Genomic DNA, 72,089 nt, shown 5'->3' on the forward strand with positions numbered 1-72,089 from the left:
TAGCAAATTGATGCTTGTTGATCAACCCGCATCAATTTGAGGGGGGCTATCAATGGACAGCTTTGCTGTCCATATTTGTTTCATACTTATTTCCGTGATTTACTCTTCCGTGTAATTAGCTTAATATTTGACAGATTGTATAGGAATAACAGTAGCATATACGTAGCTCTTTTCATGTATAGAATTCTTTGTACAGTATATATAATAGAGAGAAATCACAAGGCCAACCATTCGGCCATTCATTCATCCTTTTTTTACTTATCTTGACAGCTCTAACTATGAAAGCTTTGGAAAACTGAACTTTCACAGCATGTTAGCTCACTCTCACATAGTAATTATATTTTTTATGCATCCATTCAACAAAACCCTCAGTGTTTAATGCTCATTAGTCAAGTGATGATGAATTCATACCCGTCTTCCCGTAATAGCTCTTCAAATATTGTTCCAAGCCCTGGAAGAGGTTCAATATTACTGATATTGCTATTGCTCAACAAATCAGGAGCAGCAGAAGCATCCTGTGAAATGTACCATTCGTTAATAACGGAGCTGTGCTTTGTTCAGTGGATATGGTTCTAATAAAAAACATGATCAAAGGGCATAAACAAACCTGAGGTATAACCTTGTCCAAAGTTTCTAGAAGTGGATCCTCCTCCAACTGTTTGATTGACAGGGTAATCCTCGACTTTTCCCTGAATAGATTATTTGTGAAAATCCCACATAGTTGCTGCTAAAACTTATATTCACGCACATGATGGTACGGGAAAGAAGGTAAGCTTATGACAAATAAAAACTCATTTCCTTTTTGTTGTAAACACTGCCTTGCAATCTCAATATCAAATGAAAAGAGATTTAGTGGTTCTCAAAGTTCATTAATTTAGTTACTTAAAGAATCAGGGCACGAGAACCTCAATAGAGAATGCCCAACAATTTATCCTCCTAAACACGACTGCTCATCAGTCATGACACAAACCAGAAAATGCACGTCTTGTCTGCTAGGAAGGACCCTTGTACACAAGCCAATTTTGCAATGCATACAGAGGAAGTTCTTTCCGTAGAAAAAAAAAAAAACATGCATTAAATTTCCACTGTCCAGTCAAAATTTGATCAAATTGAGTATGATTTAGTTCTTATTCTAATATTTTCAAAAAAGTTACCAGAAACGGCCAGTATGCTCAATGATGGTATTAATTGTTGGCTCAGCATCTTGAAAATCTCCTCACTTCATGCTTAACAACTCTGCCTGGGGTAAAAGTTCTTTTTTATGTGTCTGGGGTATAATTGGATGCTACCGAATTTTGGGATCTAGATACAAATTGTGTATGACCAAGTGGGAATACATTTTTTCGAGACTATAATTGATTATCATACCCACCCAGAACAAATCATCACGGTAAATACTTTGAGTTAAACAAATACAGTGGGTCATGCCAGAACAAACTGATGAAGAGCTAGCAACTGCTCAACTGCAGGACGACTTACATTTTTGAGGCAAGAAAATGAGAAAGCCTAAGAAAATAATTGCTCCAACAAAATTATCAAATCTAGTTATCCAAAGAAAAAGGTTTCCCAGAGGAATGTCAAGGACATTCCTTCAAAAAGACAATAAAACACAACCAAACAGACCTAAAATTATTAGAAGCTTTAAAAAAAAAACAGCTATAACTTTCATCCATACTTCACCTTCAGGCAAATAACATTAAAAAAAAAAAAAAATGGAAATCAGCTAGTAAGTACTGTGAGCTAACCTATCAACACTTGTAACTTTTACCCTTACTTCATCGCCTTCGGTTAGGATGTCTCTTACATCCTGAACCAAATCCCATGAAACCTCCGAGACATGCACCAGTCCTGTGAGATGATAAAAACCTGCATCATAGTTTTAAGATTTCATTTAAAAGTTACTTATAAAAAATAATATTCCATTTAAAATTTCCATAAAAATATTAAAGAAAACTAAAAAACACATGAATCAAAATAGAACATACCATCAGGGAAGCGTAAATGGATAAAAGCACCATAGTGCTCAACAGAACCCACTCTTGCTTCAAAAATATCCCCTACTTCAACTTGTTCAGAATACTTTGACCAGGCAGCTTCCTTTTCAGAGACTATCAACTTCTTGTTCTCCTCATCTGCTTGGATTACCTAATACAACAAGAAACTAAGGTAGTATGCATATTAAGAACATCTCTTGAACCACCATAATGTAAGAAGGAAAAACAATTTTATTCTTCAATCATTATAAAATGATGGAAATGTAATGTCTTAAAGGACCTCACACTTTCAGATTATAAGTAGCCTAAGAAGATATATGACATGAGTAAAATCCCTATTTCTAGATTCTAATTTGGAAGAAAATATTTGAAGAGTATTCAACAGAATCAACTTTTGTACCAAGACTTGGCCAATATATATCTCAAAGAGAGGGCAGAAGATGACCATATCCGGTTCCTCCACTACAATTTATTGAAAGCAAATTTTGGAAGGTCCCGAAAGAATTCTGAAACTAAGAGGGCTGAGATTCAATCTGGGAAATTTTGTAAAGGAAAAAGTAGTACTTCAAAATGGAAAACAATCTGTGCTCTCATCTACTCCCTGAACACACCCTCAGAAATCCAGATATCAGCTGAACCTCAAAACTCAACCTGGTAGCAGAACATCTTATTAACAAAGAGGTGCCTAATATTTTTGTGACAGCCATTGTCATCTTCGGCATGCTTTGTGGCCTCAAACTTAATAGCACTCCTACTGTAGAGAGTAAAGTCTAGCTGTGGATTGATTGTGATCCTGGCCTAAGACACCGATCAATGAAACTGACCCAGCCTTTATGAGCCAGTCTATTCAGTTTCCAGCACATGCTAAATGTGAGGTTTAGCTGGATAGCTGGAGGGTGAATGTTACAGGTTGAGAGAGCTATTACTCGGCTCTAACATTCAAATCTTATAATGCACACTCATTGATACATCACCCCCCCCCCCCCCCCCCCCCAAAAAAAAAAAAAAAAAACCCCATGTTTGTGTACGCCCATGCTATTGTGTCACTCAGATTCCTGGGCTGTGGTGATTGTGTAAATTCTTGCTCTGTTAGAAATTATTGCTGGGTAATGAATTTCCAGCAGTGAGTAATGAGGTTCAACTGGGAAACTTGTACTACCAAATATTCATGGAGGCAGCACTGTTTACAGAGGCAATATTCTGGAGAGCTTAAGGTTCTGCTTGGTTATTAAGAATTCTCATATGAGAATTTTGAGTTTTAAGATTAAATATTAAAATATTATATTTTAATATTATTATTGTATTGGAATTTGAAAAAGTTAAGAAAAAGTTATATTGTTTATTATATTTTGTATGGGAATTTGAGAAAGTTGTAATGATGAGATGAGAATTTTATGTTTAAGATGAAAATTCCTTGTGGCCAAACACAACCTAAAACATCCCCTGATGTTCATATACTTGAATTTTCAGATGCAACAAAGGTCTACAGCAGAAATGTCAGTTTTGGGTTCTGTTAAATGATGTGCATCCTCAAAATCGATTTCTCAGTTCTCACAATAGGAACCTAAAGAAGCATAAGTATATGCTAGGACATCATATATTATTCAAGGAGTTGACACAAACTTAGAGATAAGATTTGACTGGTGTAAGAGGTAGAGTCTGAAGTGTAGCACAGTTCAAGTATCATAGGTAATTACCTTTGTGGAAATGACTGATCCATTTAAACCTTTGGCAATCTCATGGATACTTTTCTGTGGTTCTGCATAAAATGGCATCAATCCTTTTCAGTATATTAGCAACAATATGAAGTTCACTTTACATAAAAGTAAGTTGGCAACACAAAATTACTCTAATCAACAGTAATTGTATAGCTGCGCCCGGGGGGGGGGGGGGGGGGGGGGGGGGGAGGAGATAGGATTTTTTCTTTTTTCTTGAGTTTTGCTACGTACAAGTAAAGTCGTGTACTAATCTGCGTACCAATACTGATTCCTTCATATTCAAAATTTAAATTAACACTGTTTTTAATAAAATTTACTTTTTGACCAATCACATTAGATTGGTGCACATATTAGTGTGTAGTTGTGCAAATAGATTTTTCTTTTTTTTGGGGGATGGGACTCCTAACGTTAGGCGAAGTTGAATTTCCTTCTCTTATTTTTTGACTTGTAGAAGGTAGGTTTTGTTTTAAGGTATATTTGCAGCGGTTTGCAACGATTTCACTGCCTAAAGCTCTAAGCCTGAATCGTTTACTACTTACAATTTAGAAGTTCAGTGAACATCCTCTGAAGCGTCCAAGGAAGGGACCTTTTTCTATTGGCCTTCTGTTGTTATTATCTTTGTTGGCCTTCTCTTGTTATTATCATCTCTCCCATTAGTAGAAAGGTCTTCCTTTCAAAATCTCTTGAGCAGAAAAAACAATATAATCCAACCCAATAAATGCATAGTATGCACTTTACAGTTTCTACTTGGAGAAAACCACATGAGAATTACCAAGAAGTGGGCTGTGGTTCTAGGTAGTTTTTCAACCTCTAAAAAGTACATACCCCCATTCTTAAAAGAAGTGACCCTCTGTCTCTTGTCTCTCTCCTAAGCCTGGTTTTCGATAGAATTTAAGGATTTATAGTAAAGCAGCAGAATTTCTTTACTGGCACTAATTTTATTTTGTATTGAACTTCAAGAGTTGACCATTCTTTACCCTAGCATTGTGGGCTGTTGTGAAAATATAGCAGATTTGGTCTTGAAAACTAGGCTTAGGAGAGATTAATGCAGCGAGTTCATGAATATTCAATTCTATTTTCTGTAGAAGTGCTATGAGTATGCAAAATAGAGATCACTTGTATGCAAAATAGAAGTGCTATGTGTCATGAATTTGGTTTTCCGAAAACATGTGGGAGGAGGTTTGAATGAGACAAGTTGGTAACATGTACAGTGAACCTAATAGACTATTGCAATATCAAGGGCAAAGCTTTTATAAGAGAGGATGGTGCATGAGATCTCACATTAAGTGAAAGGAGAAACTATTGTGATTTATAATGATTCCAAGGGGCTCTAATTGTATTATTGAAGAATTCTTTTGCAATAAAAGCCTATATACGGCCGGCTTCCCTTGGGTTACTACAATAGACTTATCAAAAGGAAAAAAAAGTCTTTTATGACGACTACTTCAAGAGTACCATTAAAGGCATTGGCTTTGTGGTAAGAAGCTTACTCATGTGGTTCAGTAGATGGGAGTTCAAGAATTTTTTTTGATAATTAATAAGAATTTTATTACTAAGAATAGGCACAGCCCAAGTACACAGGAAATATACAAAGAAAATACCTACTACACATTATAAAGCAGGAAACTATGACAGAAACAGATTCAGTACATTATCATCATTCCTTACAAAGATCCTAGCCCACAAACTCAAAGTAGAAAAGACAAAATAATGAAGATCTTCAAAAGAATGCTCTGTCTTCAAAAAATCTCCCATTCCTTTCCAGCCATAAACACCACATTAAACACAAAGGAATCATTCTCCATCTGGCAGCAGCCCATTTCCTTGCCTCAAAACCACACTAACATGCAAGGAGATCCACGACTTCTTTAGGCCTCACCCAACATAAACCTGTCCAACCAATAACCTCATTCCACAAAGACTTTGCCACCTCACAATGTAAAAAAAGATGATTTACAGCCTCATCATCCTTCTTGCATGACACACCAATCAGCTTTATACAAATCACATTTTCTAAGGGTATCCGTGGCCAATACTTTCCCTAGAGCAACCACCCAACTGAAGAACGCCACCTTAGTAGGTACCTTCACCCTTCACGAATTTGAGTGGCCACAGTGTTAAAGAAATGAAACCCATGCCCATTATTCCAGCTGTCTGGCTTAGTACCACTTTTCCCTTGCGGGGTTGGGATTAAGCTATGGCTCAAGTTCATAGCGAGGGAGTGTTTGCAGCTCCTCGGCATCTAGACCCCTCTTGAGGGGCTCCCCAGTGATGTATAGGACATTAATATGGTTATGCCTAGGTAGAGGGTACCAACCTCTGGTCCCCCCATTAACTATCCTAATCATATGGAAAAAGGCTACTTTAGTAGTAGCCAGGGCTGCTCAATCTGGGCTGAAAGTGACAAGAGAATTCAATCTGGTGATAATGGAACAGGAGAGGCCTTCTCCACGACATACAGAGGCCGTACCAGTTGCAGGAAATCAAGAATTCCTGTTTGGGATAGAACATTGTCATTAGAGGGATTATTCTTCTGAATTTTTTAACTCAGCCCCTTGTTTCAGATGTATTAATTAACTTGTAGACTGGGTCTCCGCCTGAGTTAATAGTTATTGTTTGCAGATAATGCTGCCTGTTTTGCATCTGATTCATAATATGTAGCTTCTTGGTTAAAGTTTATTTCATTTACGATGAGGGTTGTTCTAACGCATGAACAAGGAAAAGTTAAATGCAAAAAACATATGGGTGTGTACTTCGCTTGTGCCCCTTTGCGCTTTGAATAAAATTTCCTTACTAATAAAAAAAGTGATGAAGCAAGTATATACGAGAAGATTAGAAACTATAATGCCTTTGTCATTCCCGAGTTCAAATTTCAAGCTTAATTTTCTCTTGTTAAGATTACTAATTATTTGCTAAATAGCTGAAAGAATGAAATTGATGACAGACGGTACATGCAAAGATGAGTGGATTACACAAAAAATAATTGGGAAAGAGAGAAAGGAAGCGAGATCACTGCATTTTCAAATTTCAACCATGAAAACTCGAGTCATCATCATTATTTAAAAAAAAATTTCATCTACTATCATAAAAATGATTTCTATCATGAAAAATCAAATACAAGAATGTCTCCCAACATAATTACGTCATATTTATACAGACAAGCCTTTTGGAGGTTTTACTTGAAATTAAATTGTCCTCCAAACTTTCTGTTAACCTTAAACATTTTAAGCAGAATGTTCTCAAAGGACAGCACACCAACGCCAAAGAAAAAGCCAATATTAAACATTTGAATTAATTGTCCAGATGTTAGCGAGCATGAAATCACATTCCTGTCTCTAAGTAGACTGATACAGCTAGACCAACATGTAACCCAGCTTACATAAAAGGGTGTTTGGATTTCTACAAATGCAAACAAAACACACAGTGCCTGTGCATTATTATTATGTGGAGGCAGACAACGTAGTTTTAGTGTTAATCCATGAAACCCAGCCCTTGTGCAACTGGCATCAGTTACGCTTCTGACGAGAGAGACTTGTGCAGACAAACTTTGGGTTAACACTTGTGTAAGAGGAGTTGATGCAAAGTCCTCCTTTGCTCAACTTTGGCATAAATAATTTGAAAATAAGAACTAATGCCAGAAGCCTTAAAAGCAAGTATTTCACCACTCTAAGACCATTAAAAATGATCGAGAAGATACAAAGTATGAATAACAAGACACCAAAGAAAATGGTGGAAGTGCAATGAACGATCATAGCTGTTTCATATGCCTTTATAAATTGTGTAAAGGACTGTATGAATAAGATTTTCACAGTTCCTCTCCATCTTCTCCGCAAGCACCACTCAATTTTTACTAAAACTTGTTGTTCCTGTGTTGGTCAAAGTTTATCAATGCGATAATTAACGTTGGTTCGTCGTTCCAGTCGGTCCAAGTAACTACTGACCATTAAACAGGCGAGAGTTCCAAAAAGATAGTATCGAGGAAGATTCAATCATACATGCATTCTGAAGTTTTCTTTGACCTTAAGATATTAACTATAAGGGAGATGGAAACACACTCAAATACATCCCCGATCAAACAAAAAGAGTATAAAGGGAAGAAACAAGAAAGGAAAACAAATAGAAGAGGGGGAAAAAAAAACCCAAAACAGAAGTATGACCAGAAACAATGAAAATTTGTACCTTTACAAGAGTGAGATGGACTCAATTGTGAGAATGGCAGAAACCCAACAAGAGAAAAAAAACGGACCAGCAAACCTCCGCCATTATGACCTTCAATCCGGCCCTCGTAGATGAACCCACTCTCATGGTAAGACCTTGCTGCTTTCCAATCAGCAGATACCTACATCTTCGCAGAAACTAAATATTAGATCGAATGAATAATATTAAGTGAATTCAACTGCAATGGAACATAAAACAATCAAACAAGACAAAGCTTAAAGCTCTTCCATTAATGCACTATAGGCGATTAGAGTCATAGACACACCCGAGCTTGTCGAACGGAATCGGGTGAGGCGGACTCGCCGTCGAGAACTTGGGTATTCGCATTGGCGGAGACGAAGATTTTGGCCGCGTGGAAGGAGCTTCTGCCGGAAGGAGACTTGTGGCAATGTTTATAGAATTTGGAATGGTTTACGAGAGAAGGAAAGGGAGGAGAAAGAGTACAAGAGGCGTCGCTGGTGAAGATGTTGGAGAGAAAGTAAAAGCCGGAGGGGACTGATCCTAGCGTTGCAGCGCTGAATATTGACATGCTTTTGGCAACGAGTCGCAGAAAGAGAATGGAAGAGAGGTGGGGTGGGGGGTTGAGTAGCTGCACGCTGCATCTGGATTGGATTGGGTTGGATAATGAATTTTCCAAGTGTCATGTCTTCGCCCACAAAATCTCCGTTATAAATCTTGTCGAAATTCATGGTATTATAAGTTGATTTACGAATCAGTTTTCTACTGCAGTATACATAAATGTAGTTGGCTACTCTTTGGAACGGTGGGGCTGATAGGGGCCATTTAACAGCCACAATCAAAACAAGTCGCATCGGAAGTTTTACATCAGGCACAGTAAATCTGATCTCATCTGATTAAATCAATGAAGTAAATTCTGAGAAGAGAACGCGGAAAAATCATTCGAACTTCATCCTGTGTGGGGTGTAAAAAAAAAACAGATAAATCGGTAAATCGGATCGGATCGGATCAAACCGGTAGCATCGGTCCGGTTCTGAAGTTGGTTCGATCTGGTATCGGTTTTAGTTTTCTTAAAACCGGTTAAAATCGGTCCGGTTCCAATTTTTCTTTTTCTAAAACTGGACCGGACTGGACTGGACCGATTTATATATAGATTTTAATTTTTTATATTATATATAATATTTATATATAATATATAACTATATATAAAATAGTTTTATACTATATGATAAATTACTAATTAATATAATATTAAATTTTAAAATCTTATATAATTTTGCTTATTGTATTAATAGTTATAGTAATATTATATAGTGCATATTAATAATTATACTTATACTATATCACTATATATTATAATATAATATAATATATCATTATATTATATATTATAATATATCATTATAGTCTATAATATAATTATAATATTATACAATATATTATCACTATAGATTTATATACTATATTATATATATTATATAATATATAATATAGTACATTAAAACCGGTAAAACCGGACCGCACCCGACAGGAAACTAATAAAATCGGAGTACCGGTTTAGGAGGGTAACCGGTGCGTAATCGGTTTTAAAAAGTATAAAACCGGTATATACCAGTTCGGTCCTAAATTTTGTTTAAAACCGGACCAAACCGAACCGGTTACACCCCTAATCCTGTGGAGAACCAACTACCCCTGCACGAACCCAGACCACTGTGGACCAAACTGGGTCTGGCGGTTCGCCATAGCCGGATAACGCCAGTGCACCCAGCAAATTCTGTCACCCCCAAGAAGCTCTCTCCTAAGCTTGTTCCATCGCCTGTCATAACCTTCGCCCAATATCATCGCTCTTCAACCATTAATCCTATAAAAATTGTCAATTCTGTGATATGGCATGTTTACAACAATAAATTATAAAATCTTACAAAATTACATATAACTCCACACGATTGAGGGTATACTCCAGCTGATAATTTATTTGAGGTATTTATTAGGGAGCAGCTACTATTCATGCTGCACACCACACACTTATAGGTTTTTATAGAGTGTAAGGATGCTTTTTATAGGATATATAGATGTTTTTTTATAATGTGTGTGGTGTACATTAATGAATAGTGGCTGATCCCAATATTTCCTCTTTATTTAATTCTTCCAACTAGTTTATAGATTGGCTCATGAATAAGAACGATAGCTAAAGACTACAGGAGAAGCTATTTTCCATTGATCTTACATAAATTGCTCCTTTTTATCAATGAATACTTGGGGATTCTGAATTTTGGGTATTTCAAGAATCGAGCTTTTCAACTGTCAGATGGATCCCTTTGGCAAAGAAGTGGTACTAATCACGGGATGGGAGCGCTACCTTCCAAAACTAACAGAGTGATAGTCCCAGCTGGCTGAAATATCTCCCCAGAAAAGCCTATGAGAGGCATCGGAGTCGGTTGGAGTCCGGTAACATCTATTCCCATACGGATGCTTTCCAAAATAGGATGTTTGCCCAGGCTACTATTATCGATGAGGATCTTCCTTATGGTGAAGTTGGTGATTAGCATGGTCACCACCAAGGAGTCTTCATGTAGGTAGAGGACTCATTCCTCATCGTCTTCTTCGTAGGAGATAATAGGGGCAGGCTCCCTCGTCCTATACTTGGTCGAGCAGTATGAGGTCGAGTACAACTCTTGGTATTGGGCCTTCCTCGCATGTGCCTTCCTCCTAGATAATGTTGCAATGACTTTAGTCATAATATTACACATTAGTGGGGTCTCAACATCTATTCCATTCCATTCCATTGATCCATTTCTTTATAAACCCTTAAACAAAATCAGAATGTTATATATTTGGTATGATCTGCTCACTAACACCATTGCACATGCCATATATAGCCTGAATTCTCAGATGTTGTTCTATACCATGAGGCACGAATGTGTACGTTGAGCACCCTTCTGAATGGTGCACGAGGTCTATGGCTGTCACAGCAAAGTAAGAGCATCACTCTTCATCCTATCTCGTTGAGATCTTTTGATCTTTAGCCCATTTTTGAGAATCAAATCTTCTCTTTTTATCGGAAGTTGAATGTTCCCTTGTTTGAGGATCAACATTAAGGATGTTGGATTGAAGCTCTTCAACGGCCACACCAAAGCATTAAACTTAATTTAGTGCACAATTTCCTATTATATATGTGTCCAAATTAAACAAAGTAGAAGATCAATTACAGCAATCCATATGTCACATGAACTGATTAAAAAACTATGCCTTTTTGGACAATTTTCTAGATTAACTGGAAAAGGATAGCATGAGTATCAAACCAACTTGTTGGCTCCATTTTTTGTTTTATTATTTCTACAATTCTTTTATGCACTGCGATTGTTATCACGTCATGTTTGTTGAGATTTTCATCCGTACATAGTAATGTATTCTTAGGAAAACTTTTGCTACAATATCTACATAATTTACTAATCATTAAGTGGTTAATGATCTTTTAGATACGGGGCGGTTGTTGGTAATTTTTCTCCATCGAGTGAGAGACAGCTTGCTGGTACCTTGCATGTGAAAATCATATTGAATGTGGTAGTTCTTTTGCTTGTAACCACAATTTTGGCAATTACACATTTTTAAATGATTATTGTCTAATAGCAACCCCAAATACCTCAGTCTTTGATTTTGGAATATTCTAAGGAGCACTTCAATCTGATATAGTGGCATCCATGGATTTTTCACGAAAGATCTTGTATTGCTTTGGGTGGGCCCTTCAAAATTTGAGGTTTGTGAATGTTACTGTTAAGACTCAAAGCTATTTCACACAAAAAGTCTATTTGCACTCAGGAGGGATAACCCCCATGTACATAGGCCGTCGACAAATGAAACGCTGCGTTTCATATACATGCCAATCAGCTGGTGCGTTTAGTCTCCAAACAGAAATTACCATGCTCTCGCTCCCATCCCTTCGTGTCTTGATCACAATCATCAACAAGCAGTATCGCAGATTTGAATCTGCTTCCTCACGAGCACTCCTCTTTGGACAACCCACAAGCAGCATCGCAATCATCAACAAGTAGGTTCTGCTTCTCGTCTTCTCATCTTCTTCTTCTCACCAACCCCACGAAGCCCAAAACCCTAACCCCAACCCCAACCCCTAAAGTCGTGCCTCTCCTTGCCTTCATCTTCCCCCTTCCCACGAAGCCCGAAACCCTAACACTAACCCCAACCTTAACCCACGGAGTCATGCCTCTCCTTGCCTTCATCTCCCCCCTTCCCATGAAACCTGAAACCCTAACCTCAACCCCAACTCCAACCCCAACACAATGTTTGACTAAATCTCTAGAGCAACTTCCTGAAATTATGATGTTATTTTGCCATATTTTTTCTATTACTGAGTTCATCCTATTTTTGTTGATTCTTGCTTGGGCTTATTGGATATGAATCACCATAATTAGCATTGATGATTTTTACCCATGGCATAAATTCCTCTCTTGAAATTATGATGCTATTTTGCTCTATTTTCTCAGTTATCGAGTTCATCTTATTTTTGTTGATTCTTACTTGGGCTTATTGGATAAATCACTATAATTAGTATTGATGATTTTTACCCACGGCATAAATTCCTCTCTTGAAATTATGATGTTATTTTGCCCTATTTTTTTAGTTGTCGAGTTCATCTTATTTTTGTTGATTCTTCCTTGGGCTTATTGGATATGAATCACTATAATTAGTATTGAAGATTTTTAGCCATGGCATAAATTCCTCTCCTGAAGTTATGATGTTATTTTGCCCTATTTTTTCAGTTACCGAGTTTATCCTGTTTTTATTGATTCTTGCTTGGGCTTATTGGATATGAATCACTATAATTAGTATTGACGATTTTTACCTATGGCATAAATTCCTCTTTTGGTGCATAGCAGGATTGCAAAATGACATTAGAATGCTTTTGTTTTTTTCAACATGCTAATTTAAAGGATTAAGTTGCATAACTATTTTCATTGTCTCCCTTAGGTCTTAAAATTATGGTAAAAAAAGATTAATTGTAAGATCTTATGATCTTGGTTTTAGCTGGAACGATATATCTGGGTTTGTTTTGTTACCATATATGGGCTTCTGTTATGAACAATGGATGAATTTTGGCTATATGAAGATATAAGAATATGGGTTCAAAGCTTTTCTAAGGCTAATGAGACTTGCATTACATGAGTTTTGTTTGCTTCCCAAGTGCAAAACAAGTGTACACCTACTACAGAGTTTCATAGAATCTTTGCACAGGTGCACTGCACATATATCATGTTTGCAAATGAGATAGTTTACAAAAAGCTAAGCTTTTTGTCATATGATCTATAAGTTGCCATGGGAAAAACATTGAGTAAACCTGTATATTGTTTGTACCATGTACGTTGAGTAAACCTAGTTGTAGCTTTGCTTTTGCTTGTTTTTAATGTATTTAACTTTAAATGTCGGCATTGTGTGCCACATAACAGAATATTCCAAGTGGTTTGTTATTTTTATGATTGTGATTTTGATTCATGCTAGAATGTCGTCATCATCATCATCATTTCATCTTCTGCTAAACATATTTTGAGTCAACCATTATGCTTCTATGAGGTTGAAGCCACACTGAAATACTCAAATACTAGAAGAAATCTTGGACGACCCTTCTTAGGATGTCCAAATAACACAGAGGTAATCCCATCATTTGTAAATCTAACATTTTTGGTGAAAAATATTAGATGTACTAATATATATGTATAAAATAATCAGGGATTACTATATTACAAGTTTTTCAAGTGGGTAGATAGTTTCTCAAGGGAATGAGCTCCAACTTCGAGAAAGAAACAATGAACTCTATCCTTGACTTTGGCTCCTCAATCATATCACCAACAACTTCATACTCTGGCTGATGTGTCCCGGCAATGCCATCCTTGGTTTCTCTTGAATCTAGTCTATATTCGTTGCTTTCTTCAATTCTAGAGGATGTACATGGAATATCAGTTTCCCTACATTCAGATGTTTCCTCTACACCAACTCTTCTGCTTGTAGCAGAGCTTATAGTCATGAGAGGAGTTAGGTAACTATCATTCTGCAAAAAGAACAAAAAATCTATGACATTAAACTTAAAAAAAAAAAGCCAACTTATAAAAAACAATACAAGAATACAGTTGCATCACCACTTGAATGTTGCTTAGATATTGGTAGCCATCTGGATATGGCAAAAAAGCCTGTGACCATGCAGGAATTGGTCCATAGTAACCATGCATTTAATTTGTGAAGTTTGGACTTGTTGATGGTATGTCCTAACATGTTATTTGACAAGTTATTCATGTGTTTTGGAAATAAATATAAACTCAACAGTCCTAAAAGTTTATACAAAATATAATATACTGCAGTTGGGGGATTTAAACTAGATGGTGTTAGAGGTATTCTCCCCCTTTTTCCATGTTGAGAGGAGATGAATTGCATGTGTAATGATGCCAGTCAAGAAAAAAAATGTAAAAGTACAACCAATAACTAGAAAATGACATTGTGAGATAAGAAAAGCAAAAATGCATTGACAATTACCATGGTAGAATATCTGATTCTTCTTCTCTCATCTTTTAAAGAAAAATTATATATAAATATCAAAACCAGTAAATAAGCATGAACAAAAGATTTTGTTGACAAACTGTGAATATATATCTTAAAGATCAACTCTTTAAAAGAAAAATTATTTTGTGTGCTCAATTGATCACTATCAAACAATTTATTCACTGTAGAATTAAAGAAATTAGAGATTACAATCAATTTAGACTACACTTGCAAACTATTTTTTAAATATAAATTTGACTTAGAATTATTTTGCCCAATAGTAGTATATTGCTTGATTTCTACTCCACATTAACTCCAAAACTTCACATTACCTCATGAACAAGCTTATCTAGATGAGTTTTGTTGCTTTGATATACTGTTTTGTTCTCACAATGGCATTTTATTACATTCATGTTTTGGACGAGTTTTGTTGCCACTACCCTATTCACTTTTAAGGAAGAAAAGGAAATAAATTCCTAGATTATTAATAACTTTCCAAAACCTCACAAAACTAAAGAATCTAAATGAAACCACTCAATAGAGCATCAAAATTTGCAAAAAAAAAAAAAACAACACATTGAAGCGACAAAACTCTTCCAAGAGCCGTCCAGAACTCCAAAAAGAGATCTAACTCCCTCAGGCCTGCACCAAGTAAGTAAAGATAAGTAAAATTTTTCCGACAATAAAGTAGCAAAGGGAAACATCTTATTGAGAAAAGTAGCAATGAGATAGTGCTGACCCAGATTCGGCTTACCCACAACGACGACCGCATAGCTTTGGCTACCTACAACGACAACCACCGGCCCGGATTCAATGGCTTTCTTTGGCTGGGTTTGGATCGTGTTTTGAGTGACATCACTCTCCTTAGCGAAGACTCAGATTTCGTTTGCTACTTTCTAGATTCCATTTTTGCGTTTCCCTCTCATTTTGTGTTTTTTATTTTGTTTTTTTTTAAAATATATCAGTTGACGTGTAATAAGTCAACTGATTCCCCCCCCCCCCCCCCATGTACATGTAGAAGAACTGATTTCACAATAGTTTTTTATAATTTCTTGTCATCAATAGTACCATGCCAGACAGCTTGTGCTTAATTGTCTATGCATTCATGTTCTATGTAGGGCCACCTCTCCTGTGGATCATTGATTTCATTATAAGTGGTTTTAAAATCAGAGAAACAAAGAAAAAATAAAGTAATTGATTGAGTTAAATTATTGTATATTTATATATTTAGAACTAATATATTTTAATTGTTGCATGACGTTATTATTGGTTTTAGATGGATAAAAGGTTAAGAGGCATAAATTTGAGTTGTGATTTAAATTGGTTTATAATATGGTTTATGCTTAATTTTATAACTTGTGATTTAATTGGGCAATATTCTTCACATGCACAATACATCTTTGATATTTTATTCTTCATTTTTATTTTATTTTGATTTCTGTTTTTTTTATATACAGGACAAGATGCACTGATGCTTAAAGAGAAAAAAAGAAAAAGTTAGAAGAAAAACGCACAAGAAGAAAGTGCATGCATGGAAGGGAGCAGCCAAACGTGAAGTTCTTTTGAGTTTTTTTTTTTTTTTGAAATGATAAGAATTCTTATTACTATAAACAAGTCCTTACAACATATCAGAACTTTCAACATGTTGAACACAAAAAGGTATTTCTTCAAAATCATACACATCCTCACGAAGAGATAAAGCATTCTGTGCTAACACATGGGCTGCTTTATTGCTTTCCCTTTTGGTGTGGACTGCATGCCACTTTGCAAAGTTGTTCAGCAGCACCTTGGCTTCCTCGACTATAAGTCCCTCCTGTGTTCCATTTAGTAACTTCACAACCCGTAAGGCATCACCCTCTAGGATAAACTGGTTCACCCCCACTTCTTTGCAGAAACTTATACACACCATCATAGCATAGGCTTCACCACTAAATGCCTCCAACTTCAATTGTCTTTTAGCTTGTATAGTACCCATCACCTGTCCATCACTGTTTCTGAGGATGCCCCCAATTCCAAGTTGGCCCCTAGTATCACTTATAGCTGCATCCTAATTCAGCTTGTACTAATCTTTTGGGGGGTCTAAGCCACTTAACAGTTACCTGGTCCTTGGTCCTTTGCAAAACTTCAAGTTGTCTCTGAATCTGGTTGAACAACTCAAGGTCCCTCTTGGCTTTGTTGATAAGTTGGTTTGGGTGCATGAAACCCTTGCCAAATACAAAATCATTCCTTCTACTCCAGATTAGCCTAGCAATCATAGCCACTTCCCCGAGGCTACTATCCTGCAGATACTTACACAGGTGTTCCCATACCTCTTTGAATGATGAACAAAAAGTGCTCATTTTCTAGACTCCGCCTACGGTGCACGTGTAGGGATGGTGGTGAGCTAGGCAGGTGGTAGAGTCTCGCCTACGATTCCCACCTACAGTGCTCTGAAGGTTTGGTTTTTGGGCCATTATCTAGGATAATAGCAAGGTTATGTTTAAAGGAAATATTTTGGGCCAAAATGGGATTTTTTTTTTACGTGTGCGGAAATGTAGACTTTTGGGATATATGCATATGCCATCATTTTCATGCATATTGTTGTGGCATAAATATATTTTCTATCTTGAGGTTTGCTTGGTTTATTACTTACCTACGGTACCATTTTGGAACCGTAAATTTTGATACAGAGTTTGAGGAGGAGGAGGCTGAGCCCAAAGAGGCGGTTTCGCCAAAGTATTGACTTGGAGTCTTTATGTCAAAAAATATCTCTACTAGTTTTATGCCTTGTATTTTGGTTTTGAAACAATATTTGAGACTTGTAATATTTTATTATGTGTGGTTTAAACGAGATTGCATTAAACAAAAATTCTGGTACTTAGTTATAAGACTTTTATTATCCGCTGCGTGATTTAATTGTACACTTGTTGCATGTACACACACTGGGCACTTGGCGATGGGATGTGTGACCCGTGTTGTCATCATCTCGACACTTCGATTTCCACGTGTCCATACATGGGAATTGGGAGCGTCACATCATCTTTCACATGTGCATTACAAGATTAAAGGTTTGAACTTTGAAAATATTAAAGATGATTGATTTTCATCTTTCACATGTGCATATTTTATTTGAATATTTTCAAAAGTGATTGATGCTTTTTTTTACTAATGCAAAAAGTAGATGATTTGTTTGAAAATTTTGAAAAGTAAAGTGTACTCCTTTTGTCATATGCAAAAGGTAAAAAGATTAGGTTTGAAATTTTTGAAAAGTAAATTGTGCTCCTTTTGTCATATGCCAAAAGTAAAAGATTAACCTTGAATTTTTTGAAAAATGAATGATGCTGTCTTTGACAATTGAAAAAGAAAAACCTTTTATTTGAATTTTTTTGAAAAAGTGAATGATGTTGTTTTTGACAAGTGAATCTTTTTAAATTTGAATATGAAGTCTCATATGCCTATAAATAGATCATTTGAGAGCTTCACTTTTACAACACGTAGAGCATACAACATTCATTCAAAGCTTTCATTCTCTCTTCTCTAAGCATTGAGCCTTAATTTTTTTTTTTTAGAGATATAGTTTGCACTGTATAGTTCTTATTTCACTCATTGAGGAGTACTTTCTAATAACCTACCCACTATCAACTCTTGTATCAGTAAAAGGGTGTGTATAACCCTTGTGCGTGTAGAAAGTGTTCTACACAGGGAATAGTATAGTTTGCGCTGTATTGTCGCAAGTGTAGAGGGTGTTCTACACGGATCATTTGTATAAGTGTTGTTCAAAGGTGTAATAGGTTTCTATCTCCACCTGAAGGAGGTTAAATAGTGAATTTCGGGATCCTAAAGGGGTAGTTTGAGGTGAGGACGTAGGCAGTGAGGCCGAACTTCATTAGCATACTGAGTTTGCTTCTCTCTTACCCTTACTCTTTATATTTATTATTGTTTCGTATTTTGTTTATATTTTATATTGTATATTTGATTTATAATTGTTATTTTTTAAAAATACAACTCAATTCACCCTCCCTCTTGTGTTAGTCATATGGGTAACAATTATAATTTCGAACAGATATGCCTGCCAAATGCAAAGCAATACGTCTGCCATCCCCATCCATTACCGATATATGTGGTTTACCTGTCATCAATAGTGGGCTAACATCACAAGACCTAGAACAAAGTTTTTTATCAAATCAAATGCCACATTTAATGTATCGATATAAGTAATTTATATTTTTAAAACAAAATAATTTAATTAAAATATGAATTTTAATTATTGTACATATAGATGTTGTAAGCCAGCATAGAAGTTGAGGTAATACAAGGGGTGTCTGCATAGAGAAAGTAAGGAAAGTAGGTAAAACTAAAGTTGATATTCCTATTTATCACACCGGTGGCTTCAAGGATTCGACAACTTGTCTTACTTCTTATGTTGGTATCCTTACTCGCACGTATGCACCGATGCCTACATCCACCTAGGCTAAAGTTTCCCAAGATGTGGAAGATCATATCAAAAATCGTTGCTTGGTAATGAGCTACATATATACATCCCAAAAAACTAAGTATAAAATATTAATTTAAAGTTAATTTATATTTATATTAACTGTTTATAATTTTTTAAAGAACAAGTTGGAACTTAATTTTGGCTGGCGAGAGGTTCGACTAACAGTTCAGGAACTGATGTCGAATGCATTCCGGAGGTACAAAGGTCGATACCATGCACACTATCAGAAATTTAGTACTACGACAGAGATACATCGAAGTCCATTCCAAGCAATATCACCAAATGAATGAGAAAATGTTTGTGACATGTTTGAAGATGCTGCTTATCAGGTAATTCATCACTTTATTTTTTAATAGTATATAATAGATGTATTAAACATATAGTTATAAGATTATTTTTTTAGCAGCGGAGTACTGTGAACAAAGAAAATAGATCAAATTTAATGATGGATTATCCTGCGGGTTCTCGATCTTTTCATCTTTTGTCTAAAAAAATGATCAATTATTCTAATCCCCATTAAATATTAACATATACACTTTTCTCATTTAAGTTCTAATATAGATTTTCCCTTTTGCAGTAAGAAAAAAGTCTTGGTAGCTATGATTTGACTCAATTGTATGGTAAAGCACATAAAAATCGTGATTGTACTTAGACCAGCCCCAAAGCAGAGGCAAATTATATAAGTTAAAGTTTATTTAATTCAAGTTTAATACAATATTTTTGTTACTTATACTAACTATACTATTTTTTTTTTAGGACAAAATGATATCTTTTAAGGAAACTGCTGCAGATCCATATGATGAATCATCTATTAACTATACTCAGATCCTTTCTCAAGTTCTTGGATCACGTTCTGGATATTTGAAGGTCCTAAGACATTGTGTGAAGTCATCCTTAACATCATCATCCTCTTCTAAAACTAGATCGAATGACAATAAGACTAAGGAATTAAAAAAAGCAACACTTAAGATAGAAATATTGATGTCCAAGAAAAAAGAGTTGCTGACCCGATTAGATCAAGCAGTGGATTTAGAGGCGAGATTAGAATAGAACATGTAGAAAAGGCCAGAGTTGAATAACCAAAAAATGTTTGAACAGTAGCAGTCAATGATATACCAAAACTCTATGCCACCACCACAATCTTAAAATTTATTTTTTCTTTAATTGTCTTTTTATTATGATGTTCCAAATCATTTGAACAATTCTAACGTTTGAATTACAATTTGTGTAATATTAGTATAATATTTTTAATTAATTTCTATTCTAAATGATTAATACCGTTCGAACGGTAAAAAACTAGTTTGTATGGTAAATTGCCATTTATAAACTCATTCAAACAAAAAAATACCATTTTGAATAAAAACTAACCCATTCGAACTACAACCGATAAATACAATCCATAACACCATTTGAACAATAAGATAATTGTTTGAACAATATTAATATGCAAACCCTCATTCGAACGGATAGAATTTTCATAAATAAAAAGTCTGTTTGAATAGACAGAATTTACGTTCAAACACAAGTCATTTGAAAATTTTATTCATTTGAGCACAAAATCTGTTCGAACACTCAATCCGTTTGAATAGGATCAAATATGGTCATTAGTTCAAATCAAAATTTCTTATAGTTCGAACAATGCGTGTCAGTTCGAACTGATATTGTTCCATTCAACCGAATTTTGGAGATGAAAATGAATCATCTAAAAAAGAAAATCTAGTTTGAACGGTTTCAACTGGTTACTCCCAACTTCATCCCTAAAAATTATAATTTTCATCTCCAAAAGCCTTTCGAGACAGGCTTTTTGATACAAAATAGAGATGAAGTTTTTTTTACCTCTAAAAACATTTTAGGACTAAAATTGGGTTTTTTGAGACAAAATGATTTGTCTAAAAAAACTCCATCTCTTGCAGTACCACTGTTCATTACAATCCATGCATGATTATGAGCACCACTTTTACTTGATTCGTCATTAGCACTAATGTTCATTACAATATGTTGGAGACTATGGAAATATAGAAATCTATGTTTGTTAGAAAATACTACAAGTTCAATGTTGGAAATTGTTAACCATTGCTACGAGTACGTAACAAGTTTTAATGTTATTCAAGTATCTACATAGATTGTGAAAAAGAAAAAAGTAATAAAGTGGCTACCTCCTTCTCATGAGAAGGTTAAGATGAATTTTGATGGGGCTTTGTTTACTGATGAAGTTGTGGCTGGAGTGGGTATTACACTTAGAGATGATGCGGGAAGGGTGCTTTTTGCTTTAAGCCGAAAGGAAGAGGGTGTGATGCCCCCAACTCCCATGTATGGACACGTGGAAATTGAAGCGTTGGGATTATGACAACACAGGTCACAGATCCCACCGCCAAGTGCCAAGTGTGTGTACATGCAACAAGTGTACAATAAAACCACACAACGGATAATAAAAGTCTTACAACTAAGTACCAGAATTTTGTTTAAATACAAACTCGCTTAAAACATGCATAATAAAATATTACATGTTTCAATATTGTTTCAAATCCAAATTACATAACATAAAAACCAGTAGAGATAATTTTCAACCTAAAACAACTCCAAGTCAATACTCTGGCAGAGCTGCCTCCTCAGGCTCAACTTCCTCCTCCTCAACCTCTGCATCAAAATCTACAGTACCAAAATGGTGTCTCAGGTAAGTAATAATCCAATTATCACAAGATAAAAATATATTACACTCAACAATATGCATGAAAAGATGCCAAATGCACATGTCCCAAAATCCACATTTTTGCACGGATGCCAAAAGTCTCATTTGGCCCAAAATATTTCCTTTAACTAATCCTCACCATTTTCTCAGAAAATGACCCAAAATCTAAATCTCAAAATAATTTCCATTTTCATTAACCGAATGCACCATGACCTCCCCTATGGGTCATCCGCACACTCTAGCTCCCTTTCACACCACGGGTAACAACCATGCGTGTGACTTTGTAACAAGCGATGTCCAGTTCCGCACCTCACGCGTATGTAGCCAAGCATCCTCTAGCCCCAGCAAGCAGAGGGGTCATGGAGTCGGTACGAGAGCGTTACCATCCCCCCGCTCCCGTTGTCGCCCAGTAACAACTCAAGGGAAGTCACTCAGTATATTCCGCTCCCGAGTGACCAGAGGAGCTCCACCAAGATAATACCCCATCTCGGCTTGGAGTCGTGATACACACGTACCCAAAAGTCCATTTACGTATGGAAATCCAGTTTTCATAATTCAACACATGTACATGTATGCCATTATGCTAAAAAAATCCAATTTTTTCTTTTTTAAACATGAACATCATGCTCCATGCAACTCATACATCAAGACCCATATTATCCAACAAATCTCAACATCAACAACAAACAAATAACTCCGTCCTCAAATCCATCTGACTCCCGACTCAATCCGGAATAACCAACCAGTCACAGTTTATTGTAAAAGCAATAATATATTTAAATCTAAAATGAAGTTTGGAAAATACTTATAGCACTATATAATAATTTTCAAAGGATCAACGGGCTAAAAAGGGTGAAGAAAAAGTAACATAACAGTGTAAAACACTGTGGCCGTGGGTTGTAAAATACCCACTTTTGAATAGGGATGAATCATGGCTTGAGATTGATAGGGAATGGCTTAGAGGTGTTTATAAAACTAGTAGAAGTGAGGGTTGACCGTGGGCGGTGCACGGTGGAGATTAGCCAACTTTAAGGAAAAGAGGTCGTGGAAGAGTGAGGGAGAGTGGGGGAAGGCGGAGGTTCGACTGGACCCGGGGAGGCTAGGGAAGACTCACCGGTGTGAGGGGAAGATAATGGTGACGGCTGTGAGGTGGTGTGGTGGTTCACGGCGGCGCTATGAGGAGGAACCCGTGTGTAAAGAGAAGCTGGGTTCGTGTTATTTTAAGGGGAAGGAGTGGTCATTGTGGGTTGGGCTTCATGGTGGAGGATGCTGGGATGTCGCCGGTGGTATGGTGAAGAGCTAGCGGCGAACGGCGGAGGCACGGCGGCTTGGGAGCAAAATGGCGTTGCAGCTTGAAGCCGTGCGTGGGGGAGATAGGTGGCACGAGATGGGTTGAAAACAGAGGAGGAAGGTCGCCGGCCGGTGGGGAACCAGGTGGGAGGGGCGGTGTGCTACACGCCGGCGCACGGCGGCAGCTAGGCGAGCCAAAGAAAAATGAACGAAGGGAGAGGGAGAGCTAGGTTGAACGGGCTGGGGGGAGAAGCAGGGGAGGAAAAGAAGAAAAAGAAAGAATAAGAAAAAGAAAAAGCAGAAAAGAACAAGAGGAGAAAAGAAAAAAGAAATGAAACAAAGAAAGTGAGATCTAATTCTCACATCTTGAGTCAAGAAACTGATCTAACGAAAACAACTTTAAAAGCTATAAATCGAATAAAATAATTTAAACACAGCATCTATCTAAAATATAATAAATAACTAGTAAAAACTAACGACATAATTTTAAATTCAAAAACAAACTAAAATAAATTAAACAGGAATTTAAACTCAAAATAATAATTAATATTAAGAAAGCTCTACAAAATAAATTTCACAACTAAATAAAATCAATTAAAATTCGATAATTTAAAATAAAAGAACCAATATTTTAATTAAATTAAAATACTCTTTCAATGAAAGCACATGTAAAAACGGGGTATCATAGAGGGAGTTTTTGAGATGGATGAAATTGAGGCTTCTTTTGGATACATGAACCATTTCATCTCATCATTATAACTTTTTAAAATTTCCATACAAAAATGTAATAAATAATTCAACTTTTTCAAACATTAAAATAATAATAGTATTAAAAAATAATATTTTATTTAACTTTTAATTCGCATCATAACTTATCATATCTCAACTTACTATCTAAACTGCACCTAAATCTTTGGCAGCATTGAGAGGCTTGCGAATGGTGTTAGGGATGAGGGTTTTACAGTTTAAATTTGAAAGGTGATTCACGGAATGTTGCTGAAGCCATTATAAATTGGACTGCCTCTTGATTATCATCACATGGGCCTCTTATTTTGGAAATAAATCACCTTATTCATCTTTTCCAGATTTGGAAATTTCACATGTGGGGAAGGCAAGGTGTGAAGCCGCACATATGTTAGCGAGACATGCCTGCTACATTAGGGACACTCTTCAATGGTGGAATAGTTGTCTAGGTGTCATTTTTAATAGAATTTTAATAGATGCTGAAACTTAGTTATGGTGCATTGTACCATTCATTTCTGGTTGACAGTCACTACAAGAAATTTGGCCTATTACAGCGATTTTTGACTTGTTGCAAAAAAAATCGTTGCAATAAGTTATCTATTGCAGCGTTTTTTAAATCGCTGCTGATTTTGGTGTTTAAAAATGATCAGATTCGTGATTTTAATATTTACAGCAAAAAATTTAGCAATTACAGCGATTTTAACCGCTGTATTTGTAAAAACCCTTTTGCAGCGCCTGAAAATTGTTGTAATTGATTTCTGGGCGCGAAATTTCATTTTTTTCATCCCCCGATTCCTCTCTTTTCCCTCCAGTGGTCTCGCCCCCCCCCCCCCTCCCCCCTCTCCCCTCTCTCGGTCCCCATCGATCTTCTCCCTCGACCCAAGCCGCCGCACACAGCCAGTCTCCAGCGGCCCCACCACGTCACCGCCACCTCACCTCGACGTCCGCCCCCTCCTTCTCCCCCAAACCCCATGCCGGAAATGTCATTTTCCCCAAATCTGGCCTCACCTCTCTCTCTCTCTCTCTGTCTCTCGGATTTCTCTGTATCGCCACCACTCACACGTCGACGCCATCACCAGTCCTCTATCGGAGCCCCCTTCTCCTCCGTGCCTAGCCCAGTCCCCCGAGGCCCTCCTTCTCTCCCTTGCTCTGTTCGCAACCCACGGCCCCCAACAAGTTTCTAAGCGAGTGAAGCTGAAAACCCTAGATTTTTTTCTTCCTTTTGTTGCACATAAGACTCGTAGTCTGTAAGAATCGGAGAAATTGAAGATGGCTTCCGAGAATACGCAAATTGATCATGAGCGGAAAATATTATAGTTCTGCCTTTTGCACTCGCTCAACAATCTCTTTCAGGTACCTTTTCCTAAACCCATTGCTTCTTACAAAGGTTTGTTCGGTTGGTGAGAAAATTTTTGCCATCTAATTTTTCATGTATTGGGTAACTTTTTGATTGTCTATGCAATGTCTGGAAATTGTTAATTTATTTTGAAATTTGTTTTAGAATTGTTTGTGTTGTTACTCTTACTTTCTAAATTTCTAGTTTTATCGAAATCTTCAATTTTAACCTAAGAATTTCTAGCCTCATATGATAGCTCTGGTACTCCCTGTCTCAATCAGTTACCTTGTACAGGAAAACATTTTTGTTTGATATGATTTAGGATTCATAATTTCTTTTTAATGTATAAACCTGATGAATGATCTTTTGTTATAATTTAGTTATCTAGCTTTACTGATAAAAAAAAGTTATCACAATTAGCTTTGGTTTTCCTGACACTGCAGGTTATACCACTTGTTTGCCATTTTTCTGGTTTATGTAATCCATCAACCGTGAGGCTTAACCACTAGGAAGTAGAAACTCTTTTTCATGAGTTTGGACATGCTCTTCATTCATTGCTTTCTTTCTTTCTTTTTCACGAATATATAATAAGATAAGAAGTAAACAACTGCAAATTCATACATACCTCATGAGGAAAACCTCAAGTAAACAACTTTATTCATTGCTTTCAAGAACGGTATTTATCTAATTTTATCTCTTTACAAGTGGCATTCTAGCATTACCCTAGCTAGTACAAACATTATTATATCTTTGTTTTCCTTGTCATAATTAATTTTTCAATTGATCTGCAGGATTACCAACATTTCTCAGGTACCAGATCAGTGGTTCTTGATTTACCTGAAACACCTTTAAACCTCTTTGAGTGAGTGGATTGATGAAATTACCTGCTTTATATAATACTATAATTTCTATTTAATGTTTATTTTAGCTTATGAAGATTAATGTACAAATACATGCATAATGTCTATTTAATGTTGATCTACTCCCAGCCACGTCATTTCCAAAAAAAAAAAAAAAAAAATTGTGGTCCTTTGAGAAGGATTGTGTAATTAACAGCTTTGATGATCCCATCATGTCTTGTTGATGCTTTGTTATATCAATTGCTGCCTCACACTATCATCTATCTTCTAGTTTCCGCCTCATGTAAATTCTTGAAATGTTCTTCTGCTATCTTTTTTGATATAGTTGTGCCAGTCAAATCAACACAGACGGACAAGCAGTGGAAACAAGAAAGAGAAGAAGGTAAGATCATTTAATTCCTTGTATAGATTATATTATAATGCTTTGTTGTAAATGCTGCTTTGAGTTGATAGTTGGAGTAGCAATGGCCTTATCTCACCTATTGCATGTTGAATCCTTGATGATGGTGGTACAGCTTCAGCTTAGTTCAAAATTTATGTTTACTATGTGTGTTTCACATCTAAGTACTCATTTAAATATGTATTAGACTAGGTCTTTTAGTGTAGTGGGAATCTATTTGATAAAAGCTTCGCTGGGTGCGCAGATCCACTAGGGTTTGTAGCACTTGTGAATTTGACTAGATTCAACGAGAAAAAAGTATTTAGGTTATTGGAATGAATTTATTTATCTCTAAACAGCATATACTAGTCAATTACTTGTCACATTATGGCATTCTTTTTATATACCTATCTTGATCTCGATTTCAGATCAAGATGAGCCAAAAAGGAAGGAGAAAAGGCAGAAGGGAGGGAAATCAGGTTTTCTTGCTCCTCTTCAACTTTCGGATGCCCTTGTGAAGTTCTTTGGTACTGGGGAAAGTGAATTATCACGAGCTGATACTGTAAAGAGAATCTGTAACTAAATAAAGCAAAACAACCTTCAGGTGTTTGACTTTCTTGCCTTGGTGCAACACTATGATTACTTTGTTGTTAAGGATTTATATCTCATATATCTGATATCCTGGAATACAGAATTTTTATTCCCTCTATTGTGCTGGTTTCTTATAGAACTTTGTTTGGTTGCTATCATTGATAATGGTGGGGAGGTTTTGCTTGTCATGAATGAGAAACAGTGAGCTTTGTTTGCTTGCTATCAAATTCTCTTATAGAACTTCTGAATGTGTGTATAACATGTACATGTACGAGACGAGACTTAGAGGCAATTTACAAACAAATTTAGTTTCGTTTGTTTTGCATCAGTTTCAATCAATACTTAAGAATTATTGTAATCCTCAAGATGATTAGTACTTGTTTAAGCTGAACATGCATTAGTTGCATCAATACACTCAATTCCCTCAACAAAGATCAGTTTTGTTTCACATTTTACAAGTAATTAAAGCTAATAATCCTTGCTATAGATAATTTATAATTAAACTACTGAAAACAACAATAATGCATGCATGCTCATATACTTATATATATATATATATATATATTCAGTTTTACTTTTGCTTATCTAAAATTGACAAAATAAAATATTCACATATTAGTGGTATGTCACCCTCTCTGTAGTTGGAATCTTAGTGATATCATGGCACTTGACTTACCTTCCTTAGAGATGCATCAATGAGCGAAGTTTCAAATATTCACATATTACCTATTGCTTTCAATTAATTTCAGGTGATTGTCTTCTTTGAGTTTGACTTTAATTTCATTAGAGAACAGGGTGGTTCAATATCTGCCTTGTTTTCTAACCTAAGAATCTGTGACAAGTGCAGTAAAGTGCAATTACTTTGTTGCAACACTTTATTTTACTTGCTTTTGTCTATGTTTCTGTGTGAGATTACTAATCCTTTACCCAACACTGTCCTCAATATGCTAATTATTTCTTATTGTGATGTTCTCAGGGATGATGACAACGACTTCCTGGTTCAGCTATGTAAATAATAGTTTTTAATCCTCTACAAAACTTTTGATATAAGTTTGGAAGTACTGGTTTTTTAGTCAAGTAATGCTTTGCGTTTTTGCTTAATCTATATATATTTAGATTGGTTGCTGCAAGTCCTATGGATAATTATCTCTACTTTGATCATAAAAGTGTAGTTTGAAAGCAGTGGAGACCTAAATAAATATCCAAGCAAATTGTTTGTAAATTTGTATAGGAGTTTTGGTTTGGACAGTTATTGATGAGCTTCTAGTGTTAACAATACACATTTTTCCAGAATTTTAATAAAAAAATGTTTGATTCTAAAGTTGTACTTTACTTGAATGAAGTTCTACTTTGAGATTAGTAAATTAGATTGATGCTGATGTGTTACAACTATTATGAAAAGTAGGTTTTCATGCATTCTTTACCTATAATAAGGCTTTCTCCTGTTTGTATGACTTCATGCTCCACTTTCCAGGTTTTTTGTTCTACTAATCAGTTGGTATTGTGTCTTTCCAGAAAACTCATATACAGGTATGCCTTTGAATATGGGAGCAATTACTTTTAGTTGAAAGTGATGAAGTGCACTTAGGATCGACTTAAAGTTTCTGCTTGGCTATGTACTGAACATATTTCTACTTGTTGTATACTGAATGTACTGAACATATTTCTACTTGTTGTATACTGAATGTACTTTGTAGAACATTTTCTATGTACCCTTTGTATTATTAAGTAAAGGGAATTAAATCCTAACTGATCTACTAACTTTGCTTCTAATACAAGTGAAAAAAATTACTGAAACTGTATGTTTCAGTAGTAATTTTTTTTTTTAATTTTGTAATTAAGTATTTGCAGCGATTTTTATTCTTTGCAAATAGGCCCAATTCGTTGCAAATAATTAGTTGCAGCGATTTTAGTCCTTGAAAAGTATGCAAAATGCAACACAGGAAGCAAGCGTTGCTTTTACACATTTGCAGCGCTTTTTGATTTTTTGCAGCGATTTTAGTCCTTGCAAAAACAATCAAAAGCAGCGCTAGAACGGTATGTTGCTTTTGACGTACACAATTGCAGCGCTTATAAATCAATTGCAGCGATTTCAAGTGTTGCAAAAAATGGCAAAAGCAACGAACCAAATGTAGCGCTGCTGTTGTTGGAGGCTATTGCAGCGATATTTAGTGATATAGCAAGGATAAATTTTGCTGCAATTGATCAAATGCAGCGCCATGGCAATCACATGGGGTGGCCTTTTGCAGCGTCAAATTAGTGAGTTTGCAGCGGTTTAAAAACGCTGCAAATGAAGTCTTTTGCAGCGTTTTTTCAATAACGTTGCTATTGATCAAAAATATCACTTTTATACTGTCGAACATGCAAGGAGGGTAATAACGCTGCAATTGATCAATTACAGCGTTTTTTCAGTGTATTTGCAACGATTTTAAGCGCTGCAAAAGGGCTAATTTCTTGTAGTGAGTGGACTTACTATTGTATTTTGTATTGTGTGGTTTCTAATTTAATCAAGGGTTAAATGGTTAAAAAAAATTAAAAATAAATTCCTACCTAATATTAAGGATTAGTTTAGATACAGAAAAAAACAGTTTCATCTCATCTCATTTTTTTATTATAATTTTTTTAAATTTTTATATAAAATATAATAAATAATTTAATTTTTTTAAAATTTTAAAATAATAATAATATTTTAATAATATTTTATTTAACTTTTAAATACTTTCATTTAAAACAACTTATTTCTTCTTACTGTCTAAACAATATTTAAGCATAGAAGTCTAATGACATATGCAGGAATTAAGCTTTAACCATAGGAGCCTGATGACATGTGCAGTGACGTAAGATTGAATAAAAATATTACCACTTCAATCTCCTTGACCCGAAAGTCTTTTCCGGAACAGTATTATACAGCGTAGCAGTAGTTTCCGAAATGGACCGTCTATCATTGGGTGAAAATATTTCCGAACAGTAGAATACAGCTATTTCCGAGAAGGGCCAATATGACAAATGCAAATTATAAATGGACCAATATCTCCAGCTGATCTCGGGGACTTGGATTTGGAGCAAAAGATGGTTCCCAGGGCATCTCTCACCATCCTCTTCATTGCGCTCCTAATTTCGGCTGAATTAATGGCTCCATCGGAAACCAGATCAACAAACATGCCGACCGGTTAGTGTTGTTTATTTTCTGTTACCATTTTAATTTCATGAGTTGTTGTTAATTAATTTACTTTCTTTGGAATAAGAATACCTATCGTTTGGGAGTTGTTGCAGGAGTACTACCAAAGACGAGATACCATGGCGAGTACCTTGGCACCAGTAAAATTGAGGGTCCTGGTCATGGTTCACCACGGGGCCCAAGTTGTGTAATATCACCATGCCACTGCCCCCAGCCACCATGCTAGCAGTTGGTCTTGGCAGAAGGTGGACCTGTATCCTCGAGTCCGTGACCGATCGTTGTTCAAATATCAATCACTTTTATAATTATCTAAATCTTTGATCTTATGTGACAGCAGGATAAGAATGAGATATTATGTATAATGGTCCTGGTGATCAAAAACCTAAAAGCCTTCGTAAAAAAGTGCCTATGTTTCCATCAAGCTGTATAAGCCTTCGTGTTATATTATGCTTTCTTAAACGAGAGTTGTGACTTCTGTTCTTCCCTCAAACAACCACTACACCTTTATTCTCTATGTGGAATGTATGCTTTCTATTTTTCTAGATAACCTTCGTGATCTTTTAATATTTATCTTATGTACATTTGTTATTTTTAAATAATTATTCTTATTTTTTTCCTTGAAAAAAAAAAAGTAATGATCTACCCAAAAGAAAGTATGGTACAAGACACATCAATCATATTTAAAAATAATGAAGTGTAAAACAAAAAAAATTAAAGCATTAATTGTAAAAAAAATTCTACTCATCATTTCTACATCACACATTTTACATGATTTTTTTATTTGTTATTTTAATTTTTCCTTACCAAATGTGTTGTGCATAAATGATGAGTAAAAAGATTCCTTTAGTTTAGTAAGAATTTAAAAAAAAAACAAATCATGTGTGGTATAAAGATAATGACTCAATTATAAAATCTTTATTTGAATTTTCATTAATTGGGTGCAAAAAGTAACTCTGTTTTTTAGCTTTCCACGTTAGATTCTTTAATTTTAAAAAGGGTACTCCTAGTGTAGTGCTTTCGACTCCCACGTATAATAAGGCGAAAATCATGACACTGGAATGATGACAACCCGAATCACGCACCCCAATCGACAAGTGCTTATTTTGTGAGCATGCAATAAGTGTGCAATAATAATCGCAGTAGAGGATAAAATATAGTCAACTAAGTACCAAAACTTTTATACAAAACTATAAAATAAAAGATCCTTAAAGATGTTTTACCATTATCCAGCAAAATATAATACAAAGCCAAAATACATAGTCAAAAGGAGAAACAAATCCCACAACCAATGAGCGACATCAGCAAGTCACTCCTCCGGTGAAGCCGATCTCTAAGGCTCAACATCAACCTCTGCATCAAAATTTATTATTCCATAAAATGGAACCTCTTTAAGGCTGAGTAATAATTGTAGGGTTTAAATACCATGATGAGATTATGAATCTTAGTAAGTAATCAACCAAAACAATCCAAGAGATAAAAACATATTTAAACAACCAACATGTATGCATACACATGATAAAATATGCATGAGACTAAGACCATCATTTTCTTCGAAAATGACACGTTTTTCCAACACGCGCCAAAAACCCAGTTGGCCCAAAGCATTTCCATTAAAACAATACCATCCGCCATTTTTCCAAAAAATGGTCCAAACATAAATTCACAATTTTTTCACAAAATGATCCTCATATTCATTTAATCATAAATCACTATTTTTCCAGAAAATGGCCCAACATATTCATTTATCAATCATTGTAGGCAGGAATCACATGTGGGACTTACCACTATCGCCGCTTACCACCATCTCTACAACTTGCACTGTAGGAGGGAATCACAGATGAGATTCTACTTACCACAATCCTTAGAGTTCCTTTTCATTCTTTTTAGTCCATTCATTACGCATGCACCATGGTCTCCTTTAGGGATCATCCACACACTTTGGCTCCCTTCGTCACACCACGAGTAACGACCGTGCGTGTGACTTCGTAACGAGCGATGCCCAGCTCCACACCCAGCACGTTCATAACCAAGCATCCTCTAACCCTCACTAGCAAAGAGGCTACAGAGTCGGCACGAGAGTGTTATCATCTCGTCCAATCTCGTTGTCGCTCGGTGACAACTCAGGAAATGTCACTCAATTTTATATGCTCTCGAGTGACCAGAAGAGCTCCACCGAAATAATCTATAATCTCGGCTTGGGGTCGTGATACCCACGCACCCATCAAAATCATTTCTTAACATGAAAACCCAGTTTTCAATCATGACACATTAAAATGCATGCAAACAGTATATTGGATGACATGGCATAACACATCAGATAAAATACAATAATCACAGTTCAACTGTATGAATAAACCCATCCTCCAATCCGGCCCAAGGCCCACATCCGATAATAACCAGAATCCATAAATTCACACTCCTCGGACCCAAGACTCAGCACAACCAATCAGGCTGTATAAAACAAGTTAGTGTAAAAAATATAATTAAATCTCAATAAATTCTTTGAAAAATTACTTATAATGACGAAAAGCAATTCTTGAAGATCAAAGGTGACACCAAAAGTGGAGGAGCAGTAGAGAAGCAGTGTTTTCAAGGGCTGGCTGTGGATCTCAAAGCTAGAAAATGGATGGGAAGCTACAAGGGCTGCTTGCTAGCCATGGAGGGTTGAGGGAGGTACAATGGAGTTAGTGTTGGTGGCTAGAGGCTGTGGGTATGGAGAACCCACGTAGAACATGGGTTTGTGTGCGAGTCTAGGGAGGGGATATGCGCTTCGGTTCAATGGGAGAAGGAAAGGGTGGTCATGGTGATGCCATGGTGGTGCTCAGTGGGGCTGGAGGCTGGTGACAGCGACGCACGGAGGAGAAACCAAATGGGTAAACCCATTCGGGAAAGAGAGACGAGTTGTGCGTGGGGCTAGGTACTGGTTATGGGTGGCTTGATTTGGTGGAGGGAATGGTCGCCAGCGTGCTACGAGGGCTGGGTTGCGATGGCGCCATTGTGGGGCATGGAGGAGAGGGAGATCGAGGGAGAGAAACCCGTGGGTTTCGGGTTGGCTTCCGCGGGAGGAGAGAGGCTTGCAAGGGTGGAGATTAGTGTGGGGGAGGTCATTGGCGTGTGGCAAAGCTGGTGGTGGTGGTTGACACAGCTGGATGGCTCATGGAGGTGTGGGGCTGGGCTAGAGATGCACACGGCTAAGAAGGGGGAGGGGGCTTCCGTCGGGTGCAGGGGAGAGGGAGGAGAGAGAGAAGAAAAAGGAAATGAGGAAAAAGGAAATGGGCTTGGGATTTAATCCTAACCCTTCATCTTGGAGCCTTCAAACTGATCCAACAGAGAGGATTAAAACAATTGTTCAACTTAAAAACACAGTAACTAAGTAAAGCAAAATAGTAAAACTCAACAATAAAAATAATTTCAAATGAAGAGCCAATAAATAATAGACAGTAAATAATAACAGGAAAAAGCTAATTAAAATAAATTACACACCTTAAACAGTAAAAATAATAAAATACTACAATAATAATAATAATAATCAATTTAAAATAAGATACCAATAAGAATAATTAGTAAAATAACCTTTAAAAGTACAAATAATAAGGAATATCATAGCTAGGGTGCTGCTCAGCAATGATAGCTAGGTGTGCCCCTAGGCTAAATCTTATTTCTTATTTTTTTCTTGTTATTTTTCATATTTTTAAAAAATATTTAAATGTTTTTAAAAAAAATACTAATACATTAATAGTGATTTTCTTAACTATTAAGAAAAAAATAAAAATAAAAATGAAATAAGTCAAAATAATGAAACAAAATAAGTAGGCGTACTATAATTTTCCTTTTACAAAACTGCCGCTTTGCTACTTTGATGATTCTACCGATCAAAATCTAACATATAGCATCAATACGTCCCTTCGGAATTTATATTAAAAATAGAAAAGTAATTTTGAAAAGAAAAGAACTACAAAATTCTTAGAAATGTTAAAGCATATAGAAAAACAAGAAAAAAAAAAAACCAAGAACCAAAAGCCTTTTACAAAACTGCCACTTTGCTTCTTCAATCGGTCAAAATCTGACATATAGCATGAATACGTCACTTCGGAAATTATATTATAAATATAAAAGTAATTTTTAAAAGAAAAAACAAAAAGGTTCTTAGAAATGTTAAAAAATATAGAAATACAAGAAAAAAACCAAGAATCTAAAAAATAACAACAATTGTGAAACTAATTAATAAACTGGAAAACAACAGCATTCTCAAATATAATCACATTGTTCACTGAAGACCGGCCCCTTTGTTAACCAGAAATTAATTGACAACGCAAGACATTTAATTACTACGAAAATCAGTAAGGTTAAACAGTATGGTATTATCAGCATACTATATAAAATATAATAAATAATTTAATTTTTTTAAATATCAAAATATTAATAATATTAAAAAATAATATTTTAATAATATTTTATTTAACTTTCAATTTTTATCTTAATTTATCTCATCTCAATTTACTAACGAAACTACACCTTTAGGCTTAATTTGAATACAAAAATAATTTTATCTTATCTCATCTCATCTCATCTCATCATTAAAATTTTTTCAAATTTCTACTCAATATATAATAAACAATTCATTTTTTCAAATTTTAAAATAATAATAATATTAAAAAAATAATATTCTAATAATATTTTATTCAACTTTTAACTTTTATCTAAAATCATCTCTAACTTATATACGTATCCAAACTACGCCGAGTCTAATGTCATGCGCACATTGCGCACTCACTTACGGCTTGGAAAAAAATGTCGCCACTTCAATCTCCTTAAACCGAAAGTCTTTTCTGGAACTGTATCATACAGCTGTTTCTGAAATAGAGTAATAGACCATACAACTAATATGGTCGGTCAATTATTTGGTGAAGGTCATTCCGAACAGTGGAATACAGCTATTTCCGAGAAGGACCAATATGACAAATGCGAATTATAAATGGACCAATATCTCCAGCTGATCTCGGGGACTTGGAGTTGGAGCAAGAGATGGTTCCCAGGGCCTCTCTCACCATCCTCTTCATTGCGCTCCTAATTTCGGCTGAATTAATGGCTCCATCGGAAACCAGATCAACAAACATGCCGACCGGTTAGTGTTGTTTATTTGCTGTTACCATTTTAATTTCATGAGTTGTTGTTAATTAATTTACTTTCTTTGGAATAAGAATAACTATAGTTTGGGAGTTGTTGCAGGAGTACTACCAAAGACTAGATACCATGGCGAGTACCTTGGCACCAGTCAAATTGAGGGTCGTCATCATGGTTCACCATGGGGCCCAAGTTGTGCAATATCACCGTGCCACTGCCCCCGGCCACCATGCTAGCAGTTGGTCTTGGCTGAAGGTGGACCTGTATCCTCGAGTCTGTGACCGATCGTTGTTCAAATACTTTAATAATTATCTAAATCTTTAATCTTATGTGACAGCAGGATAAGAATGAGATATTATGTATAATGGTCCTGGTGATCAAAAAGAATCAATACCTGCACACATGTATAATGAATATAATGACTCAATTATAAAATCTTTATTTGAATTTTCATCACTTGTGTGCAAAAAGTAACTCTGTTTTTTACCTTTTCACGTTAGATTCCTTAATTTTAAAAGGGTACTCTTAGTGTGGTGCCCCCGACTCCTACGTATAAAAAGTTGAGAATCGTGACATAGGGATGATGACAACACGGATTACGCTGTCACAACCTCCAGGAGAATTGTCCGGGACCACACCTCGACACGACTCATAGAGGGTTAGGACAGTCACATGTCTAGCCTGCTTGCATGCCTTGACTTAAATCATGACATGCAGTGGGCAATCATGGAGGCTACTAGCCGCACGTAGACCATGTACACAGGCTTGTATGTGCCCCTGAGCGTGCACCTGCGCGCATGCATGCGTACCCTAGCACTATTTAGCGAGGCTAGTGGCGTGCCCCATCCAGCACACGGCACCAACCCGTGCCTTGCAGGTAAGGCTAGTAGCATGCTCATCCAGATCACGGCTCCAGCTCGTGCCTTGTAGGAGAGGCTAGTGGCATGCCAACTAGTGCACGGCTCCAACCCTTACCTTGCGGTCCCATAGCCCAGATTGTCAGCTTGGGCCATGCATGCTCATCGCCTAGACCAGCAGCCAGGGCTACTGCCCAAGCCACTTGACTGGGCACCACAGCAGCAGTACGACATCACCCTGTGCCCACCATCAGGCCTAGGCTTGGTATCATGACATGCCTACCATCGACAGGCCATGCACAATGCCATGCCATGCCCACCACTAGACCAACGCATGGCACCATGCCATGCCATGCAGCGAGCCGAGGACTAGACCATGACTAGCCTAGCCATGGACCATGCACCACCATAGCCCACCATGGGCCATGCAGGCCACAGTCATCATAGGCTAAATTATTTATTTTATTATTTTTATTTATTTTATTTGAAGACTTGTTAATTATTATTTCCTTTGCTCTATTTATTTATTTTAATTTTCTTAGTGACCTTTTGGGGGTTTCTACTTTGTAAACTCTATAAATAGGACCCTTAGACATTTCATTAGGATTCTTTGGCATTTTGAACATTGAGTGGCCAACCATAGGGCTTGGAGATTGTCATTTTCGGTGCTCATGCACTTGGGCTCTTTTGGGATGCAATTCGTGAATCCCCAATGAGAGGATCTTCAACGTGCAATTCGTGAATTGGTGTTGATTCAATTTATCCTTTCACATCTTGAGGTTTCCTTTTAATTATTTGTGCAGCTCATGAATAAAAAATTGTTTGGTTCCTTTGTTCTTTATTTTATCTTTTTGTTGATTGATTTGGAGTGGAGAGGCCGAATCCTTCATTGGGATTTCAGTTTGTGTTGTGGTTTGCAAGATCTTTTGTGCTCATGTATTTTCTCACATGTTCATGAGATTTCTTTGAAGTTTCTTAAAGAATCCCATCTCCTAAACACATATTTCAGCCAGCTCTATCTTTTGCCTTTTCCACCACCTTCAATTGCCTCAAATCACAAAACCCTAGCCTCCCATCATACCCTACACGCCACCTTCCAATTCCCATAGCCAAATAAAGCCCAAAAACCCTAGATCTCACCTTCAGAAATTCAACCATTGTTTCCTTGGCTTGGCCAAAACCCTAGATCCTATATTTTCTCACTTTCATTTTTCATCCATAATTTGATTGGTCAATTACCCTTGATTGGCTCACTCAAATCCCATCTTCCCACTAAAACACATCACCCTTATCCATCCTAGATCTCAAGATCTGAATTTCTACATTTTAGGAATTTCACAATTCCTAACTTTTAGGATCTCACAAGCCACCTTTGCCCTAGCCGAATACTCCCTCTAGCCTTGGCCGAACCCTTCATCAAATCTAGCCTCACTCACTCATCTCTAAATCCTAGCCAAGATTGCCCTTCATCCAATCCTAGCATACCAAGGGTCACTTAGCCGTACACCATCATCACCCAAACCGTGATCACCTAGCACAAACACCATCCATACTTCCCACCATTGAACCCTAGCCTCATCACACCCAAGCTTCCTTTGGGCTACACGTGATCTACTCCAAGCAAATGAGTCCTACCAGTCACTAGAGGAGCAACAAGGAGAGGATCGGACCCTTAGTGTTTGAAGGCTTGACCAAGGTCCCCAACACTAAATTAGTGCTTTCATTGAGAGTCTCATCACGAGACTTTTGCTTGGTGGAATTTTTGAGAAGTTCTCACTTCTCCAAAAGGTAAACGATGTGTTAACTCAACCCTTGTGAATTTGACTAGGAGGTCCACAGAGGACCTCGACATTGTGTTTTTTTTTTTTTTTTGTTAGATTGTGAATCTGAAAATTGTAGTTTAGGGGTTGAGGATGAGGTTAGAGTAGTGTTACTTGAAGGGGTCGGCCACCCTTGAAGGTAGAGGACTCGTGGTTGGACTTGTGCTTATGCAAGAGGGGTTGTCCATCCACAAAGGTGGGCAACTCAAGGTTGGACCTTTGAGGACTATTCTACCATCCAAAGAGTGTCCAAGTTGCTGTCCAAACTTCACCAAACAGAAAATTTTCAGTTTGCAAGTTGTTTGAAAAGTTAGTTTGCAAGCATCATGTCCGAGATCAATGTAGAAACCGAAGGAGAGAGGAGTTCCAACTGGGAACGCCTAGAGATGCTTGAAAGGCATACTTCTAAAATCATGGACATTCTTGATGAGGTCAACACTAACATAGTCGAACTAAGGATAGCTTTGAATGCTACTACTTAGGAAAGTATTGAAAATAGAAGAGCCATGGATACCATGTGGAGGGAGACACATGAAAGCATAGAAAGATTGGAGAGGAGACTTGTTGAAGGCCAAGGGCAACGCCATGAGACTAATGGACAAGGGCATGATGCTCTTGTCGATAGTGTAGAAATAAGTGTGACCGAATCTATGCATGAGCAACCTAGAGTGGAATTGAGAAAAGGAGGTCGAGTTGAGAACAACCATGTGGCCGTGGAGAGATGGATCCACAATGAAGGGAATCGTACTAGAACTCCAAGCATGAGAGGAGAATACCAAGGGGTGAGGTATGAGATTCCAAGGCATGATGATGACCATGAGGCCATGTATGAGCATGAAGAGGAGAGGCCTTTGGGCCATGACAACCGGTTTGAGAGAAGATACCATGACCATGAAGGAGATAGAAGACAACATTGTAGAAAAAATGGTGATGGTCACCACTATGATGAGAGAGTTGGAAACCAGGCTTATGATCGGGGACCTTAGAGACCAAAGGTGGACTTCTCTAATTTCAATGGGAGGATCCATATGATTGGTTGGACAAGGTGGATCATTATTTCCATGTGTATGATGTTTCAAGAAGAGAAAGAGTTTCTACAGCATGTTTTCATCTTGAAGGAAGAGCAAGTAAGTGGTGGCGTTGGCTTCGTGATCAATACGATAAAGAGAGGACGATAAAGTAAGCGGACGGCCTTTGAGAAGGAATTTTTTATGCAATTTAGGTCTTCACCAATTGTTAACCATCATGGGCAATTGACAAAGTTGAAACAAGAGAAAAAAGTACATCACTTTATTGATGAGTTTCGGCAACTCCAAACCTTGGTAAGGGGTTAGTCCGAAGAAGCACTAATAGGTACTTTTATGGATGAGTTGAAACCTTAGTTTGCCAAGGAGATAAAGTTGAAGCAACCAAGGAGTTTGCAAGAAGTTATGAGAATGGCGAAAATACTATAGGAGAGCACTCACATTGAGAAGCATCATTCTAAGGACATGGGGAGCAAAGTTTTCAAATATTTGCAAACCAAAGTTCCTTGGAAAGGCAAGGAAGGGGAAGGGAGTGCATCAAAATCAAAGCCAGATAAAGTGAAGAAGTTATCTAGAGAAGAGGTCCAAGAGAGAATAAAGAAAAGTCTTTGCTTCAAATGTGCTGACAAATGGAGCAAAGAGCACAAGTGTAGGGCCAGACAAGCATATTTGTTGCTTGAAGATGAAACCAATGAAGTAGAAGATAAGGAACATGTTGAGACAACTAGTGAGGAGTCGGAACAAGAAGAGACCGAATCTAGTGATCCACTAGAGGAGTCCGAATTATCCCTGAATGCTATTTCGGGTGTGCCTAGACCCACATCTATGAGAGTTATGACATGGGTAGGAAAATTTGAGGTGACTTTATTGATGGATAGTGGATCCATCCATAACTTTATCAACTCCAACATCGTCACCAAGATTGGGTTGAGGTCGTGTGCCATTGAGCCATTTGAGATGAAAGTAGCAAATGAGGACAAGTTGAGATGTGAAGAACTTGTCAAAGAAGTGAAGATGAACATATAAGATGTGAGGATTATAGCCGATCTTCATTTCTTGGCACGTGGGGGTCTTGAGATTGTATTGGGCAACGCTTAGCTTAGAAGCGTGGGGAAAGTGATAAATGATTATGCAAAGATGACCATGGAATTCAAGCTTGGAACTAAGAAGCATATGTGGACAGCTTTGGTGCCTAAGGAGGAGAAGCCTTGTGCGGCTTTGATATCCAAGGGGAACTACTTTTTGTGGACTACTTATGAAGAAGCTAATCCCATGTTGATGGCCTTGAGTGGGGCAGAATAGAGACTGTGGGATAAGATTAGGGAGGCCACACGCATTGATGCCCGGACCTTGGAGATTATTGGGCTACTTGATGCCCAAGGTGGAGGAGTGGTCGGGTTCAAAGTAAGGGATGGCCTCATCTATTACAAGGGGTATGTCTATGTCCCTAATGTGCCAAATTTAAGGAAGGAGATTCTTGACTACTTCTATAATAGTAAGGAAGGGGGCCACTCAGGGTGGTTAAGAACTTATATTAGGTTGAAACATTTTTTCTATTGGGAGGGGCTCAAGAAAGAAGTGAAGAAGATGGTAGCTGAGTATGATATATGTCAAAAATCCAAGTATGACACTAGACCACCATCCAGGTTGTTGCAACCATTGCCAATTCCAAACAAGATTTGGGAGGAATTATCAATAGATTTCATTGAAAGTTTACCTATAAGTGGGGGTTATGAAGTGATCTTTGTGGTGGTTGATCGATTTAGTAAGTATGCACACTTCATTCCTCTCAAGCATCCATACATGGCTAAGAGTGTGGCCAAAGCCTTCATCGATAATGTAGTGAAGTTGCATGGGTTCCCTAAAAGTATTGTTTCGGATCGGAATAGAGTATTTATGAACATGTTTTGGAAGGAATTGTTCGAGTTGTAAGAAAGCAAGTTGAAGGCTAGTTCTTCATATCATCCACAAACATGAGTTATCTATCATCCCTTTTGGTGATGAGTCACTTTTTATGAGACATCGTATGCATTACACAAAAAGAATGTTAATGAAAAAAGACCTCACATGCTCCCTTACTTGTTTACACTCGAATAATGGCACTCTACTCATGTTTCACTCTTAATTGGCTTTTTCCCAATAATGATCTCACACTCTCTTGTCTTTTACCTCAAGAGTTTTTCCACTCAAGTTCTTTAAGACCTAAATTGAACTCAATCAAGGCAATACAACCTTATTTTATTCCAACTAGTAATTAGGTCCAAGAAACAATAACAAGAAATGAGGGAGGAATAAAATGACATGAGACTAAAAAATATATGAGAGAAAGAGTAATTACAAAATAAGATACCAACTATAATGATATATTCAACCCCTTTGATGATAAGGCTCAATCAAATTTCTTTTTTTTTTTCCCCCGAATTTTCTTTTCTTTTCCTTTCTTTTCTTTTCTTTTCTCACCAATTCAATCACAAACAGTAATATTCAATTGTGTAAATCAAACAATTGAATTCAAATACTCAAGTATTGACAAAAGTATAAGGAAACAATGAAATGGAACTTCAAGCAATTGACAATTCAAAGATGCAAGAAGCCCTAGAATTTAGAAACCCTAATGAAGCAAATTTCAGCATCCCAAGAATAAGGCATTCCTGCACTTTTTTGTTTTTGTTTTTGTTTTTTTTTAATTTTTGTAACCTTAGAACAATGAAGCTCTAGAATTAAATTTAAAGATGCAGAAATTAAAATATAGAATCAAACCTGATTAAAAATCTTGATATGAATACCAAATGAGGTGAACCCGCTGAATTGGAATCTCTTGAATCTGCTGAATTGGAATCCCTTGAACCCACAATCAATTTGAAAACTCATTCAAAAAAGTCAAAATCAAGTTAATGGATGGAAGAATCTCGACCCATTGAGAAACTTATTTCAAGAATCTATATTATATTAAAATCTAGACCCATTGAAGAACCTATCGCAAGAACCCATATTACAAAGGAGGAACACTACAAAGGTTATGATTTACCTTTAATAAATTCAAATGTTCAATAAAGAATAAGAGGAGAAAAACTTAACTCACAATGAATAAAATTTATCAATTTTCATAAACTTTCATATATCCTAAAATGAGGCAACCAAAAGTATTTAAACTAATTAAAACCCTAAGCTAAAATAAACCCTCATCTTCCAAAAATACTCCTGAATGAATAGTATCAGGACTATAGTACCACTACAGTAACTTTGCTTTTTAAAACCCTAATTCAACAAAGTAAAACATATGTGGGTCAAGCATCCTCAAGCCCAGTTATTCTAAACTAATTCCTATGACTAAAAAAATGAGCACTTTTAATGAGATAAACACGTCCAAGGTCTTCAATCACATAAATATAATAATAGACCATAATTTATGTTGCACTTTTCCATTGCTTGTATCACGTGGATGAGAACTAGATCTTCTTCTCTCAAGCTCATTTTGAATATTAGGCTCTTGCTTCCATCTAGATTTCACCCATCCTTGCATAGCTTTCTTAATCTTTCTAGTTCTTGATCTTGTAATTACCCCATATGAAACTTGTAAAGGATATTTATGATTTAGTCCACCTTAGTGCCTATCATTACTTTAGAACAGTGGGAAAACAAGCCCTTATCTAACAAGAATATTTTTTCAACCATATGATCCACTCTATTTTGATTATTGTGACTACCAGCAGGTATGAACAAAAACATTTTTAAAACATTATAAGAATTTGTGTCATTCCTAATTTCTTCACTTTGACAAATTACAAGAAATTAAAATACTCCCACGATAGTTCTTGCTATAATGAGATCAATTTGGATTAGAATCTCTCAATCTTCCTATTCCTCACCAAGAAAGTCTCCAGATTTTTACATTATAAAATGATCATCCATCTTTCTTATCACACTATTCACTACTTCTTCTTTTCTTCCTTAAGACAAAATTAAACTGGATTATGAAGTGTGAATATGTTATTAAACCTCATACATCTCTTAAAAATATTATATTCTTGGCCTGTTAAGTTTCTATCAAATGGTGGAAAGAATATAATTATGATCATGTTATAAAATATTTTCAAAGATTAAAAAAGCTCCTAAGGTGTTAGGTCAACGGAGTAGATTTCAAGGTCAATTAGCATAAATTACCAGTAAAAAAGATACAAAAAAATTTGGCTAAAGCAATGTCACAAGTCTCAGACAGGGACAAGGAAGAAAATTCTCAATAATAAGTCAAATTATCTTCATTACAGTAAGCAGCATCGTCAACAGCAATGTCATTACTAATTAATCAGGCCTCTCCTTCCCAACAGGCCTCTCATTCTCAAAATTATCCACCACATTAGATGAATTCTCAAGATCAATTTGATCTAGAACTCTCAAACTATGATTATCAAATTATGTGATTCTAGAAAATTATTGCTTCCTCAATTATTCTACATGACAAGTTAAAGTTATCAGAACTATTATCTTTTCAGTCGTTAGTAGCGTTGTCTCCTTGAAGAACAGGACAAACAACTTTGTCTATTACTTTCCACCGTTTTTATCAAGTTCAATGCAAGAGTTATTCAAGGAGACGAAAATTACTATTTAAGAATAGTAAAGACATGTGTGTTTCAAGACTATCTTCCATGTCCACTAAAGACAAGTGACTTTGTACATCTTGAGTTCTCTTTACTTTACGTAGAAAAACAAAGTCTAACCTAATAGAACAAAGGACTTTGTATATTATTGAGTCTTTATGATGTCAAATAGTCAGATAGTTTTTACTCTATTAGTGTTAGATGGCACACATTATAGATGTTTGTTGTGCTAGTGTCAAGCGGCATATATTATTGATCTACACTATATATATGACTATATAAAGAGAGTCTATATGTAAAGGAGGGCATTCAGAATTTCTCATATGAAGTCATTTCTTCTATCGCCCTTCCTACTCTCAAAATATCCTCTCTTCTAAACTAAGTTTCCTTTCATGTCTTCTGCTCTCAACTCCTTTGAGAATTAAACTCATTGTAAGTATTATATTTTCAATGAAGTCTATTTTGTCATCTCTTGCCTATTGTTTTAATTCATGCAAAGGGTTGGTTTTATCGCCTTTTATTATTTATAAATTATAGGCAGGTTATACTGCCTCTTACTATAATTAATAAATATATTTATATAAATCTATTATATATTACCTGGGATACGTATGTGGTATCAAAGACATTGGCTATTATATATTGATTGTGATAATGATCTCCTAAAAGGTTGAAAGACAATTTAGACTGTTCTGTCCATTTTTTTATTTATGTAATCTAGATCATTTTTCTAATTATTTTCTATTTTAGGCAATGAAATAATATTTTCTAATTTTCATTTATTAGGGAGAGTAATTTGATTCCAATTAATTTGTTTAGAAATTTGTATACTAGAATTTGGTGTGCTATATTGTAATAATAATGTGTAGCCTTTTAGGCTAGTAATAAGAGTTTGTGGCTCTAATGTTGTTTTCATCAGTTTATAATGGATTCTATATACTACAGTTAAAGGATGTGATACTTTAATCATATGATAACCATTTGTTTTAATATTTAATGTTAAAGCATGTAAAATATTAGTTTCAAATAATGAAAGTGAATAATTAAGATAACAATTGAAATAAAAGAATATGTGCTACTTGATAATTTATTTTTCTACTAGCTTTATAAACGCACATTAGCTACCATAATCATTTCTTAAAAACGATTTAATATTTAATATTCGGATAATCCATCTATATTTCATTCATATAGTACATCTTGTAAAACAGTAGATCTTGCTATATGTTCTCTTTTTCGAATTGTATATCTGGTGGAGTAGGCCTCAGATACCAATTATGAGTAATAAACATGTTTTTTAGAATCCCTAGCTGAATATTCATTAGCATAATCTCCTCTAATCTTATTTATTTATAAATCTTTAAAATTGATTTTCAATATTACTAATTTCATAATCATATAAATTAAGTAAATTTGTTTTACTTAATACGTTAATATGGGATTGTTTTGAAGTAGATGCAGTATTAATATTTAATTTTTCTAATTTATTATAGATTTGTTCTAATAAATCATCTTTAGCTTTGGAAAAATTAGATTTTAAATAAGAATGAATTCCATGGGGAATGAATAAAGGAATTTCTTTTACTTCCTTGATAGGAGATATTTGACTTTTAATTCTTTCTAATTGTTTACCCAGAGTTTTTAGATATAAATTAGTATAATGATTTTGTTGGATTATATTATCAGTATTTTTACTTTATGATATATTAATATAACATATAATATATATAGTATATAATATGTATGGTATAATATATAACACTATATATATATTATTTAATATATTATATAACTATACTAGTATATAAAAACATATATAATATTTAATATAAAAACATTAATATATATTATTTATATATTATATATATCAATATAATTTAAGTCTATACACATGTCCACATTTGCATGTCAAAGTTTAACGTTCGGACGTATGGTGTAAACATCCGAACATCAACCAACATACATTCGAACATCAACAACAGTTTTTTAACTTTTGAATGTACTGTGTAGTAACATTCAAACGTTAAGTGTATATAAACAGTTGCTCGACGGCAAAAACTCCTCATTTCTCACTTTTCTCTAAAAAACAACCCCACCCTTCGCCACTTATACTGCCGCTGCGGCCGTCAAACGCCATCACAACTATCACAAAAAAGGTAATCTTCCCTCTATTCACTATTTATGTGCTTTTTTTTTTTTTAATTTAAACATTTAGTTTCAAAAATCAAAACCCATTGTGGCCAGATTTTCTCCTCGATTTTCCAGCCACCACAAGTTGCCAATGGCTAAATATCCACCGTAAAAACCTTCATTGAAGTGTATAGATCATTTCTAAGGTGGTAACGTTTAAATGTTACGATGTAACGTCCGAATGTTTATCGGTTGAAATTCTATATTCATTGAAAATGTCTGAACGAGACATTTTAATGTTCGAAAGTCCTTATTTAACATTCTAACGTATTTCACATATGTTTAAATAGTATATTGGGTAAAATGTTTGAACGTAAATGATTTGCCTTCTTAAGTTACACTAAACGTTTGAACATTGACCCTGATACGTTTGAACATCCCTACTTTTAGTCCAAATAACAATTTACATTTGAAACTTGTAATTGAAATTATGGAAATTTGTAATGATGAGATCAAAATTTTGTGTCTCATCTCACCATCCATATCTTCATGATATGCATATATCTGTAATTCTAATAAATTTTTAGAATTTTTTTTTTAGGATATGACTCACTATATGACAACTAGGAAACGAGGGAGGGAAGGAGCCGGTCTAGACACCGCTCGATTGGGGTCGCAAACAATTGTGGGTGAGCAAAAAATTCTGATTAACGAGTTTGGTGTACTTAGTTGGGAGCATAAGACATTGAGAGATATCTTCATCACGAGAGGTTGGGGCCAAGTATGCATATTGAGGGAAAAGATTTACCCCACAGTGGTTTGCGAGTTTTAATAGGGATGATCACCATGCCTCATGATGCATCCTCCCACACCATCACTATATGAGATGTACAGCTTGAGTTTTCAGTGTATGTCATCACTGGGTAACTCTAGATCCCACATTGCCTACCTTAGGCAACAGTTGCTCAAGCTAGTGACATAGCGGCTACATTAGCTCTAGGCACATCCAAGGCAAATGTAGGTACTTCTGCTTCATCTACGGGCCTTGTTGGCTCTATGGCCAGTAATGATGTTGATCAGTCACCTCGAGGATACTACTCCTGAAGCCGGTGATGACGAGCAACATTCAGATTTCTACATCTTCACTAGCAAAGACCGCACGAAGCTTGAGAGGCTAAACTCCTTCAACCAGAGTCAACTACTATCTTTCTTCCATATGTTGCAAATATTCGTTGCAATAAATGTAGACCCTGTGGCAACTAAGACCACATTCAGTTGGTCTCGCACACAGTTTCTGATTCGTTGGGCACGTGTAGAGCCCATTGACTTGCCACTTGTTATATCTGATAGAATTCATTACAAGGCAAGCATCGTCTCAACATACAATCTCTTGTACGAAGTCATCATCAGCCGACTATTACTGGTTTGGAGAGTTCCACTCCAGTCGCAGAAGATGATGATAAACCATATCTGCCCCATCGACATGACCACACACCATTAGAACATTGGACAGGGGAGAGGGTATGCTCGGCGTCACTCTAGTCCTGTATTGGATCTTGTTCCTTCAACCAAGTCTCGGTCTGATGTTGCTCCCCTAACTGCTAGTAATAGTCAGAGCCGGCAGGTATATCTGCAAGGGTTGTGCAACCTACTTGGGTTGATGCAGTGATGGCAAATACAAAGGCGTATATGGACTAACAAATCGATTGGCAGATTGTGCATTTGGATCAGCCTGTCACACATCTTGCCCATCATGTAGATATCCTAAACAATAAGGTTGAGACATTCACTAAGGAGTTTCGATCATTTCTAAATCAGTAGTTTTGAGTGTTCTTTGCAAAAATTAATCATATTTTCTATTTTATTTTCAAAATATGTAATGGACAATATTATTTATCATGTGTATTGTTTTTTAATTTCTATTCTTAATTTTCTTTAATTTTAGCTTATTCAACTTTAATATTAAAAATGATGGCCACTGCCACACATTTAATTCCTCTAACAGGGATGGGGCCTCGTTTATATATATATATATACACAAATATATATTATAGTCAATTTCAAAAATATAAATTAACACCTCACGTTCGAATGTTAAAGCGCTGCAAAATTTTTCACGTTTGCACGTAAGTAGACAAAACGTTCAAACAAGAAATTTGACATGTTCGAATGTAAAAGAAAATACTAACCAGTTTTTAGTAAAGGTTTCCACAAACTGTCATAGAAAATGCACTTTAGTAACAATTTGGAGATAGTCACAATTTCCAAACCATCACTAAGAACCATTTTTGTTGTAGTGCTTTGTGTTATATTATGCTTGCTTAAACGAGAGTTGTGACTTTTGTTCATCCCTCAAACAACAACTACGCCTTTATTCTCTATGTGGAATGTATGCCTTCTTTTTTTCTTAATAACCTTCATGATTCTTTATTTATTTGCACAAAAAAAGGTCTGTAGACTATTGTTTTTGGTACCGTACCAATCACTGGTCTGGTATAAGTATGGTACCAGTTTCGTACCGGCCGTATCAGCTTACATACCAGTCTGTACTTACCGGTATTTCGGCCTTTATCTTTTTTCTTTTTCATTTTTTCAAATTGTAATATCATTTTTTGACCCCCAATTCAAATTAGATTATTTATAATTTATAAATATATATATATTCATGTATAATTTATTCATATATAGATTATTATTTTGAAATATAATTTATATATATCTATATATATATTATTTATATATCGACTATTCCGAAACGGTACACGAAACGGTATCGATATTGAAATATTTCGTTCCAATGCCTTGACCGATACGATATCTAGTACAGTATTCAAAATATTGATGTAGACATATAAATCACCTTTAAGAATAAGCAAGTGTAAAAAAAATTAAATTATTATGTTATATACATTTGTTATTTTTAAATAAATATTCTTATTTTTTTCCTTGAAAAAAGAGAGTAATGATCCAACCAAAAGAAAGTATGGTACAAGGCACATCAAACACATTTAAAATTAATGAAGTGTTAAAAAAATATATATATCAAAGGATTAATTATAAAAAAAAATTATACTCATCATTTTTACACCACACTATACATGATTTTTTATTTTAATTTTTTCTTATCTAATCTGTAGTGTATGAATTATGTGTAAAAAATACATTTAGTTTAGTAAGTACCAAAAAAGTAAAAATAAAAAATTCATGTGTGGTATAAAAATAATGAATCGAAGGTGTGACGCTCCCCAACTTTCACGTACATACACATAAAAATTAATATGTTGCGTTGAGGACAATACAGGTCATACATCCCATCGTTAAGTATCAAGTGTGTGTACATTCAAAAAATGTACAATAAAAACGTAACAAAATAATTAAAGTCAATCAAGTAAATACCAGAATTGTTTAAATATAAATTCGCTTAAATACAAGAGTATAAAAAAAATAGTACAATTATCCAGTAACAACATCATAATCCAAAATATATAATTCAAAACCAGGAAAATAATTTCCAATAAGTAAGCAAGTGGTACCAAATCACTCTTCAAGCTGAACTGCCTCCTCAGGCTCAGCTTTCTCATCATCTGTATTAAAATCTACAAAATTATTTAATAATCCAAATAGCCCGCAAGATAAAAATATATTCATGCAGTAACAATATGTATGCACATGATGACAGATGCATGAGATTCAGAAATCATTTTTCCCAAAAATAAATATTTTTCAACATACGCCAAAATCTTATTTTGGCCCAAAAACCTATCTAGTCCATTAAAACATCTTCTATTTTTCCAGAAAATGACCTAACATAAAATCTCGCATTTTTTTTTTCCAGAAAATGGCCTATTATCCAATTATCAAAACCAATATCCAATTTTAATCCTAATGCACCATGATCTCTCCTAGAAATCATCCGCACATTCTGACTCCATTTATCACACCAAGGGTAACAACTGTGCTTGTAACGTAACAACTGTGCTTGTAACTTCGTAACAAGCGATTCCTAGTAGTTCTGCGCCTAGCGCATTCGTGGCCAAGCATCTTCCAGCAGAGGGGCCACAGAGTCAACACGAGAGTATTACCATCTCATTTGATCCCGTTGTCACTGGATAGCAACCCAAGAGACGTCAATCAATATATTCCACTCCTGAGTGACCAGAGAAGCTCCAACGACATAATGTCATATCTCGGCTTAAGGTCGTGATACACACGCACCTAAAAATTTATTTCTCATTTAAAAATCCAATTTTTAAATATACACGTAAACATGGATGCAATTATGCAAAAACTCAATTTTCCTTTACAAAGACACAAAAATATCTAACAATCAATCAATCACACAAACAATTTTATTCTCTATTCCAACCTAGTCCCGACTTAATCCTGACTCTTAGGATTCAATTCAGCACAACCAATCAATTTTATAGAATATTTATTAATATAAAATATATTTAAATCTTAAAAGTTATTTAAAAAATACTTACAATACTTTAAAAGAAATAAAATCTGAAAGTAAAAATACACAAACACCTGATTTGACGTCAAAAGTTAACTCGAAAATAAATTACCAAAAAAAAATAACAATCTTTACGCGTAAAATGGGTTTCGAAAATAAGGAGGTTTTGAGTGATATTTTAGGAATAAATGGTTGATTTTAATGAAATAAAATAGAAGATGATGGCTGGAAAGATGCGAGAGTCAAGGCCGGAACAAAAATCACCAAAACAGAAAATGAGGCTCACCGATAGAGACCAAAAACAGTGGCACGGCATGAACGAAAATAGACAAATGGATGACCAAACAATTGAGAATGAAATGGGAATAAAACACAAGCAAGAACCCACGAAAATACTAGAGGAAAACCGAGCATGAAAATGGGCCAAAAAACATAGCAAGACCCACGGATTCGCCTACAAAATAGAGAAAAAAACAGATGAAATAAGATAAATACAAGAGAGGGAAAAAAAGGTTCAGTTTATAGCAGAAGAAATAAGAATCAAAGAGATAAAAATGAGAACCAAATACCAATCCAAATGAAGTAAATCCGGCGCACGAAATCGAAGAAAACAGAATGAAGAGGAAGAAGGAGCAGGCGAGGCACGACAGAAGAAGAAATAAGTGAAGGAGAAGAAGAAAAGCAATAGCCGACGCTACAGCCAACTGAAAAAGGGAGAAGAAATGCACTGAAATAAGGAGAAGGAGGAAACGAAAATGAAGAATAAAAGGAGAGAAAGTGGACGACGTAGCAATGGGGGAGAAGAAAAAGAGAAAAATCCCTAAGGGCTAATGCTCTAAACGGCGCCGTATAGGATAAATAGAAGGGCTGGGTTCTGAGGGAAACAGGTTGGGCTGAATCCAGTTGGGCTTGGGCCCAAAACAATGGAAAATCCAACAGAAATAAGCCCAAAGGGAAAATAGGAGGGTCCGTCCAACAAAGAAAAAGAGCAAAATAAAATAAATAAAAGTTAAATAAAAATACTACAATTCAATATTAATAGGATAAAATAATTTAAGCAAAGAGTAATTTAATTACAAAAAAATAATTAATAACAAGAAAGCATATTAAAATAAATTGCACAACTTAAAAATCACAAAATAAATCTAACAAATAACACATTAAATTTAAAACAATAAAACTATTATTTATAATAATTTAAATAATCATTGGTTAAAAATGCACATAAAATTAGGGTATTACAGAAGGGCTCAATTGTAAAATCTTTATTTGAACTTTCAACACTTGTGTGCTAAAAGTAACTCAGTTTTTTACTTTTTCTACGTTAGATTCCTTAATTTTAAAAAGGGTACTGCTAGGATGCTACTCAACAATGACAGCTGTGTGCCCCCAGGCTAAATCTCATTTTATTTTTTATTTATAAGAGTGAGATATTATGTATAATGGTCCTGGTGATCAAAAACCTAAAAGCCTTCGTAAAAAAGTGTCCATGCATGTTTCCATCAAGCTGTATAAGGCTGTGTGTTTTATTTGCTTGCTTAAACGAGAGTTGTGACTTCTGTTCTTCCCTCAAAAAACAACTACGCCTTTATTCTCTATGCGGAAAGTATGCTTTCTTTTTTCTTAATAACCTTCATGATCTTTTATTTATCTGCACAAAAGAAGGTCTGTAGACACATAAATCACCTTTTAAAAATAAGCAAGTCTAAAAAAAATTAACTTATTAGTTGTAAAGAAAATTTCTACTCATAGTTTCTACTGATTTTTTTTTGTTTTTTATAAAATATGTGGTGCATGAATGATAAGTAAAAGAATTTTTTTAATTTAGTAAAAATAAAATATTAAATATAATGTACAATGTAAAAATAATGTGTAGAAGGGCTCAATTGTAAAATTTTAACTTGAATTTACATCACTTGTATGCAAAAAGTAACTCAGATTTTAACCGTTCCACGTTACATTCCCTAATTTTAAAAAATGCCAGTTTGCTACTTCTATCGATCAAAAACTGATATAGAGCATCCATATTATGTCACTTCGGAAATTATATTAAAAATATAAAAGTAATTTTAAAACAAAAGCACTAAACAATTCTTTGAAATGTTAAAAAAATATAGAAAAACAACAAAAAAAGCCATAGAACCAAAAAAAATATAATAATCTTAAAAACCAAAGATATTAAGGCCTTATTCGAATAATGAGATGAGATGATCTGTGAATAGTAGTGAAATAATCTGTGAATAATAGTAAAATTATTTGAGTTAAAATGTTTTAAGAAATTTTAGAAAATGAGAGAAAAAAATTAAATAAAATATTATAAAGTTAAAATGTTGTTATAATATAATTTTTAATATTAATATTGTTTTAGATTTGAAAAGGTTGAACTATTTTTTGTGTTTTATTTAGAAGTTGGAAAAAGTTGAATTGATTATATAATAATTAGATGAAAAAGTTAAAAATTTGAAATTAAAAAATATTTGTATTTGTGGTGTTGAGATATTGAGTTGAGATATAATGAGATAATATGAGATAGGGTGAGATTTTTGCTATAGAAACCAGCCTAAAAAATCAACTAAAATCCTACATTAACAAAAAAGATCATATAAATTGGACAAAACTTAATAAAAATCTACTCTCTTAAATATATAGAGGATTACGTTTCGAAGCTCTGTCCCCATTTTATCCTCACATTTGTGTTAAAATTATGGGCCAACCACCGTTATTAACCACACAATTTTAACATGATATTTTTGGCCTTAAAATCAATTGTTCATAATTGTCCTACTTTTTGAACAATTCAATCACCTCATATAGGCAGGATTTTTGTATTGAACAACGTTAGATATAGTCATAGGATATATGCATCTCGCATACTCTCTTTGAAAAGAAATAGAATTCATCAATAAAATATGATTTTTTCAATTGGGTCCTGCGCGCATTTTCTACTTTTTTACAAAAAGTGTGCGGGGCTTGAACTTTTTAAAGCTGTAAATATAATTTCTCTTTAATATTTTTGGCTTATGTTTAAAATTTTTGTCCCCATTTTACCCTCACATGTGTTAAGATTATGAGACTAGCCACTACTATTAACCACATGATTTTAACAGGCCCTTTTTGCCCTTAAAATCAATGATTCACGCTTGTTTAACTTTTAGAACAGTTCACTTGCGTTAGACAGCCAACTTTTCGAACAGTCCAAGTAAGCATCTCTCTCTATCAACATTAATGCGTTTCTCTTTCCATTTTGAAATCTGCTGCCTTTGTTTACAAAGCTATCGCGACCACCGTTACAATCAACCGTGTGAAGCCATCGTGCCACGACACCAGCAACCTCAAGTAAGCATCTTTCCTTCTCTGTCAATGTTAACGTTCTAATCATACTAAACTTTGGATTACGAGGGAACAAAATCTTTGAATTGCAAGAACTTTTACATGGCCCCAAGTTTTAAAGAAATTTTTGGCAAAGTCAAGTGGTGGAACGAGTAATGGGCAATATTGTTTCTATTAAAAAAGAGAAAACAAAATGAAGTTAACATCTGCCATTTTCAAACAAGTGTAGAGATTTGGACAAAAGCACGTCTATCTTCTTGAACTCCCGCCCTCCACCGTGTTGCCACCGTCTACCATGCATGAACCAGCCAATCTCACGTACCCTTCTCTCTCTCTCTCTCTCTCTCTCTCTCACATTGCTTATGTCTACCGAAATCTACTCACTACAACATAAATGCTTTTAAGTGATGGTTGTGAAATTGTGAAAGTCTCTAAACCGTCACGAAAAAACATTTTCTGTAACAGTTTCTAAAAACCGTCATTAAAAACATAAGAGAATTTTTTGACGCTCGAATGGAGAAAATTTTACTTTTAGACATCACAGCATTGAAGCTACTTACGTGGGAACGTGAAATGTTTTAGCACCAACATTAATTGTAAATTTAAATGTTGTAAATATGACTTTAATTTAAAAATTATGTGGTTTTTAAATTTTATAGTGCATAATTTGTGAACAAGTCTAAAAAATTGTAATATATATTTATATATACACAATTTGTAAAATATATATTTATGTTTATATATATTTGAAGTGCAGTGATTTAATATTAAAGTCGGAAAAGCTAACATTAAAAAAGATTGAGAATTGAAATTAAAAAACAATAGATATATTAAATAATATTATTCATTACATATATTAAAAGCAAAATACAAAATATAATAGACTTTCGTAAACAACACTCAAATCAGCGCATTGTCCATGAAAATCATACACCGTATCTCCTTAGTCAAGGTTTCAACCTTCTCATTGAGGATATCTACATGATGGGCTATCTCGGCGACAGTCTCCTCTATAGCTGCGATCTGTCGATCAATATGTGTAGTTAGCTCTGAGATCACCGCATCAACCCAAACAGGCCACGCATCTCTCGCAAATGTACTCATCAGCTGCTAACTAGTACTCCCCACACTAGGCACAGGCTAGGTCGAAGGAACTAGATCCACTACAGGGGGTGGCTGACGTAGAGCATGCCCCCTCCCCTGCCTAATGCCACGTCGATGCATGCTCTTGTTGAGGGGGCACATCTGATCTGTAACCCACTCCTCTGCCTGGAGTGGCACTCTTCGAACAAGTAATAGTTGGCTGATGATGACATCATAAGGGAGGTTGTCCATGAAGACGATGCTCACCTCATAAAAAATTCTCTCAAAGATGCGCAGTGGCAAATCAATGGAATCTCCACGTGCCACTTGTATAAAAAACTGTACTTGCATCCGATTTAATGTGGTCGTATGTGCCATAGGATCCAGGTTTATTGCAACAATAAGCTGCAACATGCGAAAGAAAGGTGGCAGATGTATTTGGTTGAACGTGTTCTTCCTCTCAATCTGCATACGGTCTCTCCCGGTGAGGATGTAGAAATCCTTGTATAAGTCATCATCCCAAGCCTCACATTTAGTATCCTTGGCCTCTAACTGGTCTACATCTTTGGCTGATGATGGCTCAACTAGGCCAGTTGATGATGTAGAAGTGTCTACATCTGCATTAGGTGAGCTGTATGCTGATGAATATGTGCAAAGCACGGCTGCATTGCTAGACTGAGAGTCAGTTGTAGTCGATGTTTCAACTACTCGATGAATCCTGAGGCGCTTGGCGATGACATCCACTGAAATCTCGAACGGAACAATGTGTACAGTCACGATGTGGAAGGATGGATCCTAAGGAATGGAGCATATCCCCATAAAGAACTCCTGAACCTCTGAGGGTTATACATTCCCCCTCAATGTGTAGATATTTCCCTCACCTCAACTGATGAAGACCTCTTTGAGACTCTTTTGCTCCCATCTTAGCTCATCGAACTCGTTTATCAGGACTTCTCTCTCCGCCATAGTTGTTCGAGCCTCAATCCGAGTAATGTTCTGACTAGCTCATTCCCTCTCCCATTTCCTGGTATGCAAAGGATGAACCATATCCTAAAAATAGAAAAGAAAAGAAAATAGAACTATAATTGATGCATCTTTTGTATTAGTTTTAAAATGTTCTACATTAACATTCGAATATAATATAACATACGTTCGAATGTTTCAATAATAAGTTTGAACGCATTTTGAACTTATGGATGTTGAGGTTAAGGTTCAAACATAATAATTAAAGTTCAAATGTTAAAGGCATAATGACTAAGAAATTGGAATGTCATACATTCAAATGTTCAGACGAAATGTTTGAATGTTATGACACAGAATGACTAAGCCATTCTCTAAATCAGAAACCACAAAGCTAAGTGGGCAAATGTCACCGTGAAAATGAAGTAGACACTTCAAGAAACTTTTCTACGGTGGCCATTTGGCTAATGGAAACCTGTGGTGGCCAACTATTTGGCCATTTGAGATTCAGCATCGTGCTATATAAGTTATTAAACAAATTAATTTTTCACTTGATGCTGCCAAAGATTTAAGAAAATTGCATGTTTCAGAGTTTGATGAAGCAAGGTGGGAGGTCTACGACAATTCTCACTTGGCAAAGGAGAGAATGAAGACTGTGCATGACAAGAAGATCCATGATAAACATCTTGTCCCTGAGCAGAAAGTGCTCCTCTATAATTCTAGACTACGTCTTTTTTCCAGGAAGCCAAAATCCCGAGAGAGTGGGCTATACATTGTAAAGGAGGTTCATCCTCACATGGCGGTAGACATTGTCAATCTAAAGAATAACAATAGCTTCACTGTCAATGAATAACGTCTAAAGCTGTTTATGACTGCCTTTGATCCAAACGAAGATATCTTGCTTGTGCAAGACCCCAGGGAAGTTTTTTTATTTTGATTTTGATTTTGATTTATTTATTTCTTCCTTTTACAGCTTTCTTTAATTGCATTTTATCTTTTACTTATATTTGTTGTTTTTCTTTCATTTTATATCACATGATTGGTTGTCCGTGTTGCTTACTTATTCTTGTGCACTTTGTTTTCTTTCGTTTGATTTATTGAGGACCATGTCTCTCCTGGTTGGGGGTAGTGTGTGTGCACAGATTAAAAAAAAATTGCATTAATATGATGTGCATTGATACATATATGATTGACACACACTTTATTTCTAGTATTTTGTGAAATTTGGTAGAGTGGTTGAACAGAATTATTTTGTGAAGATTTATTTTCAAGCCTGAGCATAGAGTATCATTTCTGATGCATCATATTTTGTTGTTATATGGTTTGAAACATCGGGCTGCTATACTTATGAGATAAGACTTGATAAGATTTATATAGAACGAAGGGAAAAGTTTGAAGGACATTTTTCACATGTTTATACCTATAGTGTTCATCATTTACTGTCTACTGATTTAACACAGGAAAAGTAAACTGCACGACTACCGAGCCATGCTAAAAAAAAAAAAAAAAAAAGAAAAAGAAAAAAAGGGATTTGAAAAGAATCGAGAAAAAAAGAGAAGAAGAAGATAAAGGCAACTTAGTGAGCTTTCCTAAGTAAAGGGCTAGAAACAGTTACCCTAAGTTTGGGGGTTGAGTGTTCAACCTTTAAATAGAGTTGGCGTGAAAACTACGAGTCCCTTGGGCTTTGAGGTAGTTATAATCAGCAATGATTAATCTTAACGTTGAAAAATCCTATGAAAATCCTGGCTAGTAATGAGGAATACACAACTATGTAGCTACACATACATATTTGAGTTCTGAGATATTTTTCCCAATTCTATGTGAAGGATTGTTGAGACAGTCTTGGTGGGTATAGCTCCTAGGGTTGAGTAGTAATGGATCACCTTTAGTGAGAATTCAGAATTGTGTTTGATTGCTTTTGTTTGGATTTCGATCTTTATGCAATGTTCATCTCAACTAATTTTTACTATTTTGCTCAAGCATTAGCAAAATGCTAGTTGGGGGGTATGATTGAGCTGAAATATTGCATATCTTATACATTTAGAACTAATGCATTTTATTTATTTTATTACATTATTATTATTATTAGAACGGAACTTATAGTATTTCATAAGCCACTGGAACAAAGTTTGTCAAAAGAAATGAGAGGTGCGACCACACACGGCCCTTCCTCCAACCAAATAGTTTTGTTTATAAAAGAAAAGGCTAGCTTAGCTAATTCATGGGCTACTTTGTTACCCACTCTATTAACATGGGAAAGTTTCCAACTTGGATGGGTCCCTAGCGCATGCTTAAGGTCTTCAATAAGTTGTCCATGCCATGAATTATTTGGAGTAGGATCCTTGACTACATCTATGACTATCTTTGCATCCCCTTCAAATTTGGCCATCGTTATTCCCATTTCAGCACATAGAGTGAAGGCTCTCAGTAGAGCAAAACCTTTTGGCTAGGAAGACAGAGGAGACTGACTCTTTGTGGGCAGCCAACATAACAATTGGATCACCATTTGAATCTCGAATTACAATACCTATTCCCCTCAACAACTCAGATTTATGGAGACTAGCATCAAAGTTTACCTTGAGCCATGTAGAAGAAGGAGGTTGCCAAGGTGTCGCAACAACTTGATGCATCTTGGGCCCTTGCCTTGCCAAATAATCTCCTTGTGTCGTGGAGAAGTCCTCAATATCAGAAACTGTAGTTTTGATTAGAGCTTTCGGGCCATAGAAATTGTTCCTGAAAATTAAGTCGTTCCTCCTTGGCCAAATTCTATAGCAGACTATAGCAACCAAGTCATGATTTCTAGCTTCAAGTCTGCAATAGAATTCAGCCCACAAGTCAGCAAAATTATCAAAAATATTCCAGCATTTTGAAACAAGGGAATCCCTCTCCCCCAAAACATCCCTTGCAACCAGGCACTCCCATAAACCATGGAGAACAGTTTCATTTTCCGCTTTGCATACAGGGCATGGAGGACTATCCAATATCTTCTTTTTGAACAAATTTTTCTTTGTGGGTTGGAGATTTGAAATTGAATTCCAAAGGAACTGTTTTACCTTCCCCATCACTCCAAGCTTCCAAATTTCTTTCCAATAATTCTCGGCTTGGTTGCTTCTCGAAGATTCCCCAAAATTTTGATGTTTTGAGTCCAAGTAGACAAAATAGGCACTTCTAACCGTGAAGGATCCTTTTTTTGAGTAGCCCCCTATTGACGTATCCGCAGCACCTCTGAGACTAATGGGCAGGCTGCAAATAAGTTCCACTTCATCCAGATTGAAGACAATTTCAATTAACTCTTTTTTCCAATTGAGGCTATTTGAATCAATGAGGCAAGAGATAGTAGATTCTGGTGGGAGGGTGTTGGGAATGATTTGTACCTCGAAAGTGTTTGCTTTTGGGATCCATTTGTCCTTCCATATTTGTATAGAGTTACCATTTCCTACTCGCCAAACTAAACCCTTCTTGACTAGGTCCATAACTGAGCATAGCCCTTGCCAAATGTAAGAGGAGCCAGGTTTAAGTTGGGCTTCAAGAACCTAAGAATGCTTGAAGTACTTTTCTTTGTAGAGCTGTGACACTAGGGAAAATGGGCGTTTGTAGATTCTCCAAACTTGTTTTTCCAAAAGAGCTCGGTTGAAACAATGCATATCTCAGAATCCAAGACCCCCGACTTGTTTGGGCATTCCTAGTATCTCTCATCTCCACCAATGAACTCCTTTCCCTTCCTTGTTATGGCTCCACGAAAATTTAGAAAACATCATTTCAATTTCTTTGGTTAGCCTTGCTGGAAGTTTGAAAATATTCATTGTATATGTCGGAATGGCTTGCAGTACACTTTTGATAAGGATCTCTTTTCCAGCAGTTGATAGAAAAGAATTCTTCCAGTTGTGCATCCGCTTCCAAATTTTCTCCTTTAGTCCACGGAAAGTCTTGTATTATGATCTCCCAATGAGAGTAGGTAGTCCTAGATATTTGTTATAGTCATCAGAAGAAGTTCCTACTACAAGCTGAAGAATACAGGCTTTTGCATCAACTTGTTTGGCCCGATGCTCTTCATATATGTTTAGCAATTGCATAACTCTAGCCCATTCCTCCATTTTTGCTCTACAAAAAATAACACAATCATCGGCGAAGAGGAAATGATTTATCTTTAATCCCCCCTATTAACCGAAACTCCTTGGATACCACCATTCCATTCCGCTACTTGTAAGAGTGAGGAAAGGCCCTTCGCACATATGAGGAAGAGATAAGGAGATAGAGGGTCTCCTTGTCTCAGCCCCCTAGTTGGAGTGATAATCTAGCCAGGGATCCCATTAACTAGCATAGAGTAGCTAACTGATTTTACACAACCCATTATTAAACTAGTCCATTTTCTTGAGAAACCCAATTTTTGTAACATGGCTTCTAAGAAAGCCCATTAGACTCGATCGTAGGCTTTTGACATGTCAAGCTTTATAGCCATACTACATGATCTACCCTTATGCTTTGAATTCATAGAGTGGAGCAACTCATATGCCACCATAACATTGTCAGAGATTAATCTATCAGGAATGAAAGCACTTTGGTTTCTATCAGAGATTGAAGAGTTTTAAGCTGCCTCATATTTCTTGTATTCTCATTCTGTTGAAGCCTTTTAATTCCTACCACTTTCTCGCTTATTTCTCAGTTTCTGTTGTGAACCAAATTTTTACTCCATTGTTTCAAACTTTGACTACACACCTCTAGTTTGTGTTGGGCATTCTGAAGCTAGCTCCTTGCCCCAGTCGTTTTCTACCGTTGGGTAGCTATTAGGTCCTTACAACCCTCTTCCTTCCTCCAGCTAACATCAAATTTGAACTGAAAGTGAAACCTTCCCTCCCTAGCCCTGCTGCAGTAAAAGGATAGTAAAAGAGGACAATGATCAGAGCAAAAAGCTGGTAGGATGTCCACTTTAGACTCTGGGAACACTGACTTCCATAAGCCATTTGCAAAGGCCCTGTCTAGTCTATCTTTGGTGAATGTGGAATCTTAATGACGATTGCTCCATGTATATTTTAATCCCCTTCAACAAAGGTCATAAAGCTGCCCATACTCGACTGCATCTCTAAAATAACTCATCTGGGCTTCTCCTCGGTCTTTACCCCCCACTTTATCATCCATAGTCAAAATTTCGTTAAAGTCTCCTATAACACACTAGCCCATTGAAATAGGTTTTAAAGTCTTTAGTAACTGCCAAGAAGCCCTCCTATTACTTGTCATATGATCACCATAAAAGCAGGTAAGGAACCATCTGACTCTAGCTTCCTCGCTATAGACAAACCCGTTAACATGCCGATTGGAATAGTTGTATAATTCGAAATCCACTCGCTGTTTCCACATGAGAATTTATCCACCACTTCTTCCTACCGCATCCACCACAATGCAGCAATCATAATTTAATCTACTGGCAATTTTGTTGGCTTTAGTCCGTGAGAGTTTTGTTTCTATCAAAAACACTAAGTCGGGCCTTTGCTCCTTGATTATGAAACCAAGGGTTTGAATTATTCGAGGGTTCCCAAGCCCTCGACAATTCCAACTGAGGAGTTTCATGATGGTCAGTAGGGATGACTACTAGCCACCGCCAATTCTTTAAGCAAAACATCAGAAAGAGGGGGAAGACCTCTTCGGTTTCTTCATCCCCCCTCCCTGGGACCCGTTCTCTACATGAGAAGCATTCTTTCTTTTAGGACTAGTGGGTGTAGTGGAAGGTGAAGGAGAAGTACCTTGGACTCGAGCTAGGCGTTTCCGACGTCCTGCCCTCTCGGTCGGTTCCTTTGATCCTTGCAGCTCAGCTACTCCTTCGTGGATATTTTCCCCATCTTGGGTATCTGTAGCCAAAAAGGAGACCTCCTCAGTGTTATTTTTTACAAAGTCTGCCAAGGGCCCCTTTGGGTTATAAGTGGAATTTACCCATTTTGGGCCATGCGTCTCAAGAGCCCTATGATGAGGGGGCCCAGATTGCTCTGAGGCCTTGGGCCCAATGGGATCCCTACTCGAGTCCGGCCAGCCCACCATAGGGGAATCAGGGAGATTGAAGTTGGGAATGGCAGGAATCTGCCCACTCCTCTTTTTCATGCCGTCCACTCCATGAGTCACCCTTTCACTCCCAACGATTACGGTAACCACCTGCTAGTCCACAACGGGCGCCAGTCTGATTTCACTCTACCCAATGGTATCTCTACTCTCACAATTACCGTCGTGTCTTGGTTCAAAGCCCTTTATGGGAATCCCTATGCTCGGTGTTGCCTTCCGACCCTTCCCCAACTTCCAAGCTCCCCTGTTTTGCCTGAAATGGCAGTTTGCACCTTGAATTATCATCAACCCGCAACCAAGGACCAAATTGTGCCTTTGCTGAATTTTTGACGTTAATCTTCCTAGGTTCCATGGAACACCCCTACTGTCCATGCATCAGCCATCCACACAAGACACAGAAATGGGGAAGCTTTTCGTACGTAAAGGGGATCCAGATTTTCCTCCCTTCTACATTAATGAATCTCCCCCTAGCTAGGGCCTTTTGTAACTTGATTTCCACTCGAACCCTCAGAAAATTTTCCCACCCAATTCTGTCCTCCTCCATATCTACATACAGTACTCTCCCAATTGAAGTCCCAGTTTGAGTCTCCCAGTCTTTCGTCATCGTGCCAAAAGGCATATTATGCATACAAACTCAGAAGACTTCGAACTGGAAAATCACATGCCCCGATTGCATCATTCCTTCAAAAGGCAGCAATACAAACAACATGTTATCGAACAGCAACGGCTTTCCTTCTAAAATGCGATTTTTATCTGCATGATTTGCGAAAGTGATTATGAATACACTTCATTCCACTATCTGGAAAGACGCTCGTTTACTTATTCGCCAAATTATTTCCATGGTTTTTGACAATACTTCCCTCCCTACAGCATGGTCACAACATATTGTTCCAATAAGACTCAGATCTTCTTTCCTTACGACTTCCTCATCGCACCCCTTTAGGTTGACTATGACTTCTTCCTCCTCCTTTGTTAGCGTAAGGTGGCCCCACAGATATTCAAGGTCTTCCATTTTGCCTGCCAATGTCAACTGAAAACTCCACCACTGTGATCTCTACGATAACCTAGAGGGTACCAGAGAAGAGACTGAAAAATTCTTCCATCATTATTGACTTTATTACATTATTATTGGTTTTATATGAAAAAAATGTTAAGATGAAGAAATCTGATTTGTGATTTAAATTGGTTAATAGCATGGTTTATGCTTAATTTTAGAACTTGTGATTTAATTGAGTAATTTTTGTTTATATGCACAACATATTTTTTTTAATATTTTTTTCTTCTTATTTTATTTTATTTAGCTTTATATGTAGTGGTAAAACAAAAAAAAAAAATGTAAGTTTGGGACTTGACTTGGCTCTCTCGGAATACACATGCATGCGAGGCCCATGGGAAATTCAAATTCATCATTCACACTTACGGGACTTGGAATGCCACACGGAACATATATTTCTCTGGAGTTGGGGGGCATTACAGAAACACATTTTTATATTATTAGGCATTTTCATGCCGCACGACTTTTTTTGGGGTTTAGTTAAAATTCAACTCATGCATGGCACACAAAATTATCTCTTGGAATATCATTCAGCGCTTACGGAATATATTTTTCCTTTTGGGGGCATCTCAGCTGCACATAATTTTCTCTCTTGGGCATTAATTCATTCACGCTACAACTTGAAGAGCTCCTTTGGGGTCAACTGTCGCTCTAGCTTTCTTCTCTAGTGCTCTCCATCTCCATTCATTTGGCTTGATCTTTTCATTCCCTACTTTTTATTTAATTTCAATTTGAAATTTATGGTGTATTCTTTTTTTTTTGATAGGAAATCTGCAAACTTCATTCATAAAACAAGCATTACAATAATGAATCAACCCAAATAGCATGGGATATACATTCAGGAATAACATCCCACCATAGAGCAATATCATCAAGATGCCATGCATACTTAGCTAGATTATGTGCTACACCATTGGACTCACGGCTTCTATATTGAATAGACCAAGCTGGAAAAGAGGATAGAAGGGTCTTGATTTCATGAATAAGAGAACTCCATAGGGTTGAAGATCTTCCATCCTTTTTTAGTTCTTCAATAACAAGAAGTGCATCACTTTCAATTTGAAGCTCAACAATACCTAGAGGAATACACAACTGAATTCCTCTCAAGATAGCAATGAGCTCTATCTCCATTGGGTCAGCAAGAGTCACTTCTGGTTTACTAGCAGCAAAAGTCACTTGTCCCTTGTCATCTCTTAACACCACACCAATACCAGATCGACATTGATCACTAAAGATTGCTCCATCCACATTAAGCTTTAATGAACCTGCAGGAGGTGGCTGCCATCTGCAACTATACTTCTGTTTTCTCTGTTGTGCTTCATTTACTGCAGTATGTTCTTGATATAAGGTGAGAGCATGCTGAATGACTTGGTCTGTTGTCAGCAGGTTGTTTTCAAACATCTTCTGGTTTCGCCTATACCATAAACCCCAAGCTATTAAGAAGAACTTCTCTAACTCCCTTGCCTTTTTACTTCTCAGAACTAATAGAGCTAAGTGCAGACAGTCCACTCTAGGAGATGAGTCTGTTATGATAGGAAAGAATTGATTCCAACTATCTCTAATTAGAGGACAGTAAAATAGAGCATGATTTAAATCCTCCTCTTCTGTATGACACCATTGACAAACAGCATTATCAATCACTTTTCGAGCTTTAAGATTCTGCAGTGTAGGTAGAATATGTTTACATGTCCTCCATGCAAATACTCTCACTCGATGAGGTATATTAAGCTTCCATAACTTCTTCCATAGTAGACTGTTGTCAGTAGTAGATGAACTTTCAGCTCTGTTTCTATCTGTATCCATAGATTGAAAAAACTAGTAAGCACTTTTGACAGAATACAGCCCACTTTTCTCATGTTCCCATACCAATGAATCAGTAACATCCTCAGAAGACAGTCTGATAGAAAGCACCTCATTTGCCTCCCTTGCTGGTATCAAGCTTCTGACCTTCTCTATGTCCCATCTTCTTGGATTCTGCATCATCAAGAATGCCACAGAATTGTCCCTCTCAGAAGCTGAATCAGTTGCTGGTATAGGAGGAGTAGGTACTAACTTGTGATTTGGAAGCCAATAATCTTCCCAGATATTAATGGATAGACCATTTCCAATACGCCACCTACATCCTTTAAGGAGATATGTTTTAGCTTCCCAAATACCTCTCTAAACAAAAGAAGGTGTGCCACCTAGCATTGAATCTTTAAAACTAGAAGTAGGGAAATATCTAGCTTTAAAAATTCTATGAAGAAGAGATGATTCCTGATTCATAATCCTCCATCCTTGCTTAGCTAAAAGGGCCATATTAAACAACTGTAAATTCTTGAATCCCAACCCACCACTAAGCTTTGAATCACACATTTTCTTCCAGCTTAACCAACATATTTTTCTTTCATCTGATTTCTGTCCCCACCAAAACCTTGCCATCATCCCTTCTAAATCAGAACATAAAGACCTTGGTAATTTAAAATAGCTCATAGTGTATGTTGGTATAGATAAGGCCACAACTTTGAGTAATATCTCCTTTCCCCCTTGTGATAATAGCTTCTCTTTCCACCCTTGTATTTTGGCCCAAACTCTATGTTTTAAAGTTGAGAAAGCTTGATACTTACCTCTACCAACCATAAACCAAGGTATTTATCATATTGTTGAAACTGGTGCACTCCCCAAAACTGCATAATCTCATCCATCTGTGCCTGATTTACATTCTGACTGAAGACCATGGAGGTTTTGTCACGATTAACCTTTTGACCAGAGGCTTTCTCATAGATGTCCAGCTGATGTTGGAGGTTTAAGCATGTTTGCAAATTAACTCTACTAAACAGAACCACATCATCTGCAAATAACAGATGATTTAGCTTGGGGGCCCCTCTGCAAACTCGAATTCCTTCAACTTGATTATGGGAGTTAGCCTGATCCAACAATAGAATTAAACCTTCAGTACATAGTAGAAAAAGATAGGGAGAGATAGGATCTCCTTGTCTCAATCCACGAGTTGGATATATAGACCCCTTTGGTTCTCCATTTACAAGAATAGAGAAAGAAACTGTCTGAACACAAAACATAATCAGCTTCACCCATTTCTCACTAAACCCCATCTGTTCCATCACTTTCTGAAGAAAACACCACTCAATCTTATCATAAGCTTTACTCATATCTAGTTTGAGTGACATAAAACCATCCTTCCCTTTCCTCTTCCTTCTCAGAAAATGAACCATCTCATAAGCGACTAGCACATTGTCAGTAATAAGTCTTCCAGGAACAAATGCTGTTTGAGATGGTGAAATGATAGCAGGCAAACACAGCTTCAATCTATTGGCTAGAATCTTTGAAATCAATTTGTATATCACATTACATAGACTTATTGGTCTATAATCTGACACTAACTCAGGATTTTTTCTCTTTGGAATCAGGGTGACATAAGTGTGGTTGATGGCAGATGGAAAGCAACCATTATTCAATGCATGAAGAACTGATTCAGTGACATCCTTGCCCACCACTGACCAGTATTTTTGATAAAAAAGGGGACTCATACCATCTGGACCAGGTGCCTTTGTTGGATGCATCTCATTTAAAGCCCTCTTTACTTCATCTTCTGAAAAAGGAAGATCCAATTGTTCAACCATATCAGGTGTTATTCTGCCTGCCAGACCTTGTAAAAAGCCCATACTTCCCACTTCATCAGCAGCTTTAAAGAGAGTTAAAATAATCAAGAATAATTTCATCTCTTCTTTCATTATTCTGCCAAACTCCATTCGAATCCTTCACTTCTTTTATCCAATTCTTCTTCTTTCTCTATGTAGCCTTATGATGGAAATACCTTGAGTTTTTATCACCCTCAGCTAACCACAAAGCTTTGGACCTCTGTTTCCACATGATCTCATTTCTGGTTAACCATTTTTGGACTTCATTTCTAGCTTCTTGTAGCTTCTGTCTGTTATCAGAGAGAGGGTCTGCCTGATGTACCAAACATAGCTGATCTTTTGCCTTTTTTAAATTCCTTTGCACATGACCAAAAATAGTTTTATTCCACACTGTAAGTTTCTCACCACAGTGTTGAATTTTCCTCATTACAATGCTCAAATCTTTCCTTCCTTCAACACCCCTCCAAGCATCTTGAATAACCTGTTTACAGTCAGTAGCATCAACCCACATTGCTTCAAATCTAAACAATTTCTTTCTTGGACCTTGTACACTCCCAGCTGTGAGCTTCAACATTATTGGCACATGGTCAGAATAAGCTATAACCCCATGAATAACAGAAGCCATTGGATAAAAAGAATGCCACTTCAAATTTGATAAGAACCTGTCCAATCTTTCACTAATACAATGAGCCCTTTCCCTTCTGTTACACCAGGTGAAAGGATTACCATTAAAACCCAAATCCTGTAAATGACATTCATCAATAACATCCCTAAAAGCCTTCATTTGTCTCTCAGGTTTATCTCTACCTCCACTCTTTTCAGCATTACTTAGAATCTCATTAAAGTCTCCCAAAACCAACCAGCCTTTATCACTAGGAACCAGTAATGTTGTCAACAAATTCCAGGACTCATGCCTCTTACTCACATCTGGATTGCCATAAAAACCAGTTAAGCACCATGACTCAACATTCTCCTCCTCCTCAGTAACTTTTGCATGTATGTGGAACTTAGAAAAAGTTTGAATTTCCACCTTAAATCTGTTATTCCAGAAAAGAGCAATTCCTCCACTTCTGCCTTCACAACTCACAGCAAGACAATTTTGAAACCCCAACTTATACTTCATCCTTTCCATAACTCTGGCATTAAGTTTTGTTTCTTGAAGAAACAAAATGTCAGGAACTTTACTTCTGACCAAGTCAGAAAGGGCCTGAACTCCCACTGGGTTCCCAAGCCCACGGGAGTTCCAACTTATAAGACTCATTGTTCCCGGCAGGGCTGTTGCACAGCCACTGCCGATCCCAATATAGAGTTACCCTTTTTAGTAGAATCATTCTTAAAACAACAATCATGATCAGTAGAAAGAGTAATAAGCTTACCTTTCTTAGATGCTGGGATAAGAGATTGATCCATTGACAAAACATCCCCTGATCTCTTTCTAGCTGTAGACTTCTCCAAAGGTTCAGCAGGTAAAAAACTCCCTCTGGCCTTCTTCTTCCAAGAACTTCGAGTATGCCTTCCTTGCTGTGTTAAAGAAAGTTGATGGACTGCAGGTTGTACCTCAGGGCCCTCAGGAACCAAAACAGTCTCATTAAGGCCAACTTGTGAATCAGTAGGCCCACCAAGCCCACCAGGCCCACCAGCAGGCCCAAAAGATGCCTCAGGAGCAGGTATTTCCTTCCCTCCAAGAATGCCAGCAGATAAGAGATCAAAAGTTTCCGTTACAACCTGATTTAAGCCTTGCTCCTTATAACAGTCAGTAACAGCTTTATCATTTATACTGTCATTATCAACACCCAGACCATCACCATTAATACCATCATCACTAAGCATTGATGATGATAAAGCGTTACCAGTAACCTTCATTGGACCACCGTGATCAGCTGCTCCACCATCAACAATCGTGTTCTGCTCCATACCAGCTTCTGAACTGCTACCTTTGTCCGTGGAGTGTTCCTTCTTTATCTCCCATCGCTTCTTCAGAGGTGACTCTGCACGTAGCCAGGATCCAAACTGTAATGATATATCTTTCTCTACTTGGCATCCTACACTCCCATGTATAATTCTACCACACGTGAAACAAAATCGAGGGATTTTCTCATATTTGACAGGACTCCATACTTTGACTCCATGCAAGACAATGGTTCTTCCTCTAGCAAGAGGTTTCCTCAAATCTAACATAATCTTTACTCTTAGACTCCTACCCCAAGCCACATCATCTTCATCAACCTCAACCTCCTCCACTTCTCCGATTGTACTACCCAACTTAGCCCCACATTCTTTATTCATTCCCAACAAAGGTAGATTATGAAACTGCACCCAGAATGAGGCATGATCAAACTTCAACTCAGAAACTGGAATGGATCCATCGAAAGGGTTAATGACAAACAGATGTCCATCAAAAAACCATGGCCTGCCACCTTCAACCCTGTCTTTATCAGCATGAGTGGCAAAAATCAAGATAAAAGTATTAGGAGCAACCTCCCTTAGCACAACAGGTTTACTAAGATGCCAGATTTTTGCAAGTGTAGACTCCACCACATTCTTACCCACCTGTCTATCACTCCATATTTTCCCAATCAAGCTGCGTTCTCCTTTACGTTGCACCTCAGAACATACATTCTCATCAATAACAATTACATCCTCTTCTTCTTCATTCAAATGAAGATTGCCCCACATAGAATGTAGACTATCCATTGAAAAGACTAAATCACACCACCTCTTTGAAAAGATAATACCGAGAAAGATGAAAAGAAACTAAGAAAAACTCACCACCACCTCAATTCTCTCATAGCAAGCTAGAGAGAACGAGAGGAGACTTTGCCCGTATGACTTAGTTTATGGTGTATTCTTGATATTTTTGGCTTAAAAGTTTGGGTATTTAATTTTCTGTTTATTTTATTTTATATTAGTTATTTTTCTTGTTTCTTTAAGCTTCCATTAAATATGCATTATAATTACATTTTAGATTGATTAAAGGTTAATTAGGACTTAAATAATTTCAGTTTATTATTTAATTTTTAGATTAATTAAAATTGTTTAGCGTAGTTGAATCCTTAATTGTTAATTTCAATTTGTTAATCTTTTACATTCCATTTTGACACTCAAAAATCTAAAAATATGAATCTAGTCTATGACTAGTGCATTTTTTTTATTTCCATTGCACTTTTCCATTCATTGTATATACCACCACTTTTGTTTGTGAAACTTTTCACTATTTTATACGAGTTTGAATTTAAACACCTTTTCCCAAGGAGACGATCTAGAAATTTTATTCCTAATTATTACACGACATTCTCCTGCACTTGGGATAACCTTTGTGCTACTCATTTTTGAGTGAGTCAAGTTTTTGTCCCCTAGCCATTTTCTTGTCCAACCAAACTACCTAGCTCTCTCACTCTCCCCCACTCTCCAAGGCATAGATTGCACCATTTATGGCCGATCTGCCGCCATAGGCCGCCATCCAACCACCACAGGCCGCCATCCAGCCACCACCTCACCACCACAGCTCCACCACATCTCCCTCAAACTCCTTCATGCCCAGCCAAACTCCTTTAGCTCTCCCTCTCCATTTCCATGCTTTGAGACCTATGGCCTAAATCTCCTCTGCGGACCAACGTGCCTCCTCCGTGTGCCACCTCGGCACCACCATGAGGCCACCACTCTAGGACAATGACCAAATGCACAGGTTATCTCGTCGATGGTATAACCCTCTATCTCTCGTTATTTATGTTAATGTTAGTTGGTTGGTTGGACTGTAGACTGTGTTGTTAGTAATTGTGGAGTTCGTTGTATAGTTGTGAAGTGAAATGTGGCTGTGTAACGAAATGTTAGGCATAATCATGTAGTGTTGTGGACTATGCTGTGAAGTATGGTCGTGAAGTGTATGCCCTAGTTGTGATGTGGCATGGTGTGGAGGAAGTACACGTGGAGCGTACTCCATGTAGTGCGGCAATGGACCGTGTGGCGTGCATCGTAGTGATGGGTGGCATATTGTGAATGGAAGAGAGTGCACGTAAAGTGTACTCTGTGCAGTGTCGTGATACACTAGATGACATGTCACGAAGGTTTGGACGGCATAGTTGAGGAGCGTAGAGTGTATGACCTGTAGTCCGAAATGACGAGTGTCACCTTGTGGTTGACTTATGGCTGAGAGTATGTGTGAAGTGGTGGAAAAGTATCATAGTAGTGCACCAGAAGCATGACGGGCATTGTGAATTGACTCGAGGTTAGTCTCGAGCTATGTGACGTGACAGAGGTGCATATATGGATGCAGTCCTCTTGTCAAGTGTCGGGATAAACTTGTACATGGCCGGGAAGTAGGAAGAGTCCTATCGACTAGGTCTGAGCAAGTTGGTATCGAAGTATGGAGTTTTTTTATACATGCGGGCATTCATTGGATCATAAATTGGTCTTAAGTGATAAAAGGGATAAGATACATGTGCCTCTGGCGAGACATGTGTGCCGAACAGGTTTACTATACGTAATGGGTAATCTGTCCTCAGCATGGTTGCACGCTATTTAAGCCTCAGAGTCGACTTAAAGTCATGTGGCTTGTATAGATGGGAATGAGGATTGAGTATGGGCTAGGTGCATAAAGATAGTGACGAATATATCGTCTAAGGTTGGAATGCATGACTCTGTCGGTCAGAATCATTCGTCGGAATGTGGAAATAGAAGAGTAAGACAGAGATCTTAGTGTCTTAACTCTAAGGTGAATCACGGAGGTTCACTTTAAGAAAAAAGACTCCGAAGGTTTTAGCATAGTAAATGACACATAAGAGCCCGGGGATGGATGAAGAGTGTTCCAAGTGAGGCATAGTTCTATTTCTAGTATAGTTGCTTATGCATTAGATAGATGTTGATGTAAGGTTATGTGTATGCATGCAGGTTGCCATCTGACACGCACACGAATGGACTACATGGATTGAGTATGGAATGAAGTCCAGGTAAGTATTGCATTTATACTCTTCTAGAGCTTTCTTAAATAAATGAAAAGGAAAACGAAACGCTTTTCCTTAAAATAAAAATGAAATGTTTTCTCTACGACACATGCTTTACGAAAAAGAAGGCTAAGCATAAGTTTTCAAGTATAAGTAAGTAACGGCCCTCCTTGGCAGTCCCTTTTCACGCACCCAAAGTACGTATGTGTATGCATGTAGATGGATGCTATACATAATACATATTGTATGTATGTTCACGAAAGGAAACGAATCGAAACTTAAAAAGATGCACGAACTGACATTTTAAAATGATGCCATGAAAGAAAACTTTTTTTAAATGTCCAATGTTTTTAAAATGACTTTTATGAATGAAATGACTGAAAGAACTGTAAGAACTGAAAAGAACTGAACGGACTGTAAAGAATGAAATGATTGAAAAGGAATGAACGGACTGAATGCATGATGTATGAAAATACATTATGGCCATATGAATGGAATGGAAAAGGTACCGAAGGACTGGACTGGACAGATTGCAATACCGAGTAAGTAGTACTGGTAGTGCACATAGTGCTACACCCTGACGGAATAGATTCCCAACCCGTGGCTACAGGTGAAATCAGTTCCAAAAAACTACTAACCGCAGTACACTGGGCATAAAAGTGTGCAACGGCCAATGAAAGCAATAAGAAAAGAATTTATGCATGTTAAGAAAGAATGCATATATGTATGTATGCATGAATGTATGTAAGGAAAAATGTATGCATGAAAAAGCTTTTTAAGAAATGAAGGCAGCGAAGCATGGAGAACTATTTTACGAGAATAAAGCATGTTTAAAAGAAAAAATCCACCTCGAAACGTTTTAAAACGAACATAATGTCTATGCATGCTATGTATATGATATGTATGGGATTTTAATTATATGAAGTAATGCTTACGAGTCATCGACTCATTTTAGTTTTTATGTGTGCTCTCCCAAGGACAAGATGAGCATGATGTGTCAGGACAGGCACTGCTCAAGGGGAAGAGCATGAAAGCCTAGGTATGTTATTTG

General features: G+C 36.4%; 2 protein-coding genes and 3 long non-coding RNA genes across 6 annotated transcripts in view; 2 read left to right on the forward strand and 3 right to left on the reverse strand.

The window, feature by feature from the left end:
- LOC122315226 (30S ribosomal protein S1 homolog B) overlaps window positions 1–8,567 on the reverse strand; it is a 20,473-nt gene extending 11,906 nt beyond the window's left edge. Inside the window, exons 1-7 of the mRNA XM_043131037.1 lie at window positions 8,196–8,567; window positions 7,892–8,051; window positions 3,692–3,753; window positions 1,986–2,145; window positions 1,746–1,866; window positions 608–689; window positions 412–515 (exon numbers count right to left, since the gene is read on the reverse strand). Coding sequence (XP_042986971.1) covers window positions 412–515; window positions 608–689; window positions 1,746–1,866; window positions 1,986–2,145; window positions 3,692–3,753; window positions 7,892–8,051; window positions 8,196–8,459 — 953 coding nt within the window. The 5' untranslated portion in view covers window positions 8,460–8,567. The remainder of the gene's footprint in view (window positions 1–411; window positions 516–607; window positions 690–1,745; window positions 1,867–1,985; window positions 2,146–3,691; window positions 3,754–7,891; window positions 8,052–8,195) is intronic.
- A 15,402-nt stretch (window positions 8,568–23,969) lies between these two features.
- On the forward strand, window positions 23,970–30,517 carry LOC122302333. The gene is made up of 3 exons (XR_006240441.1): window positions 23,970–24,080; window positions 29,591–29,966; window positions 30,071–30,517. It is a non-coding gene; the product is annotated as an uncharacterized LOC122302333 (long non-coding RNA).
- Window positions 30,518–34,965: 4,448 nt separating this feature from the next.
- On the forward strand, window positions 34,966–35,552 carry LOC122302338. The gene is made up of 2 exons (XR_006240442.1): window positions 34,966–35,100; window positions 35,205–35,552. It is a non-coding gene; the product is annotated as an uncharacterized LOC122302338 (long non-coding RNA).
- A 13,351-nt stretch (window positions 35,553–48,903) lies between these two features.
- Window positions 48,904–50,800, reverse strand: LOC122302344. Of its 2 annotated transcripts, none has more exons than XR_006240444.1 (3): window positions 50,555–50,800; window positions 50,272–50,439; window positions 48,904–49,113 (listed from the first exon to the last, which is right to left on the reverse strand). It is a non-coding gene; the product is annotated as an uncharacterized LOC122302344 (long non-coding RNA). The 2 variants fall into 2 exon arrangements; XR_006240443.1 differs by having other exon boundaries at window positions 48,904–49,125.
- Window positions 50,801–66,249: 15,449 nt separating this feature from the next.
- LOC122285342 lies at window positions 66,250–67,359 on the reverse strand. The gene has a single exon (XM_043095356.1). The coding sequence runs from the start codon at window positions 67,357–67,359 to the stop codon at window positions 66,250–66,252; it is 1,110 nt and encodes a 369-aa protein (XP_042951290.1).
- Window positions 67,360–72,089: the final 4,730 nt, after the last annotated feature.

This window comes from Carya illinoinensis, chromosome 1 (genome assembly GCF_018687715.1).
Source record: "Carya illinoinensis cultivar Pawnee chromosome 1, C.illinoinensisPawnee_v1, whole genome shotgun sequence".
NCBI lineage: Eukaryota > Viridiplantae > Streptophyta > Magnoliopsida > Fagales > Juglandaceae > Carya > Carya illinoinensis.

Bases quoted from the DNA above. Each gene is read 5' to 3' on its own strand.
- LOC122285342 (XM_043095356.1), bottom strand. From the start codon at position 67,359: ATGAGTCTTATAAGTTGGAACTCCCGTGGGCTTGGGAACCCAGTGGGA.